Here is a 72,089-nt window from a genome sequence, read left to right on the forward strand (position 1 = left end):
GTTTTGTGGGTTCTAGGTTATTCTCCTGGGTGTTCCTAAGCTGCTTGGCCTCTAGTTATTAAGTTGACCAGCATTTATTGGGTGCCTTCTATGTGCCAGGCATTGTGCTTGGCTCTGAACTGTGTCAGGAGCAGCAGAGACCTAAGAAAAAGATAGAGGAGGAAATTATAACTTTCAGGGAAATGGCTATTCTGTAAGAGAAAAACAGCGATTTACTGATTCACTGTAGCCCATTTCCATGGAGTCTGAGCTGATAAAAGAGCCAAGGTGTCTGGAGGGATGTTTCAGAAGGGCATCTGGTAATTGCATGGACAGTTTTAAATGGTGTCTTGCAAAGTGTCAGCATCCATTAGAATGAAAGTTTGGAGGCTAATTGGCTGAATAGTCCATAAAGAATCTCTTTAGAAAGATTTAAAGAATCTCTTTAATGATTATGTATTTTGCTCCAGCCTGGGTGGTTGAGCAGATGGAGGTGCAAGAGATCCCCTAGTTTAAATATGGCAGGGAGCACATCTGAAATGGAGGCCATGACAATTGCAGATTGTCATTTAGGATTGGCAATGGTGCTGCTGCCTGGGCTTCTTGTCTTGGTGGTAGGCATCAAAGGTAGGGTCAAGCTAAAAAGAGTCATCAAGTGTATTAGTTTCCTGGGACTGCTGTAATAAATTACCACAAACCGAGTAGCTTAAAACAACAGAAATTTATTTTCTTGAAGTTCTGGAGACCAGGAGTCCCTCATCAGGGTGTCAGCAGAACCACACTTCCCAAGAAGCCTCTAGGGAAGATCCCTTCCTTGCCTTTTCCATCTTCTGCTGGCTCCAAATGTTCCTCGACTTGTGACAGCATGACTGCAATCTCTGCCTTCACATGGCCTTCTCTGTTTCCCTTCTGTATGTCTCTTTAAGAACACTTGTCCTTGGATTTAAGGCCTACCTGGATAATCCAGGGAGGTCTCATCCTAAAGTTCTTCACTTAATTACATCTGCAAAGATGCTTTTTTTCCAAATGAAGTCACATTCACAGTTTCTGGGACCTATGTATATATTTTTAGGGGCCACCATTCAACTACTACACCAACTCCTCTACATATTATGTATGTATTATTATTCTGAATTTCAGACTGTTATTTGCCTGCTCTGATAATTTCCTCTCAGTCCTCCTCACCTTTGTCCTGTCACCAGATGTTTTGTATCACAGCCAGATGCAGTGGGGAGATGTGTTTTTCTGTCTATACTGGGGCCTGATGGCCGCGACATGCTTGTTCTGCAGGACTTCCTGAGAGCGGGGCTAACCTTGCTGTACACTGTGAGTTCGGCTTCTGAGCCAGACAGTTACTTAGCAGTAGACAAAAATAAATCACCTTAAAAAGGTGACCCAAAATGCCCTCAATAAACAGTAGCTATCATTGTTATTTTAAAGTCTGCCACAAGTGATCTGGACAGTCAGCATATAGCCTACACCAGGTGCCTGTTTCTTAAAGGAAGCATCCAGGCCATAGTGGCAGCCTTGATATCTAATCACTTTTGCTGTCAGCTTTCTGCACTGTAGATATAGCAGTGAGCATCATTTGTATCTGCAATCACTGAAACCCTTTGATACCTGCTAAGAAACACTGGTCCCCATTATGGGGTTACGAACCTAGCTTTGGAGTATTGGGCTGGGTGCTGTCATGATGGCCAAGTTAGGGTAAAAGTGAAATGAGTCTTCAGCTGCTGCAAGGATGTACTGATGGCTGGATTCCAGTAAGCCTTTTCCCCCTTTCGTGGGTGCTATTTAGAATAGTTATGACTGAGATGCAGTGGATGGGTTGATCATATCTAACAAGCCTCAGGAATGACTAGATGATTCTCTTCTGAGGACCTTTCACTATAGCAATGCAGAATGTTTTTGTCTCATCCCAGAGAGATGTTCGTAACATTTTATTCAATGAGAATAATAGAAGACTACTTGGACTATAGCAGACTATATAGGATGATATTACATAATGCAATGCCCGGACCCCATCATGATATTTTCTCCTCTACTCTGTTTTTCTCCATAGCACTTATCGTCATTTATCTATGTAATTTATGTGTCTTGTTGACTTCCCGTTCCTCTGCACCATGAATGTAATAAGTTCCATGCCCCAGAATACAAGAGATGCTCAAAACATATTGTTAGTTTAATGAAACAATTAAGCCCTTTTTCCTCTGACAATCCTAATCATAACCTCCACACGAAGGAAAAGGGATTAGTCTGGTCTCCAGCTACAAGAAGCCTAACTTTCAGCTGCTAAAAACCCTGTTCACCTCTGCTTGTTGTGTTCAAGAACAGCAAAGAGATCAATATGCATGGGATGTAATTAACTAGGAAGAGGGAAGTAAGAGATACATTTGGAAGACGATGAAGGTGGATGTTTGTCAGCTTCTGGACTCACAATTTTACTATGATTTTCTGGGGGCTTGTTACTCCAGGGCTCCTGATTCCTAGTTCAGAATCTATAAACAGCATCTATGACTGGACAGGGCATATCTATGGCTAGACAGGGCATAACCTGGAAATGCTTACGGGAATCCTGTGTGAGGAAGGCTTTTGTCGATTTAATACACATTGTGTTCAGGGACCTGGGCTAAATAATCTTACATTCACTGTTTTATTTAACACTGTAAAATTATACATTCATCTAAAATGCAATAAAATAAATAAATGGGGAAAAATTATACATTCAGCGCTCATGAAAATGTCCAGTTCATCTGTCCCTTTCACTCCCATTCTTCTCTAGCCTGCAACCAGGCCTCTAATCATCAGCCCCTGTTATGCTTTCAACAAATTAGGTCACTTCTGGTTTTACTTGTTTCCCTTTCAACTTGAAATATTCAAGCTCTGTTAGCCAGTTTAGATTGGGTTATTCTGTGGTTACAAATGACTCCCAAGTCTCAGACACTTACAACCAGAAAAGTTTGTTTGCTCACTCCAGCTACATATTGATCATGGGTAGGCTGTGACCCTTCTCTACAGAATTCTCATTCTGGGCCCTTGGTTGGTGGAGTTGCTCCTACCTGGAATACTGGCAGAGGAAAAAGACGTAATGTTGAGTTACATCATGGTTCTTAAAATTTCTGCTCACAAGTGACACCTGTCACTTCTGCTCACGTTTCATTGGCAATAGCAAGTCACCTGGCTACACAGATATCAATGGGCTAGATATAGTATAATCCTCCCCCAGGGAGGGGCACTGCATATTTTTGAGCTATAACAGAACATACCAAAAGCGTGTCTCTGCGGAGGCACACTCACTGCACCTGTGCTCCCGAGCCCTCTTATCCTTCTTATACACACGCTGTGCCAAACACAGAGCCTGGATCCATCCTCTCCACGTCTTGACTCCACCTCTCGGACTGCCCCATGTTGTTGGAGGCTCTGCCCTTCCTGACAGCACCAGTCTACATTCATAGTTGGGTTTTCCTTCTTTGCTGGACCACCATGATGCTCACTCATCTTTTCTTTTTCCCATCATTAACTCTGACATATGTCTGTTATTTTCAAGCTCACCCTCAGAGCATCCCAAACCCTTCAGTACCTGCAGAAGATGAGCCTCCTGTTTTTTTATGGAAAACAGGGGCCTATAAGTATGAATTCTTCTAAACCTTGTAAACCCTCCTCTGCATTCCTTTTCTCCTCTCTGCTGTTTTTTATTCCACAGCACTGATTTAGCATCATTGACATATTAGCTTATAAATCTTGAATGATGGTTAACATTAGGTGTCAACTTGATTGGATTGAGAACTGCCTAGAGTATTGTTCCTGAGTATGTTTGTAAGGGTGTTGCCAGAGGAGACTGACCTGTGAGTTGGTGGACTGGGAAGAAAGACCCACCATCAAGGTGGGTGGGCACCAGCCAATCAGCTGCCAGAGCAGCTAGAACAAAGCAGGCAGAGGAAGGTGTGATAACCTTGCTGGCTGAGGCTTCTGGCTCTCTCTATTTCTTCTTCCTGTGTAGGACACTTGCTTCCATTCCTCCTGCCCTTGGACATCAGACTCCAGGTTCTTCCGCCTTTGTACTCTGAGACTTTTACCAGCGGTTTCCCTGGGGCTGTCAGGCCCTCTGGCTCAGACTGAAGGCTGCACTGTAGGCTTCCCTGGTTTTGGGGCTTTTGGACTTGGTCTGAGCCACTACCAGCTTCTCTCTTTCCCTAGCTTGCAGACAGCCTACTGTGGGCCTTTGCCTTGTAATCGTGTGAGCCAATTCTCACTAATAAACTCCCTTTTACATATATGTGTATCCTATTGCTTCTGTCCCTCTGGAGGACCCTGACTAATACATCTTGTTTTTTCCTCCGCTTCCCTTTCCTCTGCTTCTACGCTTACCTAGACCACCAGCATTCCTTCCCTATTTCCTGTTCTAAGCATGGTATTCTGCCCATTTCCCATGGCTTCCCTCAGTCCTGCTCTGTTTATTCTTCTTGCTCTCTTAAGAGGAAATCCCTGCCTTTTCTTGGCTTTTTCTACTTGGTCTACATACTGGTTTCTGCTGTTCTCAGAGACACATTGAGACATTTCATGTCTCACTGCCACTTCTTGGAAGGGTTCTCTCTACTGGGTCTGCCTGCTGAGCAGACAGACCTCTCTTGGGGAAACATGGGCACTCCTGAGTCACTGAATGTGAGCTGTTTGGTGTTGGTATGTTAATTTATCTTCTTACGCCGCCACTTCCTTAACTTCAAAAGGGAAGGATAATTATTATTTTCCATGACTGGAAATTTATGTTCTTACACCACTTCCTTAACTCCAAAAGAGAATAATAATTATTATTTTCCATGGTTGATGTGAAAAGTATAAATAACTTATACGAAATGCATTGCAGTTAGGAGATTATAATCGGCAGTGAATGCCCTTATTGTTATTCTATCAGTCTTGGCTCAGATACCATCTGCTCTGTTAGCTCCACTCTGAATTGTATCTAGTTCTTCTCTGGGTTCATTGTGCTCTATTCTTAACTGCTTTAAAGCAGTAATTATTCTGATTCTAATTAGTGGTCCTTCTCAGTAAATTTTTAATTTTTTAGATTTTTCCCCCCACCCTGCCCCCAGCCTTACCAGTGTTTTCTTGTTTCTTGTGTGTGTGTGTGTGTGTGTGTGTGTGTGTGTGTGTGTCTGTGTGTGTGTGTCTGTGTATAGGCGGAATCACTGGTCTTCTATTTGTGGCTAAATAAATATTTTGTTGGAAGAGTAAAGAGTTCCCAGTTCCATGGGATCTACAGTTCTACAAAATAAATATATACATAATCCATGTAAATATTTCACAATAATTTCACTACTAAAATTGTGAAATATTAGTAGTGAAACAATATTTCATTACAATAATTTTACTACTAAAATTGTGAAATTTAGTAGTGAAACAATATTTCACTACTAAAATTGTTTTAAAATTAAAACAATTTTAAAATTTAATTTGTGTGTGTGTATGTGTGTGAGACCAGAGATTGGGGGTGGGTCTCACTACGTTTCCCAGGCTGGTCTTGAACTGCTAGCCTCAAGCCACCCTTTTGCCTTGGCCTCCCAAAGTGCTGGATTTACAGGAGTGAACCACTGCACCCAACCTCACTTTTTGTTTTAACAGATCCTACAGTGAGAGAAAGCAAGTAGCACTGTGATAGAGTAGCTAGATAGGGAGCAGTTCTGGAATGTGAAGAAAAGGAGGTGTGGAAAGGGTCAGTCCACAGAAGCTGTGGCCTTCAGGAGAAAAGCTTTGAGGTCAGGGAGCCAGGGGGGTAAATGTCCTGAGACTACTCCATCCCACCTTTTGTATCTCCTTGAAATATCTTTTTTTGGCCACTCTCCTTGAAAGAGGAGGGCAAGGGAGCCAGGACAGAAAGTGAGGTGGAGAAGAGTGGCGCTCTGGAGGGACAAGCAGGAGATACGCAGCACAACCAACCACACTAGATAACACATCAAGTAGGGGAACCTGTCTTCCACTATACAGGCTAGGTGCTACGGGACATGCGCTCTGGGTTTACACGGATTATGACTCAGTTCTTTGCTGTTGTGAAGTTGTGTTTGGATAAATCCCTCAGCTTCTCTGAGTCTTATTTTTTCATTTGTAAAATGTAGACAGAGACCTACTTTCCCTCACTGCTCTCAGGTTTAAAATGCGTCAATTAGGATACAGCAAAGTCTGTTTGATGCTGAAAACTTTCCAGCAAGAATGAACCTGAGAACAAGTCATCTCTCATGTTTGCTCTTGCCTGTAACTACTAAGCATCTACTCCATCTTCAGTGCTTAGGGATTTTATATCGTTGGCATTTTTGATTTAGTCAGGAATGCATTGTATGGGAATATCAAACCTGCATGCTCTCCACACATTGACCATAGTCTGATCTTAGTAGGTGGTGCACATATAATTTTACTATTTCTCAATTTATTTTGGTGCTGATGTAATTAGTAAAATGCGATTTAAGAGTGTTATATATATTTTTAATCATGATGTCTTTTCATCAAAGTGATACTTAAAAGCACATCATCATCTTGTGGAGGCACGTTGACAAAATTTCTTTGTACTTAAAATGTTTAAGAGCCACTGATGTATTTTTGCTTCACGTATCAATTAGATTTAGATTTTATTTTGTTTTAGAGATGGGGGTCTCACTTTGTCGCCCAGGCTGGAGTACAGATCACCACAGCCTCAAGCTCCTGGCCTCAAGCTATCCATCTGCCTCAGCCTCCTGAGTTGCTGGGACTACAAGGGTGTGCCACCATTTTTTGTAGAGATGTGATCTCACTGTGTTTCCCAGGCTGGCCTTGAACTCCTGGTTTCAAGTGATCCTCCTGTCTTGGCCTCCCAAAGTGTCGGGATTACAGGAGTGAGCCATCGGGCCTGGCACTCCGATTTATTAATAGATTTTATAAGGACATTTTAGGCCTTACCCATCAGTTTCTTAGGGCAAGCTTTTCTCTGCACTGAATAATAAATCAGACGGTAGTGCAACGAAAAACGGAGATGATTTCCCTAAGAACAAACCAAGTGCAGAAGACTCCCTGATTGTCAGAACAGCAGATAACCTGGGCAGATCTCTGAGGCTATCCTTAAACTGACGCACCGGAAACAAAAGAACTCCTCCTGGAGCACTCCCGCCGTCCCGCTCAGTCCCCACCCGCCCGGCCGCCCCGTGGGCTCCGCCCCTGCGCGCGCTGGTTGGTTCTCGCCGGCTGATGAAATTTCCCGTACGCATTACAGAAGCCAGACCGGTGTAAGCGCCAGTAGCTCCTCCGCCCGGCACGCCATCCACCTTCCGACACGCCATCCACCTTCCGACACGCCATCCACCTTCCGACACGCCGTCGGCAGACCTGGCCTCCGCGGCCCACATCGCCCCCGACCCGCTTGCGGCTAGGTAAGACGGGGCCCCGCGCCCCACGCAGCACCCTTCTCGTGGGCTCTGGGGCTGCCTTGGGGGAGGAGGATGCGCTCTGCCGCCTGGCACCCGGCGGACGGACGCGCTTCGGGTCGGCTGATGAGGCATCTCCGGCAGTAGAGAGGGCGAGGTGGACGCCTAGCGATTGTTGCGCACCTCGCAGCAAGCCGGCGCGGAAGGACTTCTGTGTCCTTATCCCTGAGGCATCAAGGGAACCGCGGCCGGAAGACTGGGCCGCCCCGGAGAGAAGGCAGCGGCGACCTGAGCCCCTGTAGATGTTATATGTGTACTTTTTTTTTTTTTTTTTTTTTAACTATGTGGCGTTGAAGCCCATGGATATTTTCGCGGTCCAGGACCCTGCGGAAGACAGGCTGGAGCCTCCACGTGGCCGGGGCGCAGTCGCGTGTCGTGTGGTCCTGATCTAGGAAGGAGAGACCTGGGTGTCTGTGCTTTCCCTTTCAACTGCCCCGCTTCTCACCTGGCCTCCCTCACCATGCCTCCTCCCCTCTCACCCCTTCCCCCCGCCAGTCACCACCCCTCTGTAGACTGCAAGACTCAACAAGTGACTTGCTGAGCAAACCCGGCCGAGAGGCAGTCTGTTTAGGGACACAGAAGGCCAAGTACAGAAAAAGGCAAAACAACTAGCGTGCTTGTTTCAATGGATGTCTGTTTTACAGGGCTGACTTCAGGTTATTGTTAAAGCTTTAAATGAAAGGACAGTTTTCATCTCGGCCTGTGGCCTACATTATTTCTTTACTGTCCATTACCCTGGACACTTGGCTGATAATTTAACAGCAGTGTTTTTTTTCTTTTTTCTATTTTTTTGTAAATCATGATTCATCGCATTGCTGTAAGAGTAATTAGAGGTAAAGTAGGGCTTGTATAGTTGGTTACTTACTGAGATCTTATCATAAAAGTAAGGTGAGAGGGTGACGTTTTAAGTAGCACTAAGTGGAATAGAAATTAAATGTATTGCAACTGCAGTGTCCAATTCGGTAGGCACTAGCCACCTGTAACTTGAGCACGTGAAATGCTGGCTGGTCGGAATTGAGATGTGTTGTGTTAAATACACTGGATTTTGTCGTTGGAGTAGGAACAGTGTATAATATCTGCTCGACGAGTTTTTATATTGATTACATGTTAAAATGATACTATTTGGGATATATTAAGTATATTTAAAATTAATTTCACCTTTTTCTTTTTAATGGGGCTGCTAGCATATTTAAAATTACATATGTGGCTCACATATTTATTGGACAGCACTGCTCTAGAAGTTTATGAAAAAAAAAGAAAAATATTGAGAACAGGTAGCAACAGCAGGAACTTTGCCCTCCTGTAAGACTGATTCCAATAAAAAATAACTTACAGTTTTAATTGGCTTTTTCCTACTAGAAAAAAATAAGTGTACTTTACATGCCTCTTTGTTCTCCCTCTTTCCCCTCCAGTTTAGTGGTTAGCGTGTATTTACTATAGCAGGCTTAATATGCACAAGCAGCCTATTCTGTGATGACCACATTTGATTTTCAAAGCACTTTCCTAACCCATTTTTAATTGGTATAGAGTCAAAGGCAGATGGCTTATTAGTAGCCATCTCATTTAAATCTCATGGAGTTTTGCCACTAAGTCTGAAAGTAAAGAATTTGTTATAGGCTATTTGGTCAAGTGCATGGAAGGGACAGTGTGGAATGTGTGACATTTCAGTTCCAATTTGCTTGAGATGATTTTCATTATAACCATGTATTATTTGGTTCTGGTTTTCTGGAAAAGCCAGCTAAACCTTTGGTTCATTTAGATAAAAATGAAATATCCTCAAAGCATTGCTCAAAGTGACTTATGTAATTTGAATATGTATTTTTTCCTTAGGGTGTCTATCGCAAATTATCTGGGCATTTGCTGCAATTTGCAGTTTTTTTTTTAAGAAAACATCAAAATTATTATTTTTCAAGTTAGATGTTTTAATAAAAATGGCCATTTTGAGCTGGTAGTAGTCAAATAAAACAGCCCTTTATTTCACAGTTGAGAATTTGAAATTGGAAAACAATTAATGTATGTAAGGATGATTTATTTGTTTCCTGGCTTATAGGGATGAGCCAAGTTTTTTTTTTTTAGGGCTGTTGTTGCTGTATATGCCCCATCTACTTTGTTTCCTTACTGAACATTAAACTTTGAGACAGAAATATTTGAGGACATTTTTTTCGGTTAGGATATTTTGATAGCAAACATTTTGTATCTTCTGTCAACCTAAAATGTTTTATTTGTTACAAAGCCAGGATATCTGATATCAAATTAAATTGCTTTTTTTTTTTCCTTTAGACTTTCTTCAATAACATCTGGATACATCACTTGGAGGTAAGCTAGATATAATATAGTGAAATGCTTAAAAGAGCTGTGTATCTTAGTATTACAGATAGTAATCCTAGTATTACAGCAGTATGATTTTCTGTTCTACCCATTATATTCTACCTGCTGCTAGTTCAAGTAAAGAGAGGGCATTTAACTGTCAAGGGAACCTACTCTAGTAATTTGGAAAGTCTCTTGGATCTTTGAGGGATTTTGGGATGGAGAGAGTGGGGCTGGGATCTCTGGCTAGGTCAGAGCCAGCCTGCATTTGTTTCTGTATCTTGGAAGCAAACTTAGATTGCAGAAATAGATGTGGCCTGGTTGCTGCCAGCTCTAGCCAACCACTAAGGTGGGAGAGATGCAGGCTTTGGCTGGGTGCTAAGCTGCTGTAGCTGGTTGGATGTAGAGGTCACTATCTTTTCTGAATACTTGTAAGTAAATTAAATCATTCTCTACTCCCATGGGCCTGTCAACCTAATGGGAAATAGCTATAGAAAAGGTGGTTTACATTTTAGTCTTTGAAGTGGATTATGCTCGTTTCTGGAATCAAGATTTAATGCAGACTTGGATTGGATATTGAATATTTTTGATTTGTCTGCTTTTCTCTCCATAGAGAGCTTATAGTTTCATTGCACCATGTGTGGCATTTGGGCCCTGTTTGGCAGTGATGACTGCCTTTCTGTTCAGTGTCTGAGTGCTATGAAGATTGCACACAGGGGTCCAGATGCATTTCGTTTTGAGAATGTCAATGGATACACCAACTGCTGCTTTGGATTTCACCGGTTGGCAGTAGTGGACCCTCTGTTTGGAATGCAGCCAATTCGAGTGAGAAAATATCCGTATTTGTGGCTCTGTTACAATGGTGAGATCTACAATCATAGGAAGGTAAGGAAAAAGAAGCCAGATGTCTGGAAGTGATTAAACTTCAGAGTTTGTTGGTTACGATGATATTATATATTCTGTATCATGCTTTTTACTTTGCAAAACACTCTGTTATCTCATTTGTATGTAGATAGTCAGCGAACTGATGAATAAAAAGGTGAATGAAATGACTTGGTCACCAAAAAAAGTGATAAAAATGGAGATTACAGTTCAATTTCTTTGATTCTTAGAATATTTTCTCCTTCTCCCCAACTTTTCATTTGATGACATACAGAAAATAATGGAACAGTGAGCACCTTGATAGAATAGTCATTAACGTTTTGCCATATTTGCTTGATTTTTCTTTCTACACAAACAGACACGCACACACACTTTTTTGCTGTATCATTTGAGAGTATGGTGCAGATATTATGACACTCCTAAATATATAAGCATTTATCACCTAAGAATAAGGACATTCTTCTTTGTAACACCAATACCATTATTAAATCTAAGACTCCATAATACTACCTAATACCCAGTTTATACTTAAATTAAGTTTCCCTAAGTGTCCTGAGAATGTCTTTTTTTTTTTTTTTTTGAGACAGAGTCTCACTCTGTCACCCAGGCTGGAGTGCAGTGGTACGATCTCGGCTCTCTGCAGCCTCTGTCTCCGTTCAAGCAATTCTCCTGACTCAGCCTCCTGAGTAGCTGGGACTATAGGCACCTGCCACCATACTCAGCTAATTTTTTGTATTTTAGTAAAGATGAGGTTTTGCCATGTTGCCCAGGGTGGTCTGGAACTCCTGAGCTCAGGGTATCAGCCCACCTTGGCTTCTCAGAATGCTACCAAGAATATCTTTATAGCTGATTTTTGTTTGTTTTGAGCTAGATTTCATTCAAGGTTCATGTATTTGGTTGTGATGTTTCTTGATATTTTTTGAGATTTCTTGATAGCTACCTGTCATGCGTTGATAGAGATGTATATCCTAACCACCTTTTGGACATTTTTATCTCTGAACAATAGCTTTGTCATTGTTTGTTGCTTGCTCATAGGAACACTTTTAATAATAGTCTTCTCGTTTAAGAAGTTTTAAAATAGTTATTCAGGAAATTCCTTTCACACATTTCTTTATTTCTTTGTTAAGGGCCTACTATGCATCAGACCATTTTTCTAGGTGATTGGAGAGGAAATAGGGAAAAGAAGAGGCAAGAATGGAATTTCCTGCTAGTGGGAGGTAGAAGAAGAGAGTATTAAAACTTTTTTCTTTCTAAGTCAAATCAGTGTCATGTGTATGAGAATGCTAGGTGGTACTATGGCATTATCAGCTTGGCTTTCCCCTTAAATGAGACAGGAAGTGCCCCTTTAACTTGAACAGTGTTGTTGCTTTTGTTAAAAAGTTGCAAGAAGTTAAACATTTCAAATGTAATTAATGTCTATTCTAAGTTAGCCAAATGTTGTATTTGTAAAAGTAGAGAAGTTTGTTCCATTGCTTTTACCAAACATCTAAGCTTATGCAGTTGGGGCAGCTAGAAATTCGTCTAATGAGCAGAATGTAAATTTTAGGTTTATATAAAGTATTCTGCAACATAAGCTCAAAAATCCCCCCCCATTCCCTTTTTGATAAAAATAAAGTGTACTACTAATAAAATACAGCCAGAGGTATGCTGGGAGTGGAGGGAGACTGAATGAAAGAGAGGAGGAATGGGATAAAGGCTGGGGCAAAGAGCAATCCCTGTCCCTGCAGGAAAGTGTCAGAGGGCTGCAGCCAAGTCAAATGCCAACGTGACTTCAGGAGGCAATATTTGAGGGCTTTTATCTAAGATGCAGCATTGGAGTTTCATTTTAGGAGAATAGGAAGTGATACATCCGTTACCCGAAGGTTGCTTCTCCTTTTTAAGTAAATTACCTGCAAAGTTTAGGCCAAAGCTGTAGGCAAGGTAGATTTGGGAAGCTGTTGATTGCTGTCACCGAATGCTTTATGGTCACTTACCTTTCAGGCAGTTCAACCCAGAACAGTCAGCTGAAGACTGTTTTCTGACCCCACCTGCTAGTTACAGGATTATCCCTGATGGAGCAGAGAGGGGGACCAAATAGGGGAGAAAGGCCATTTTTGGACAGTTCAGTGAGGGCTTATAGACAAAAGTTTTACAAATCAGGGAGTGAGCTGAATGGAGTGTGAAGCATATTTTTGGGTCATGCACATAAATAATAGATTTAGTTTTTGAAATTTGAAAACATGTTTTAAACTTAATCTAGGATTTCTACCTGATTTAAACCTCTTTCTGTAATGTCTACCAAAAATGTGAATAAAAGGTATGAAGAGGAATACATCAAGGACTTTTTATTCTCGTAGTTTGCCAGTGATGATGGAGGGTGTCAGAACTGGGGAGTAGCCTATCAAACCTTGTTACTCTGTATGCAGTGGCAGACAGTCTTTGCTGTTCCTTTGGGGCATGCAGACTAATAAAGCACCATTGTCAATTTATCAGTGAGGAGTAGCTTTAATGCTACTGCAGTAGTGGAAGCACTGGGCATTGTCATCCGCCCTTGGGGACCAGCAGCTTTGTTTTGGATCATATATCTGTTATTGTGATGGAGTCATTTTTCAGGGAATGATACCAAATGATGTTTGTCCCTGTGCTTTACATTTTTATAGATAGGTCTTTGAAGCTGAACCTGAGGAACTTCTTAGCCAATGCTATCTTCTCAAACCAAAAGTTTACAGTTGCACAAGACACATTTTTTAGTATCATGGCAACCAGGCAGCCTATTATCTTAAATTTAGAGGGTGAGCGTCCTTAAACTGAAAATCCGAAATTTGAAGTGCTCCAAAATCTGTAACTTTTTGAGCACTGACATGAGCATGTCATGTGCTCAAAACTTTTTGAGCATGTACATTTTGATGTCACTGTCAAAATGCAGGTGTACAACAGACAGTTTATTTGGTGTTCCCTAGGGAAGAAAGACCCTCTCAGCCCCTTTCAGCTGCAGTGTAACTTTTCTACTCATGCCCAGATTTCCCCATGCAAGTACACCCACAAAGGGTAATAGAATGGCACGTGTGGAAGCTGGACACCCCAATGGCAGGATTCCCACAGATGGGACCTGTATGCATTACCTGTTGTATATTTTTGCTTATTCTCTGCTCTGTGGCGTGAAGATACTGAAAATGACAAAAAGGCCTGTAGAAGTCCCTGTGAGCAGCAATGATAAGAAAAAGTAGAAACGTGTGTTTATATCCCAGAAAGTCAAGCTGTTGGAGAAATTGGACTGTAGTGTAAAGGTATAGATGACATGGTGAAAATGTTTGATAGAGATACTGAAGGACTAGTGCTACCTGCATTCATAGCAGAACAAGAGGTTATGTCAGTTTATAGAAACAAAGAGACTTCCAAGATGAAAGCTGTTGCTAATGAGGCAGATGACTCTGGAGAAACATTTTAAAAAGCCATCTTGCAGAATGCCTCCCCAACCTCAGAGGACCCACTTTCTAGTTGCTCAACTGCTTCTGATATTCTCAACTAAAAAGAGAAAAGAAAAATACAGTGGACAGTAACTTTTAATCAAAACACAGCATTGTAGGTGGAGTCTGAAAGCCTGCCGTTATTTATATAGCTGTTTAACAGCTGATGCAGGTATTCTGGTGATGCTACCATACTGCTTATTTTCTTACTATATTAATTGTATGTCATATTTTTTACTTATGTGTGAATAAGTGTATAAAAATGATGACTCATCAGTAGCATATAAATTCAGAGTCGGGAATGATGGTCAGTGATATCGAACAGCCACAGATACATGGTAGCTGAGATAGTGACACCTTTACTTTCTGATGGTTCCATGTACACAAACTCTGCTTCATGCACAAGATTATTTGAAATGTTATATAAAATTACTTTAGGCTATGTGTGTAAGATATATGAAACAAATGAATTTCATATTTGGACTTGGGTCACATCCCCAAGATATCTCACATATATGCCAATATTCCAAAAACAAACAAACAAAAACCCAAAACACTTCTGTTTCTAAACATTTCAGATAAGGAATAGTCAATCTGCATATATAAAAATATATGTGTATTACATACGTGGTGCGTGTATAGTATGCATTTCCATCCCTCCACAGGTTACGATTCTGGTACATTCCCATTATGTTATGTTTATCAGACTGCAACCAAAATTTTCATGGGTTCAACTTTATGTAATGAAGATTTTAGTTGCAATCTGATAAAGAATTTGCAGAATTATGAGCAGAAACAAACCCTAATTTGATAACGTTGTGATCTTCCTAAATCACCAAAGTGCATGAAATAATTATAGAGCTCAAATACTGAAGCGACTTTGCAATAAAAAATTATTAGTGAATCCACAAGGAGTCTAACGTTTTGGTTTTGCTGTTGCTTCCTAAGATGCAACAGCATTTTGGATTTGAATACCAGACCAACGTGGATGGTGAGATAATCCTTCATCTTTATAACAAAGGTGGAATTGAGCAAACAGTTTCTATGTTGGATGGTGTGTTTGCATTTATTCTACTGGATACTGCCAATAAGAAAGTGTTCCTGGGCAGAGATACATATGGAGTCAGACCTTTGTTTAAAACAATGGCAGAAGACGGATTTTTGGCTGTATGTTCAGAAGCTAAAGGTAATAATAAATTTTTCTGTAGATTTTCATTATTGTCTTGGTTGTGTGTTTTCTTTTAAGTTATATTTGAAAATCTCTTAGAGAGCAATCCAGAATTTTACAAGTGACTAAGTTATGAGTCCTTACCTTTTCTTAAAAAACAGAGGAGTTGCACTCTCCTTTTCAGCACTTAAATTCTGTAATCCTTGAAGGATGAGTCTTTACTGCAGTCATTTGTTTTTTGCTGTGCTAATATGCTCTGTATCTAGCTTGATCCTAAGTGCAGTTTTAAGTTTTCCTGTGTCATACTGTAATGGTAGAGTTGGTTCTGCAATTATTGCACTGCGGTACTTTGCCGCAGTTATAGCACAGCAAATATTAGGATTTCTAAAATAGCTTTATTGATCATTCACATACCGTGTGACTCACCTACTTGAAGTATACAGTTCAGTGGTTTTTAGTATATTCACAGATGTTGGTAGCCAACACTCCAGTCAATTTTAGAATTGTTTTTCCACTTCAAAAAAACAAATCAAATCCTATGTCCTTTACCTTATTTTTTACTGGCAAGATTAACCAGGTTTTTGTTTTTGTTTTCTTTTAAGAGATGGGGTCTTGCTCGGTCGTCCAGCCCAGTGGTGTGATCATAGCTTAGTGCAGCCTTGAACTCCTGGGTTCAAGCAATCCTTCCACCTCTGCCTCCCTAGTAGCTAGGAGTACAGGCACGCACCATAGCATCCTGCCTTCTGTGCCCTTTAGCTTTCAGTTCCATCCTCCATATCCATCATCCGCACCCCTGCAGTCGTAGCCCCGACAATGACTTATCTTTCTGCCTCTGCATTCCTTGTTCTGTATGTTTCATATGAATAGGATTATATCATATGGCTTTTGTGACTGGATTCTTTTGCTTGGCACAATGCTTTCAAGATTTGTCTATGCTGTAATGTATATCAGTAGTTACTTTTTATGGCCAAGTGATACTGCATTACATGGATACACTGCATTTTGTTTATCCACTTGTCAGTTGATAGACAATTAGGACGTTGTTTACCCCTTTTGGCTATTATGAATAATGCTGCCATAAACATTGGTGTACAAGTTTTTGTGTAGACATTTCTCTTGGGTGTATATCTAGGAGTAGAATTGCCGGGACACATGGTAACTATGTTTAATTGAGGAACTGCCAGTCTATTTTTTGAAATGGCTGCATTGTTTTTTGTTCCCTTCAGCAGTGTATTAAAATTTCAGTTTGTCCACATCTTCACAAATACTTACAGTGTGACTTTTTAATTCTAGCCATTCTAGTGTATGTGAAGTGGTATCTCATTGTGGTTTTGATTTGTATTTTCCTGTTGACAGTGATGTCCGGAGTTTTTTATCTCATGCTTATTAGCCAATGTGTATATCTTCTTTGGATAAATATTTGTACAGATTCTTTGCCATTTTTTTTCCTGCTAGGCATCATTTTATTTTAAAATATAATAGACTTTATTTTTCATTCTTTGCCATTCTTTTTCCTGCTAGGCATCATTTTATTTTAAAACATAATAGACTTTATTTTTCATTCTTTGCCATTCTTTTTCCTGCTAGGCATTTTATTTTAAAACATAATAGACTTTATTTTTCATTCTTTGCCATTCTTTTTCCTGCTAGGCATTTTATTTTAAAACATAATAGACTTTATTTTTCTTTTTAGAGCAGTTTTAGAAAAAATTGACAGGAAAGTGCAGAGTTCACATATGCTCCCCCCTTCAGTGCCCCTACCCAGTTTTCCCGACGCTTAACATCTTGCATTACTGTGCTATGTTTGTTAGATTTGATGAACTGATGCTTATGTGTTAACTGAAGTTCATAGTTTACATTAGGGTTCACTCTTTGTGTTTTTTGGATTTGACAAATGTGCTCCACTTATTCATTCCTCCCCCTCCTCTTCCTCCTAATCCCCTAGTCATTGCTGATCTTTTTACTTTCTCTCTAATTTTGCCTTTCCCAGAATGTCATATAAATAGTTGTAATCATATAGTATGTAGCCTTTTCAGACTGGCTTCTTTCACTTACCAGTATACACTTAGGGTTGTTCTGTGTTTTTTCATGGCTTGATAGCTCATTTTTTAAATTGTTGAATAATATTCCATTTGTTTGCATGTACTGCATTTTGTTTATCCATTCTTGAATTATCCATCTCTAATTGGGTTATTTTGTCTTTTTATTACTGAATTGTAACAATTCCTCATGTATTCTAGATACAAATCCCTTGTGCTCATCAGGGTTACAGGATCAATATACAAAAATCAATGGTATCTGACACACTTTTAACTGAATACTACATAATTACAATGAGGAATCTGAAAATGAAATTAAGAAAGCAACTTCATGTATAATAACATCAAAAAGAATAAAATACTTAGAAATAAATTTCAGAAGTATAAAACTTGTACTCTGTTAGCTATAAAACATGGTTGAAAGAAATGAAAGAAGATTTAAATAAATGGAAAAGTATCCCAGTGATTATGGATTGAAGGCTTAACATTATTAAGATGGCAGTCCTCCCTAAACTAATCTACAGATTTAACTTGATCCCTATTAGCATCCCACATGAGTTCTTTGTAAAATTGACAAGCTGACTGTCAAATTCATATGGAATTGCAAGGGACTAAAGAATAGCCAAAACAATCTTTTGAAAATGAGGAAAAAAGTAAGAGAACTCATATTTACTGACTTTAAAACTTGCTACAAGACAATGATGATAAAAACTGTATAATACTAGCAGAAAGATAGATGTATAGACCAATGGGATAGAATTGAGAGAGGTGAACCCATGTATATATATATAATCAACTGATTTTTGACAAGGGTGCTAAGATTATTCAGTGGGGAAAGAAGTTCGAAAACTGGCACAGGGACAACTAGATATGTAAATACAGGCAAAACCTGAAGTGTTGGACCTTTACCCAACACCAAATACAAAAGCTCGATACAAAAAAATGAATCAAATGGATCCATTTTGAGCTAATCCACATAAAGCTATAAAATCCTGAGACGCAAACATAGGAGTAAATTGTCATGACCTTGGATTTGGCAAAGCTTTCTTAAATATGACACCAGCAACAATAACAGAAATTGATGAATTAGACTTCATCAAAATTAAACATTTTTGTACTTCAAAGGACGCCATCAAGAAAGCGAAACGACAACCTACAAGAGGGAAGAAAATAATTGCGAATCATGTGTAGCATTTTTTGATGAAGAAGCGGAGGAAGACATTTAATTTTTTTATTCCTTACCTACACAGCAGTAACATCCTAAAATCTCTCTCCCTGCCTCTTTTTGCCATTCTTTAAATTCTTTCTCACTTAATTTTCAGATTTAATATTGGCTGAAACAGGATAATGAGATCAATCAAATGGGTCCTTCGGACACTAGTCACAGTGGTCGTACTAATACTGGAACTGTTTTATTTTCAGGCATTTCTAGTGTGATCAGATGGCAAAGAACAAGTATATATGTCAGTTGCCAGGACTGCTGGGCAAGCCTGGCAAAGAGAACACCCCAGAAAAGCAGCCTCCTGTTCCTCTGTGCCTTCTTTGAGCCTGATGATCACTTGACATGGAGCTATAATCACATCCAGTTGTAACTCTGAAATTCCTTGATAGTTTTCTATATCCTTGACACTGTCCTTTTCCAGACCAAATGATCTCATCTGGAAGACTGCAACAGTTTTCCTTTCTAAGTGCTTTTAGAATAACCTGTCAAAAACTCATCTGATTATAGTACTGCCTGCTTAAAACCTTTAAATTACTCCCCATTCCCTTCCCAGGCTGAGTCGCTCACGAGCTCTGATAGCTGGTAAGGGAATCTGGGTCCTTGTTCTGGTGTTTGAATTCAGTGCTACACAGGTTGCTGGCTGGGTTGACAATCTCAAATTGTAAATCATGAGTATTGCATATAGCCTGCTACAATTTACAAGAAAACATCGATGTTTGTGTCAAAGATCATGGTGATGTGAGGCTGGGTACTTTCTGTGGGAATTTTTTGAGGAAATTTAAGTTATATGGTTTTATTCACATATAGTGCATAACAACTAGTTAAGGGGTAGATGTCTTATCTGACTTTAAAGTAGCTAAGAGTGGATCACTGAACTTGTTAAAGGTCTGGGAACCTTGGCTATTTTCTGAAAATACCTCAGTGATGACAAATAAATGACTACCAGCTTATCATAACATTAGGACTCCATTTCTTCCCTTTGCCTCATAAGTGTGTCTTTTCCTTTGGTATGTATTTGCTTTAGTATAGAAAATAGGTTTTCTTGGTTAGAAATCTAAGAAGAAGAAATTGAATACTGGAGATTTTTCTATTGCTTTGAATTACCAAAAATTAGTGTAATTTGGCAGTATATCACTGTGCCATTATTATCTCTCCAGTAAGTAGATGGTAGGGCTTTGGGTGATTAAAATTTTTTTTTCCTATTTTGCTTATTTAGTGGGCATGCATTTGTATTGAAAAGGGAAAATAAATAGGAATGTAGAGGCTGTTAACTAATTGTGAAAGGTTGCCTAATTTGAACAAAGGTATGATTTTGAATTTGTAGGTCTTGTTACGTTGAAGCACTCTTCAACTCCCTTTTTAAAAGTGGAGCCTTTTCTTCCTGGACACTATGAAGTTTTGGATTTAAAGCCAAATGGCAAAGTTGCGTCTGTGGAAATGGTTAAATATCATCACTATCGGGATGAACCCCTGCACGCCCTCTATGACAATGTGGAGAAACTCTTTCCAGGTAGTGGACACCCATCCACCTATTCCCCATCCTTCTCCAAGGGAAAAAATTATAAGTTGTACTCTTACATCATTTGAATGATTTTAGTATCAAGACCTACTTCCTGTTTTGTTTGGAGGGAACACGTTAAGATTTGGCAGACTCCACCATTGAGTAAATGCCATCATGATAGATGTTGATGATTATGTATTTCATTTCAATAACTTATCCAGCCCAAGATTTTCTGGAGCCATTTGATTTACTTGCTGTGTTTATAGGTTTTGAGATAGAAACAGTGAAGAACAACATCCGGATCCTTTTTAATAATGCTGTAAAGAAGCGTTTGATGACAGACCGGAGGATTGGCTGCCTTTTATCAGGTGAAGTCAATTAAAAAAAAAACCTAATTATATTTCATGTCTGTTTAATTGAGATGATTTGTAGCCATCCCTTTGGTTTTCACTATAAAATATTTACTATATGATTTAATCTTTCCTTCATTATAGGATGGAAACCATTTTGTATAAGCTACATTTAATACTCATAGTAACACTTGAACTTGAGTGACACTGTAGCTATGTTATTGGTGTGAAGAGTGAGCCAGCTCTTTAGAATTCTGTGTAGTGATTTTTAACCAAATACTAATATTATCACAGTATATGTATTTTTATCTTGTCGAAGTTGGTTTCAGTTTATAAAACTTGAGGATTTTAAATGGTAAAACTGTGATCTTCGTGTTTATCAGGAATATACATCCTCTGTCCCTGTCTTCTGCAAGGCACATAACTAGGACACTTCCACTTTCTCTTTTGCATGTAGGGGGCCTGGACTCCAGCTTGGTTGCTGCCACCCTGTTGAAGCAGATGAAAGAGGACCAAGTACAGTATCCCCTCCAGACATTTGCAATTGGCATGGAAGACAGCCCCGATTTACTGGCAGCTAGAAAGGTAAGGTGCTGTCTCTGCCCCTTGTATAGCTAGAGTAGACTTGTTATTAGAATGAAAATGGAGTCAATAATGGATAATTCCACTTATGCTGCTGTGTTGACTGGGGAAATTGTTTCAAATGTGTTAAAGTAGAATGAAATCGCTGTTGAATATGCACTGCATTGTACACTGTCCTCTGTACTTTTATCTGTTATGACCCGTACAATTCTCACAAAGACACTGTGATGATAATTATGCTCTTTTGAAAGTAAAGGCGTCGGGTACAGTGGCCTATACCTGTAATCCCAGCACTTTAGGAGGCTGAGGGAGTGGATTACTTGAGGTCAAGAGTTTGAAACCAGCCTGAGCAACATAGTCAAACTCCCATCTCTACAGAAAAAAATATAAAAATTAGCGAGGCTTGATGGCGCATGCCTGTGATGTTAGCCTTATGGGAACCTGGGTGATAGAGTGAGACCTTGTCTCAAAAAAAAAGGGAAGGAAGTAAAGGCGTAAGTCAGGTCCAGTGGCACACACTTATAGTCCCAGATACTTGGGAGACTGGTGGGAGGTCTGAGCTCAGGGGTTCAAGTCCAGGCTGGGCAACATAGCAAGACCCCATCTTGAAAAATTCAAAAGAGAGGCTTTTGTTTGTTCGTTTTTTTGTTTGTTTTGTTTTTTAAAAAAGAACATAAAGGCATGGTATCATGGCAAAGACTGCAGGCTTTGGAGTCTGACTTGTGGCTTGACATCCTGGCTCTACTTGTTTATGTAACAAAAATAATAATGTCTGCTATGGGGTAGTTTTAAGGTGAAATGATATAATTCATGTGAAGTAAGTAGGGTAGAACTTAGCATATAGTAAGTACTTAGTGAGTGTTAGCTGTTATTATTTTAAAAAGTGCTATATTTAGAATACTGTGGACAGAGGGCAGCTTGTCTGTATTCAGTGAGCAGGAGACCTAGTTCCCACTCTGGAGAACTTTTGTAACAAGGATGAGGAAGAGCTAGAGAGCAGTCTCAATACAAAGTGATCAATGCTGAGAGAATCCAAAATAGCCAAGAAAAGTAGAATGAGGGGAGGGGCCATTCTATATAGTAATAACATCTAGGTTATAAAATTAGGCATTTCAGAAGGACCAAAAAAGACCAAGCTTAGCATGGGACCCTATTGGCCTAGGGAGAAATGAGGTGGGTTAGGTAAAATGGGTGAGGAGGGAGGTGCCGACTGAGAGAATGGTTGAAGCCTTGGCACCGGAGGAGCTGAGGGGAGACGTACTTCCTGGTGGTGGATTTGAAGCAGGTGAGGGAACAGGGCTGGATGGGGCCTGTAAAATCAGGTTTTCTGTTTTCCCTTGTTTAGTTTTCACCGTTGTTAATTCATAAAGCTTTGTGAACTCGCGTCATGTTTGATTTTCAAGGGAAGTTATTTTCTTTAACAAATAAAGGGGTATTTTTTCATATAATAAGGTAGCAAATCATATTGGAAGTGAGCATCATGAAGTCCTCTTCAACTCAGAGGAAGGCATTCAGGCTCTGGATGAAGTCATATTTTCCTTGGAAACTTACGATATTACAACAGTTCGTGCGTCAGTAGGTGAGGTATTACTATATTATTAAATAAACAGATTTTTTTAAATACTGAAAAAAAATGTAAGGTGTAACAAAAATTATTTCAAGCAATAGTTAAAAAATGTTGTTTAAGGGCTGGGCATGGTGGCTCATACCTGTAATCCCAGCACTTTGGGAGGCTGAGGTGAGCTGATCATGAGGTCAAGAGATCCAGACCATCCTGGCTAACATGGTGAAACCCTGTCTCTACTAAAAATACAAAGACAAGCTGGGCATAGTGGTGCACACCTATAGTCCCAGCTACTCGGGAGGCTGAGGCAGGAGAATCGTTTGAACCAAAGAGTCAGAGGTGCAGTGAGCTGAGACTGAGCCACTGCACTCCAGCCTGGCGACAGAGTCTCAAAAAAAAAAAAGAAATAATATTATTTAAGGATGACTGCAAATTAAATACCTATGTTACTAATTATTTAAGACCACTTAAGAATTCTCTGAATCTCTTTTGGAGTGAAGGGCACCGTAAATACATAGTTCAACCTCTACATTTTTGGTATCACTGTTGGACTGTTGGTGTTTTCCCAGGGAGTAGATACATATTTTCTTCCCTCTACCTCCCATTTCTCTTATAGTTTCTTGGGCTACAGTCTGTATACAGTGAAGAAATAGGTCTATTTGGTAATGTGTTTTTGATAAGAAATACTCATTTTAGATATATTTTTGGAAATATTCCATCATAGAACTTACCAGTCACTAGCTATCATTGCTCTGCAAACAATGCTAATTTTATCTTGTAGATAATATATCCACTGAGATTGGATGCATACACCAAATCAGATGGATCCAGTGTTACTCAGCCTTTATATGCTACTGTTTCTCTTGAGAGAGTTGCCTTGGAGGGCAAAAATATCTTAGATATTACAATGGTTTATGGCCCATCAAAGCATCACAATAAATAGGGTAGCTCTGGTACTGGAATTTCAAGGGGCTGGGGTTAGGAAAATAAATGTCTAAAAAGGCTCTCTAGCTGAGGTGATAGTAAAAACAAGGTTGAGAAGAAACACTGGTTTAGAGGGATGTGGTACAGAACCAGGAAGGCAGGTTTCATAACTTGTTAGTCTTCCTGTCTTTATGAAAAATCTGGTAAATGGAGAGTGGCAGAGGGAAAACTGACATTAAACCACCCAAACACGTCCTCTTATTTTTGTGTTGTTATACCACTATGAAAGGCATGATTTTTAGATATTTGAGTCATTGTTCAGCATAGCAAAGTTTTAAGATGGACTTTCTTGGTCTAAAAACATTGGAACATTAGAATTTTGAAACCTGTTTATAAAATGACAGAATGGTTCTGGGTTATTTTATTTTACAGTAGTACTTTTGGATTAAGTACATGTAAATGGCTTATAAATATAAGGTCATTATTGTGGAAACTATTTTATATTAATTTGAAGTCCAGTATAGTAGTAAAGCTTTCAATTATTTCCAAAAATCAAAGGCATTCTTGGTGGAAGGTTATGTTGACATTAAAGTTAATTTCTCTCTCTTATTTAAGGTATGTATTTAATTTCCAAGTATATTCGGAAGAACACAGATAGTGTGGTGATCTTCTCTGGAGAGGGATCAGACGAACTCACGCAGGGTTACATATATTTTCACAAGGTAAGCACTCTGAAGTGGAGGGATGTTCATGCTGTATTAAGAAAAGTATGAATTGTTTGACCATTTTCTATCATCTTTCAGTATGACAGTAATAGTTTTGAGTGCCTTGTGAGATTACAAAAGGGAATCTGATAGTGTCTGCTTTCTATCTCTTGGGGAAGAAAGAAATTTTAATAGTGTTAGATAATTTTTATTCTTTAAAACTAGTAATAGACAGGTATGGTGGCTCATGCTTATACTCCCAGCTACTCAGGAGGCTGAGGTGGGAGGATCACCTGAACCTAAGAGGTCCGAGGCTGCAGTGAGCTGTGATTGTGACACTGCACTCCTGCCTGGTTGACAGACCAAGAACCTGTCTCTTTAAAAAAAAAGCAAAAGTTAAAAATAAATAAATAAAACTAGTTAAGCTTGAGAATCACCTTTCTGCCATTTCTTAGCCGCCTACGGAATTATGACTGTTTCCCAGTGTGTTCGTTTTATTCTAATACTAGCAGTTTAAAAGGTATGTTTTGTGAAGCATTGCTTAGCTCTGTTCAGATATTTACTCCCTTCCCTAAATTTGTTTAGCTTTTTGTCTTATCCACCTTTGGGATTGGAGAGGGAGAAAGACAAACTGCTTTGTGTATCAAAAGCAAAACTCTTGGTATTTTTGTTTGAAATAGGCTCCTTCTCCTGAAAAAGCTGAGGAAGAGAGTGAGAGGCTCCTGAGGGAACTCTATTTGTTTGATGTTCTCCGCGCAGACCGAACTACTGCAGCCCACGGGTAACATTTTAAGAAACTATTGTAAAACAAAAACAAAAAAACATCAAAAATAATTTAAAAAAAAAGGCCCAATACCCTGAAAAAATTAAAAGATCAATAGCTGATTGGCTACATGTTACATACAGTTGGCTATATGTTACAAAGTGTGACTTCTATGGAGAAAATGAAGCAGTTTCTTAACTTAGTCCCCAAAGAGGCCACATTTCAAAGTGTCATGGTCTGTGGGGAGAAGTCTTCTTCCATAGGTCGTTTGAGGTGGGGTTTTCACCTTTAAAGGGTAACAACATTCTGCTCACATCTGAACAACCAAGAGGGAAGAGGGAAGGCTGCTACAGCTATTGTTAAGTGTTTTAAAGAGAGATAGGCCAGGCTCAGTGGATGACCTGAGGTCAGGAGTTGGAGACCAGCTGACCAACATGGAGAAACTCTGTCTCTACTAAAAATACAAAAAAATCAGCCAGGCGTGGTGGTGCATGCCAAAAGAGGGAAGTATTGTAAACATGACAGTCTTGAGTGCCCACCATGCCTGTTTGGTGCTGTAGTGACCCTGAGGGGATAGGGCAGTGAAGATGCAAGGCGTTTGATTACATTATAAAGAACTGGGGTTTTTTTGGTATCGTTTCTGGTTGTCTAAAGTTATGTTGAGGAACTGAAGACTTTTGCTGTATAGGGTAAACAACTGACATTAAATGTTTTAGTTGCCTCTGCTGAATCACACATAAATTAGGATATAATTAATTATGAGTTTGGGGAATGAACTGAATCTGGTTATTATCCTATCTGCTTGTTTTTTTTTTTTTTTTTTTTTTTTTTTTTTTTTTGTTTCGCTCTTGTTACCCATGCTGGAGTGCAATGGCGCGATCTCGGCTCACCGCAACCTCCACCTCCTGGGTTCAGGCAATTCTCCTGCCTCAGCCTCCTGAGTAGCTGGGACTACAAGCACGCGCCACCATGCCCAGCTAATTTTTGTATTTTTAGTAGAGGCGAGGTTTCACTATCTGCTTGTCTTAACTAGAGTTTCTAGGCTTCAGGAAACTGGTGATATGGCATTTGATGAAATACAGTGGAATGCTAGTTTATATTGTATGTTGAAGACACTGAGTTAGAAAGCTCCAGGCAAGGTATTTTCTTAATGATTGGGTCACTCATGATTTGTAACTTTTTCTGCTTTTTGAAATATGCAATTAACTATTCCTAGAAAGGAAACTAAAAGTAATAGTCTCAAATAGTTAGTTTTACTCCCTAGATGACATGATATGTTTGTTACTTTAAATGAATATATATTTTTTTGTATTCATTCAGTAGTGTAGGGCAGCCTCCTAATGGGAGGCTTGTACTTGTATGTGGCTGTATGATTTTAACATTTCTTAGAATCTGGTTGAATTGATGGGAAACTGAATCAGAACCTAAACTGATAGGCATTAAATACCCATTTTAATTTAGATTTTCTTCTTTTTTCCTTTAAGCCTTGAACTGAGAGTCCCATTTCTAGATCATCGATTTTCTTCCTATTACTTGTCTCTGCCACCAGAATTGAGAATTCCAAAGGTAGGTAAATCAACTCAAGATAGAAACTGTCCAGTGCCACCAGATTATATTTGTAACTTTCACTGATGCTCCTTTTTTTTTTTTTGATGTCAGAATGGGATAGAAAAACATCTGCTGAGAGAGACATTTGAGGACTCCAATCTGATACCCAAAGAAATTCTCTGGCGACCAAAAGAAGCCTTCAGTGATGGCATAACTTCAGTTAAGAATTCCTGGTTCAAGATTTTGCAGGAATACATTGAACATCAGGTATAATATCTTTAAAAACATTTTCAGGAATGGGACAATTTGGATGCAGAGCTGTCATTGCTGTTCATTTCGTTTTTAGTTTGAATGCTTTGTCCCTGTAAGAGACAGACATAGTCTCTGTAAACAGTTGTCTCTTTTATAAAAATTAAGTATCATGAAGGATTACAAAGTAGCATCTAGAATTGAAAGAGAGGAGACTTACTACTACAATCATCACTTACCTTCATGTAACACATTATTGGGCACCTGCTGGGTGCCAGATCTTGTTAGGCACAAATGACTAAAACAGAGCCACCAAACATGAAAAATATGCATATGAATTTTTTAAAAATCACTGTAGCTATGCGTATTATGAATACTTTAGCATTTTCTAAGTGATGGGTGATTCAGAGGGTCTCATAATTTACAGTCTTGTCTTAACGTTTTCTGTTTTGTGGAACCAGAGTAAATACAAGTATTTCCATGCCATTTAAAAAAACTGTTTTGCTCTTACACACTTATTCTTACAGGTTGATGATGCAATGATGGCAAATGCAGCCCAGAAATATCCCTTCAATACTCCCAAAACCAAAGAAGGATATTACTATCGTCAAATCTTTGAACGCCATTACCCAGGTCGGGCTTACTGGCTGAGCCATTACTGGATGCCCAAGTGGATAAATGCCACTGACCCTTCCGCCCGCACACTGACCCACTACAAGTCAGCTGCCAAAGCTTAGGTGCTCTTCGTGCTGTAATTGTTGTTCTTGTTGTAAAGGTACTATGCAAATATTTCTTCTTGTTGTGTGAGTACCATAATTAGATGGGGGAGCAATGAAAGCCAACTCAGGCTAACTTGAAAAAAATAAAAGTCCTAAATCTTAAACACTGCTATAGTCATTTATGTCCATGCAGTCTCTTCATAAGAGGTAACTAGAAATTTTTTGCTGTATCACAGTAAAGTGGAGGGTAAGCTAGGAAAAGGAAATGATCTGATGTCTGCAAGAACTCACAGCACTCTTCTGGCAGAGCTGCTTTAGATGTCATCTGCATCTTGTGCTCATGTGGTTTCTTTTCAGTCCTTGCCTCATCTTAGGGAAGTCATCAATGAACTACAGTATTTTTGTTCTGCCTGCATTCCTAACAGCTGCCTAGGTAAGACTCGAGACTTGAGTCTTCTGTAGGAGTTTCTGACAGCTGTATTTTGCAAGATGGTAGTTCATTTTTTTTCGCTTTTATGTTGAGCCAAAGTCACCTCTAGAGATTTGTCCTAAAGCAGGGATCAGGCTTTTTTTTTTTTTTTTAAATAAAGATCCACACAAATACTTTAGGCTTTGTAGACCTCTTTTGGAACTGTGCAGGTCTGCCATTGTAGTGCAAAAGCAGTTACATAGACAGTATGTCAACAAATGAGCATGGCTGTGTTCTGTTAAAAGTTATTTATAAAAGCAGATGGTGGACCAGATGTGGTCCATGGGCCATAGTTTTGTGATCACTGTTCTAGAGGAATAACCAAGCTAACTAAGCATTTCTGATAAAAGTCCAAACCTACTTGAAAGAGAAAGTATAGTAACATATTCAGCTGGGTGCGGTGGCTCACACCTGTAATCCCAGCACTTTGGGAGGCTAAGGTGGGCAGATCACCTGAAGTCAGGAGTGAGACGAGCCTGACCAACAGGCAGAAACCCCATCTCTACTAAAAATACAAAATTAGCTGGGTACGGTGGCACATGCTTGTAATCCCAGCTACTTGGGAGGCTGAGGCAGGAGGACCGCTTGAAACGGGGAGTCGGAGGTTGCGGTGAGCTGAGATGGTGCCATTACACTCCAGCATGGGCAACAGAGCAAAACTTCGTCTCAAAACAAACAAACAAAAAACACACATTCAAAGAACAGGTAGAAGGTTTTCAGTGAATGCTCGTTGGTTGTTTAGGGACAACATTTTGAAATACCTTATAAAGGTGAATTTAGCTCTTAGAAACTTTTGAAAAGGGAACTGCTGGTGTACAGAGATACAAGGATGCTTGATGGAGGAGTGAGTGGGCAGAAAATTGGGTAAGTTGGAAGAAGGGTGTGTTTTAGGGTAGCTGTAGGGCTGTATTCACAGAGTATTTCTAAGAAACAGAATGTCATTAACTTAGATGACTTTGTTTTGTTTGTTTTAGATAGTCTTGCTCTGTCACCTAGGCTGGAGTGCAATGGCATGATCTTGGCTCACTGTAACCTCTGCCTTTTGGGTTCAAGCAGTTCTTGTGCCTCAGCCTCCCAAGTAGCTGGGATTACAGGCAGGTGCCACTGTGCCTGGCCAATTTTTTGTATATTTAGTAGAGATGGGGTTTCACCATGTTGACCAGGTTGGTCTTGAACTCCTGGCCTCAAGTGATCCACCCACCTTGGCCTCCCAAAGTCCTGGGACTACAGATGTTAGTCACTGCACCCAACCCTAGTAGATGACTTTTAATGATTATCTTGTGTTTGTAGGTGCTTAAATTGCTTAAACCTAGAATGATTTGATTCTAGGCATATTTATTCCTGGTAAAGCCTCAGACAACCAATCTAAATGACATAAAAAATACTTGGGAAACTCAGTTCATAATCATTACAGAGTGTACACTACAAGGTTAACGTATGACATAAACCCCAAACTGCCAGTTTTCCAGGGAGTGGGATTTGGTTCTGGATTTTTAACTTTAGTGACTCTGATCTGGTGTATTTAGTTGCCACCCAGAAGTTTGATAGTGAAGATACTTAGCTAAGCCAATTTCATAGCAGCAAACTATAGGTTAATTATAATGGCAGCAACTTTCTGGAATTCAAACTACATACAAGATTTACAGAAGTTTCTTGGCACCAAGAATAAAGCTAGCTTTTTCTCTTTTGCAATTTAAATTGTAGAAAGTTTGAAGAAATGGTGCCCTTGGGCTGCTGTACACATGACTTAATAGCTCACTTATTGGCCAAGCCTGTTTTCCTGGATTTTGGTAATTTAGTGTGAAGGAGGCCCTAATCTACACACCATCTCTAACAACAAATAGTCCAGTCGTTTTAAGCATACACTGAGAATGTTAGCTGATATTGTTCTGCCATTTCAGTCTGATGTGAGCACTGTCATGAATGACCCACCCTTTAGAGGTTTATTTCACTTTCTCTTAAAATCTGCTAAGAGGTACCATATAGTTTGACAGAATGATACACCTTCTATTTTAAAAAATGAAAAGTAAAATCCACCTAAAATCTACTTGTAAAGTTTCAACATTTTTTTTGAAGATCTCTTACTATAAAGGGACATGCGTAGGTAGATTTTGATTAACATAAGGCCTGAACGCTTCTAAAGTCCTTTATAAGGAAAACAAAAATGAACAAATCCTAAGCCTATGATAGCCCAGCATCCAAAGGATTATACTTTGTGGGAAATTTGCTTGTATTAGACTGTGGTATGAACATCTTGAGCACAGAGTCAGAGCATGCTCCTGAATGCCCCCTGTTTTGGAATTGCCCTTAGTTTGGTCTAGAATCTCTGATAAAGGATCCTTGGAGTAGGTTCCTAGGAAGTGAAAGTCTGGCCACGAAGAAGCAGAGTGGAAGCTGAGCAGGGAGGCTGTTATGTGTGGTTCTAGACTGTGCAGTGGAAAAATCAATACCAAGCATGTACTTAGCAGTTATTCTAAGTAATTTTATTGTTAGCTCATTCCAGTCTTAGGAAATGTGGCAGATTTTATTTTCTGAAAGTGGCCATGGCAGTGTTCCTGGTCCCATGTCCTCTTCCAGAGCCTGGCTGCCTCTCTGAAGAAGCAGCCTATCTTCCCTCTCCTTGAGCATGGGCAAGATTTTGCAATTGCCTTGTAGTAGAGTACAGTGGAAGCGATGCTGTGTGACTTCTGAAAGTAGGTAACAAAAGATGATGTGGCTTCTGCTCTCTCTTTTGATAAGGAAGCCCAGACCATGGGAGAGGCTGTATGTGAGTTTGGGCTGACTGCCCTTAGCAAAGGGCTCAGTCGACAGCCACCAACAACTGCCAGCTGTGTCAGGGAGTGGGCCTCCAGATCATTCCAGCTGCTGATCTTTCAGTCTTCTATCTGGAGCCCACGCATGGGAAGGAGAGACGAGCCATCCCTGCTGTGTGCTCTGTCCAAGTTCTTCATTCACAAATCTGTGAGCATAATAAAAGCTTGTTTGACACCATGAAGTTTTGTCATTTCTTACACAGGTATACTGACTGGAACAGGTAAACACTGTTATCCCATTTTACACGTATTAAATACATTGCTGAGTCATTTGGCTAATTAGTAAGTGGTGGAACCTCAAATTAGCCAGGTAGGTTGACTGCAGGGCCTATGAGTTGTTCGTTTCTAAATATTGTCTTGCAATGTCAGCCTGAAACTATTGCCTGGGTCTCTGGTGTGAATCGGGAGACTAAGGGAAAGGGCTTCTATTGGGAACAAGAACAGGTAGTGCAGAGAATCTCCCAGGGATTGCAGTGAGGCTAATCATTTTTTGTAATGGCACAGGCTAGGTGATACTGAGAAAACAATCCCCAAATTTCAGTGCATTACCACAGGAAGGGTTTTTTGCTCAAACTGTATGTTCACCTTGGCCTATGGGAGGCTCTGCACATTGTTGAGGAGTTATAAGCACTCTGGAACCCAGGCTGATGGAGGCACAACCTTGACATAATTCCGCCATCAGCAAGGCAGGGGATGGATAAAGTAGTGAATTATTTACTGAAACTTAAATCTTCCACTCTGAAGTGACACATCACTTTGGTTCATATTACATATGAGACATGTGGCCACACCTAACTGCAAGGGAGCATGAAAGGATGAAAGGAAAATGAACAGCACTAGTAACTCGCCAGATATGCTCTTTGGGAACAAAATATTGAATTCGCTCTCCTATGCAAGAAATATATTCACCACCTTTTGAGGGTTACAACTGGGGAATTCCATTGTGCAAAGACCCCAAGCCCAGAGTTTAGGAACTCTGGGTGATGTACTTATGTGGAAGTCTGTTTCAGGGCTGAAGATGGGCACTTAATGAACTAAGAAAAAAGTAATCTGCTCCCCATCCGTCCAATATATAATTCATCAGGAATAGAATAACTGTGGCAACAACAAAATACATTCAAAAAGGATAAAACAGAAGAAATACCAAACCCTACTCAGGAACAATTTTGATATCCTGCAGTCAGCCTCCAAGTCCAGCAGAAAATTGCTCTTCAGGGGTCAGCCAAGACATCATCAGTGTGATGGTAGAAGAAAGCAGATTGAAAAAACTAGGGGAATCAGTATCTGAGCACAGGTGAGAAATGGAAGAGTTTGGAGGGGAAGGGCTGATTTCTAGCCATAAAGCCACTTTGGTTCATACCATTATAATTTTGGTTATACAGTGTTAACATTAATTGGTTACCCTTCTGAATGCCAAGGACTGCTCTAAAAGCTATAATCAGTCTTCACAACAGCTTGTGAAGTTTGTTCCTTTGAGCTCATCCATATTTTGTGGATGAGAAAAGCAACATACAGAGGTGTTATGTTGCATGCCTGAGGTCACAGCTAACACGTAATAGAAGTGGGATATTGGATCCCAGGCTTCAGGGTTTTAGAGACCTTATGCTTAACCCCTACTCTGTGTTACCTTTCAAAGGGATAGGCTATAGAATATAATTATGTACATGGAAAAAATATAATTCAATATTTTTTCTCAAATTCTGTCTTGTTAATGGGAGTATATGGTCTATTTTATGGGTAGCTCATAAGTTATTTAGCACAATTATAAATTTAAGCATAAGATTATTTTAATTTTTAAAATTTGTCATGTATATGTATGGATTATTGGTGCAATTTAGGTCTTCTGTGACTTAGATGTGATTTCGATCTGTGAGTTTTTACCCGATTTCAGGCCCTATGTAGTCAATAAATTGATACCAATAAATAAATTCATAGTCCTCTTTGCAACTTGGTGAATTTTTAATAATACTAGGAAGAAAGCCATACCTAGAAATTGCCAGTATATTTTAGAAATTGGTTGTGGCAGTATAAAATATTTAATATCTGAGGACTACAATATAAAACAAAACCACAGGGTGGCAGCAACAGCACGTTTTTCTCCAGAGGCAATTTTATACCTTTCCTGAAGGTAGTGGTGTGGGGAAACTATTTTATGCTGAATTGCAAAGATGACATCTTTATTTTATAAAATCATGCAAGCACAAAACTTATTAGTGAGCAGTGTTAACTTGTAGACATCATATGACTGCTGTACAGGCCACTGTGAACTTGTTTATATATTGTTTTTGTGAAACTTTTATCTTTCTCTTCTTGATCCACTAGCCTAAATATACCTGCACAATGTGCGTTCTTACATAAGTGTGATCCTTTATACTCTGGAAGGTAAGAAAAGATGTGAACAGACTCAAAGCTGTTATTTGCTTTTTGAATGTAGCAAAAATCTACATAAACTCATTTTCATAATTACCCACTCTACTGAACCCTAACTTGTCTCAGTTTATGCAAATGTAGCTAAAAGACAAAATGTGTTTTGAGCACTTAGTTTACACATAATACCATCTAATGTGTCCTGATGACTTACTGTGCATCTAACAGTTGTTTAAGACCATACTCAATCTGTATGACAATTCTGAGAGGTACCCACTATTGGTACCATCCCCATTTTATAGTAGAAGAAACCATGTACTAGCAGCCCAAACACTGAACAAGAAGATGGTCAATTTGTGGCCAATGGAATCGTCTGTCAATTATAACGGATACCACAGAAAAGAGTTCTATATTAGAAGACAATTTTCATATGTAGATAGATGACTCATAGAACTTGGTGAGCCCCCATTACAATGACCTTTCTGTGCAAGAAGTGCCTTTAGTTCCTATCAGGAAACCTATATCCTCTGTCCATTAACTTTATACTTCACAGAATTGAATTCACAGGCAGTGGTTTTAGTGGCAATGTTGGAAGTTACAGAGCAGCAGGTTTGAAAATGCAGGGGCAGGGAAGAATCCAGCATGTGTCTTGGTCCACTTTAGGGAGTGCGAAGAAAACACAGTTAAGAATGATTCGTATTATTGGATAAAGTGGCTGAGTTTCTGGGGCTCTGTACCAACTGACCAGATCAAATTCAATGAACTGCTAGCTTGGGAGCTTAGCTAAACACACCAAAGGCAACACCATAGCAATCCTATTACATTACCCTGTGACCGAGGGTTATGTAAGACATTATCTATTGTATTTGGCTCGAGTTGTTTAGGGCGTATGCTCCCAAATGACCACAAGGTGGGGCTAGATGTTACTCAACTAGCTGTTCACAAACTGGGGAATTTTTCTGTTGGTCTTAACTTCTGAATCCTGTGCATCTGTTAATTTGTAGTTTAGCACTTTTTGTGGTCATAGATTAAAACCAAAACCCCAGATATTGACCCTGTACTCATCTTTGTCATATTGTGCCATGTGATATGTAGTGTCACAGACCTTGAAGTGCATTGCAAAGCCAGCTTTCTTCCATCATCCTGACGTTGAAATATACTATGCCCTGTGCTGCACCCTGCCTCTGATTCACCTTGGCTAGTGGTGGGGAGGTGGCCTCCCCAGCTGAGATAGGAAATACAAGAGAAAGCAAGAGTTGTGGAGGGCCGGTGGAGATGGGGGGAAAAATGTGAATTATTTTTGGGGCAGTAATATGGTTTCGATGTTTGTTCCCTCCAAAATTATGTTGAAATGTGACCTCCAATGTTGGAGGTGGGCCTAGTGGGATATATTTTGGTCATGGGGACAGATCTCTTATGAATGGCTTAGTGCCATCCCCTTGTTGATGAGTGAGTTCTTGCTCAGTTAGTTCACATGAGATCTGGTTGTTTAAAAGAATCTAGGCTCTCCCCCCACCCCCACTGTTTGCTCCCTCCCTGGCCATGTGACCTGCCTGCGCTGCCTTTGTCTTCTTCCATGGGCAAAAGCTCCCTGAGGTCTCCCCAGAAGTCTAGCAGATGCTGGTGCCATGCTTGTATAGTCTGCAGAACTGTCAGCCAAATAAACCTCTTTTCTTTCTTTTTTTTTTTTTCCTCTTTATTTATTTATTTATTTATTTTTAATTGCATTTTAGGTTTAAATCTCTTTTCTTTATAAATTACCCAGTGTCAGGTATTCCTTTGTAGCAATGCTAAAGGACTAGAACAGGCAGCGAAGTTTGTGATGGCAGCAGTGAACCATATGGACCATGTGATATGTAATGTCATACGTTATCACCCAACCAGAAATTACTGACATGCTGCAAGGGGCCAGGCAGGTGGACATGTGAAGCCTCCTGGGCTGGGGTGGGAGCTGTGGCCACTGGCAAAGAAAACCCAGGCACAGTCTGCTCCTCAGATCCAGCTTTTCGATGCCACGTGCCAACACTGGTGGTCTTTTATTGTGAGAGAATCCAGAAATCCAGATTTTTGTGAAAATATTTCCTGATTTTAAAATATCGATTACAATGTTTAAGAATTTTCAGGTCAAACAAACCACGTCCTGTGTGTTAACATTAACTAGAATAACCTACACATGCTCTGTACAAGTCACATCAGCAGTAGCCCTCCCTTGACTCTTCTTCCTAATATAAAGACCAGAACATCGTTAAACACCAGAAGGAATTTTGTGCAGTTTTATTTTACTTCTGCATGGAGGCATTCCTTCAACAAGCCTGTGTTGAGTGCCTTCTCATCAGGCGTTACTCTACTCAGTGGAGAATAAGGGCTGTGTGTGTAGGGAAGGAATATGTCTTTTCCCCACCCATCCTAGGTTCGTGGCCAAGGCTCCTATAACAAAACACAGATTAACAGGAAAAAGGCATACACATTTATTTATTTATTTAGGAGACAGAGTCTTGCTTTGTCATCCAGGCTGGAGTGCAGTGGCACAATCTTGGCTCACTGGAACTTTGACTTCCCGGGTTCAAGAGATTCTCCTGCCTCAGCCTCCCAGGTTGCTGAGACTGCAGGCATGCACCACCATGTCCAGCTATTTATTTATTTATTTTATTTTGGTAGAGATGGGGTTTCACCATGTTTCCCAGGCTGGTCTTGAACTCCTGAGCTAAGGCAATCTGCCTGCCTTGGCCTCCCAAAGTGTTAATAAGTTACAGGTGTGAGCCACTGTGTCCAGGCAAATTTATTTAATATAAATTTTATGCAACATAAGAAACTTCATAAGAAATGGAGACACAAAGAAATGGTTAAGCCAGTATATTTTTATGTGAGGGTTGATGAACAGTGGATGGTTGAGAAATGTGATAGGACAGAGAAGGTATGATCTGATGGCAACACACTGGGGGAAAGTTAAAAGGCTGTTTGCTCAGATTCCATTGTGGTCCTTCATCTTTAGAGATAAGGATGTTCCTTTTTCTCTTGGTGTCGAGGACACCTCTTCCATAAGGGTCTTATGTCCTACTCAGGGAAAGGTAAAAAAAAAAATCTTCCTAGGTTTTATCATCTGCTTCAGGGAAGATGGTGGAGGTTGCAGTGAGCTGAGATTGTGCCACTGCAGTCCAGCCTGGGCAACAGAAGGAGACTCAAGTCTCAAAACAAAAAACAAACAAAAAAGAACTGAGGAAACCAGAAAATAGGACAGGGGATAAGTTAAGTAAAGTTTCTGCCGTAGCCTTAGCCTGCTGCCACAGAGAATTTGAATGGCATCACAAAGTTGGCATCACCTTAAGGTGAGGAGACCGGGTGATTGTGGGCCTGCATGTCAGCCCTCAGCTGTGAATGCCTTTGGAGGAAGGCAAAGTCTTTCAGAAACTTCCAGGTGAATAGCAATTCTTCAGAGGAGGCTGCAGTTGTGAGCCATTGGTGACTATCATTCACAGCAGCTGGGGAACTTGGTGTACCAATCTGGTAAGGCTTTGGGGTGGACAAAGCACTTACAGTATTACTGCATTTTGCTACACTGATTTCTACAAATGTGTAGTGAGCGTTACAGGAATGGTAATCATTCAAGAAAACTGCTGTTTTATTCCTCATCAACATGCTAATTGTAAGTTTGGTAACTTTTTTAGTCTTGCGTGTTTTCCTCTTTAAATATAGTTTTATTTTTGGTTACCCAGTCCTTCTAAAACCTAACTTTTTTCTACACACCTTAGTTTCTGAATATTTCTTTGCACCTAGATAATTTCTTTTCATCTTTGGAACTTACTATAGATGCCAGTTTCTCTGAGAAGCCTCCCTCAATCCCCTAAAGCTGGGATACTTTCCTGCTACTCAGGTCTCATAAAATCTGAGTTTAGTCTGGTTTTCATGACACTATAGCAATGTTGTAGAATTATCTAGCTATGTGAGTAATCCAGCTATGTGTCTGAGTCACTCAGGGTTGATCAGGAAAACAGAAAATACTCCATATTTAGGGGGCAGAAGGGGTTTGTTATTAGGAATTAGGGGCTTGCTTGACTATTGGAAAAGCTGGGGAGTACCGAAGGCCATGTAATCCAGCGGGAGGGAAGCGGACACTGGAGATCTCATCCTGAAGCGATAGGGCAGGGGCTTCTCAGGAACTTACCAGTAGGCTGCTGCAAGTCTTAGGAATCTGTAAGAGGTCCTCCACTGTCTCATAGTGCAGTAGGGACACAGATGGGTTCGCCAGAGCTCACCAGGGAACCAATCTGAATCTCTCATTTGCTTCAATCAGGATGCAGTTGCCTCTAGAGAATAAAACTTCTCTTTTTCTTCTGTCTTCCAAATCTTGAGTGACTTCTACGGGCAGCTCTATGTCCTAGGTAAATAGATTGTGGGAGAAGCCCTTAAAAGGGATGATGGTGATGCCCAGTTGACAACAGATAATTCAGCATAGTATCTCATGATAAACGTCAAGAGACAAAATTGCAACAAGTTTAAATTATCAAATTGGCTTTTATTTGTGATTCATGAGTCAGGTAGCATCTCATCTAAAAAACGAAGTGGTGCTCTGTTGGGCATGATGGGAGAGTCAGTTTTTAAAAGCTTGAGCAGGAACAAGGCTATTATTTCTTTTTAGCTGGAACCACAGGCATGCACCACTATGCCTGGCTAATTATTTTATTTTTTTTATAGAGACAGCGTTACTCTATGTTGCTCAGGCTTGTCTTGAACTCCTGGGCTCAAGCTGTTCTCCTGCTTCTGCTTACCAAAATGCTGGGATTACAGGCATGAGTCATGACACCTGGCCTGGAATCACTTTTCTATGGGAGAAAAACCCCAGCAGCTGAGTAGGCTTTTAAATTAGCTCGAATTATGGCTAAGCAAGAGTTGATCATGACCAATAGAGGCAAACTTGCTGTAGCATGACTGAAATCCTTCCCTTTAAGATCCACAAATTTTTTCCAATCAAATGAAAATAGAGTGGTGTCTGTTGGGCATGGTGAAGAGTCGGTTTTTAAAAGCTTGAACAGGTACAAGAAACAACATCATACAAAAAGCAGATTGGTTAACAGACGGTTACTTTTCTTGTAAGGGTTAAAGCAGAGGGGACTTCCTTATCATACTGGCTAAAACTGGCCTCTTTGGGGATTTGGCTATTCTTTCTTTTTCTCTCTTAATTTCTCAGGTCAGATAAAAAACTTAGTTTCAGTTTGGTGAAGTGGAACTTCAGCATGGGCTTTAGCTTGGTCTGCTGGGGCCTAGTGCAGGAGCTCAGTTCAAACCAATGGCCTTCTAGAAATTTTACTTAACCTAGAGTATGAGCTTTTCACCAGTTGGAGAATGTATCTTTTTTCATGTTTATGTTCCCAGAGTCTAGTGCAGTTCCTGCAAAATAAAGGTTTTCAAACTATGTTCATTAAATAACAGAATAAGTAATCAGGGGAGAACAATAGCTGCCTGAAACCAGATAATTTCGGTTATGTTATAAACGATGTTATGAGAGATCAGTAGTGAATCTCTAGAAAGCCTCGTATTTAGTAATTTATGATAGCGATAACTGCATTTTGAAAAAATATAACAGGTTGATATTTTTTCTACGTTGACCAAAACTGTCACATTTCTGAAAGCTAAAGTCCTAGGAAGAAGGAAACCTTTACAAATCAGGGCACTGAAGCTGTCGAGGCTTGTTAGGCCAATCTCTGCAATGTCATTACCTCTTTTCAAGTTTAAGTTTCTTCCAGCCCTCAGGAGCCATGTGTATATTTAGTGAGCTGCCACGAGGTGGTACTCTTGCTTATTTGTTGTAGTAGGCCACTGCCTTCCAGACAAGGGATGTGATGGAGTCAGAGATGTTCATCTTAAAGCAACTAAACTGTCCCTCAAATTATAACATTGTCGTTAGTTGACATCAGATACACACATTGCTTCAAAAAAGAATTAAAGCAAACGCAAAAGTGAAAGAGAAAATCAGAGCCTAACATCGTTGCCTATAATGACACCATCTGAGTTACTGGACAACTGGCGCTAGAATCTTGTTCTCTGAGGTATTCCCAGGGGCTCTTACCCTCAGTTAACTCTGTCCCTGCTGCCTGTGTCAGGTGAGATGGTTCAGAAGTTTATTGTCTTATCTTACTTCTGAAGTCTATGGGGGACTCACTTTTCTTCCTCTGTCCCTGCCCCTGCCCCTACTTCTTTTTGTTTTTGAGACAGTACCTCCCTCTGCCATCCAGGTTGGAGTGCAATGGTGCGATCACAGCTCACTGCAGCCTTGAGCTCCATCCAGGGCTGAAGTGATTCTCCCACCTTAGCCTCCTGAGTAGCTGAAACCACAGGCATACAGCAACATGCCCGGCTAATTATTTTATTTTTTATAGAGGCAGGGTTCCCCTATATTGCCCAGGCTTGTCTTGAACTCCTGGGCTCAAGCTGTTCTCCTGCTTTGGCCTCCCAAAATGCTGGGATTACAGGCATGAGTCACCACGCCTGGCCTGGAATCACTTTTCTATGGAAGAAAAACCCCAGCAGGTGAGTAGGCTTTTAAATTAGCTCAAATTATGGCTAAGAAAGAGTTGATCATGACCAATAGAGGCACACTTGCTGTAGCATGACTGAAATCCTTCCTTTTAAGATCCACAAATTTCTTTCCAACCAAATTAAAGCTTTCCATAGGACTTAAACTTTTTTTTTTTAATCACAAAAGTAATTTGTACTCATTGTATAAAACCCCCAAAATAAATATAAACAAAGACAAGAAAGAAAAACGTAATTAATCTTAGCCTCAATAACCAATCACATTTTAGAGAATGTCCTTTATTCATAATTTATTTATACATGTGATTGACTTGGTCTACTCTTAGTACATACTCTGTTCCAGGCACCATGCCAGGTTTTGAGTTTGCAAAGAAGAACAAATAGTCTTTCTCTATAAAACAGATATAGCCCCTCTCTCTCTGGTTATATATATACATGCATATATAAGTTTGATAAAAGAGTGTCATATTTTACAAACAGTGGTTCCTCTGTGTCTTCAGTTCTGCATTTATGAGTTCAACCAACCACAGATAAAAAAATTTGGAAAAATTTTTTTTACAGTACAATAGAAAATAATACAAATAAAGACCAATATAGTATAAAACTACTTACATAGCAATTGCAATGTGTTAGGTATTATAAGTAATTTAGAGAAGATTTAATGTATCTGAGAGATGTAAGTTAGATGCAAATGCTATGCTAGTTTATATCAGGGACTTGAGCATCCTTGAATTTTGATGTCCACTGGGATCCTGGGACCAATTTCCACGGATGTGGAGCCTTGCTTTTTCCCATTAATGATATACTAAGAACATTTTTTCATGTCATTAAATAATTTTCAAAGGCGTTATTTTAAATTCATATTTTATTTTCTAGATATACCATAATTTATTCTTTAAATTCTCCTATTCTTGAAAATATACATGTATCTACTCTTTTATTACAAAAAATAATGATTCACAGCTATGAAAATATGGTCAGAATGAATAAGATCTAGTATTTGATAGTACAACAGGGTGACTACAGTCAATAATAATTTATTGTGCATTTCAAAGTAACTAAAAGTATAATTTTATTGTTTGTAACACAAAAGATACAGGCTTGAGATGATAGACACTTCCATTTACCCTGATCCTGTATTCTTTAGTAAAGATTATGAACTCACGGTTGCCAATGCAACTGCTTTTGCTCAATGTTATTATATTCTGATTGCTCTGGGTCCTGTTTGCACCAATAAAATTGTAGAGGGCAAGAAATAAACAAGTGTGTTTTTATCTGTGAGTGCATTGTTCCCTAGAAATATAATTATTTTTCGTTCACTTGAAATTGTCTTTGTTCAACAAGTTGGTATGAACCAGAAGTTTTTTGGTCGCCTGCAGATGGCAGTGATTAACTTGTCATTCTAAATACAAGGTGTTGGTTTTATCCAGGAGTCTAAAGTGCTATATTAGTGGCAGGGTTTATTGTGTTCTAATAAAAATTAGAAAGAGTCACACGCTGCCTTTGGGGGAGAGGACTGAATTTCTATGCTTGATATAATGTCATTAAAAATATTAGTTAGCTAGACATGGAACACAAAAGAGCTATGAAATTAACTTCACCTGAGTATGCAAAATATTGAATAGTGATGAGGATTTAAGAACAAAATTTGATTATTGTGACCAAATCAAGTAACAATGGAAAATTAGATTCCAAAATATACTTAAAATATGATAAAATCTGTCCTTTAAGTTTCAGCTCCAGGACAGGTTGTGGCAGTAATGGTTCATTGTTCTTTGCAGACACTGGCAAGATACATTCTGGAATACAGACAACAAATGATGCAGTCCAAATGGAAAGAATCATCAGAAAGGTAATGGAAATCGAAGTACAAACACCACCTTCCTATAATGTAAGTTCTTGGATAGTGTATACAAATCTGAGAAAGATAGAGTGGAGCTGCAGAAGTCTAGGAAGAGTCCACTAAAATAGTCAAAAGAAATGATCAGGAACCGTGTTAAGGTGGACTGAAAAGATGGGTCTTCATCAAGCTATAAAAAGGAAATGGGAATGTGATCAGAATTATTTTTTCCATGGTCATTGGGCATTGCCTTACCTTGTAAGGGATTAATATATGCTTTCAGATGTGTACATTCATGGAATTTGCATATCAAGAGTGTGTAGAAGATAAAAATACAAACATGTTGGAGGTGACGCAACTAAATAAGGTGTTTTCTAATAAGTTTCAAAAGGGAGAAAATGAAAGTCTTGGAGATACATCCTGTCTTCTGAGGTTGAAGTAACTGAGCGAAGACAGCTCTGCCCTTCTACAAATGATTGTGGGTTATGGAGACAGGTCACATGAACTAGAGATTATGTTTCTATTTTTATCAGAATTACAATTCAGTTTGAAAAGGTAAATGCAAAGCATTGTACTACGATGAGTCTAGAAAATTTACAGATTGAATTGACTATTCAATCATGTATTGAATAATCTTATTGGAGGTGTTCAGAGGAAACTGGACAGATCTTATTGGAGGTGCTAGAGGAGACATGCGTTTGATGTGACTAGATTCGATTTGTGATTCTATGATTTACTCTTTTGAAAGGGCTCCTAAGAAAGGAAAATGAGGATAAATCTTACGAGTAGTATGAACCTAAATATAAAATATTTTGATTTAGCAATAGATAATGGAGCTTCAAGTTCTCTTTATTTCTCTGTCTCCAAATTGAAATTTCTTCATTTATTTATTCAGTAGCTCCTAATCTGAGCCAGCACTATAGGCCAACAGTAGTTTCTCAATACTTGTTAATTTAGTGGACAGATTATAACTAGTAGGAGAACAAATAAGATCAAACCAGAGTTTCCCTCCTATGTGGGCAGAAAGAAAATAATGAGGAAGAAAGAAACAGAGTTGAAGAAATGGGCTCTAGATCAACTAAGGAATTAACTATGATGTGAAGTGTCAGAAGTTTCCCTAAGTAGTGCTTTAACTTAGAATTATCCCATAAATTTTGAAATATATTTTATTGTCACCTGTTAAAAATACTTCCAATTTCCCTATTGATTTCTTCTTTGACCTATGGGTTTCTTAGAAGTATGTGATTTAGTTTTCAAGTATTTGGGGAATTTCCCAGAATTTCTTTATTTGTTGATTTCCTATTTTATTTCTAAAGAAAGCATTGTTTGTATGATTTGAATTATTAAAAATTTATTGTTTTTAAAACTTTTATTTTAGTTTCAGGGGTACATGTGCATATTTTTTATATAGGTAAACCCAGGTCCTGAGGGTTATTTTGCCATCAAAGTATTAAGCCTAGTACTCAATAGTTATTTTTTCTGATCTTCTCCTTCCTCCCATCCTGCACCTTCTGATAGGCTGCAGTGTCTGTTGTTCCCCTCTATGTGTCCATGTGTTCTGATCATTTAGCCCTCACTTATAAGTGAGAACATGTGGTATTTGGTTTTCTGTTCCTGCATTCGTTTCCTAAGGATAATGACCTCCAACTCCATCTATATTGCTGCAAAGAACATGATCTCATTCTTTTTTATGGCTGCATAGTATTCAATGTTGTATATGTACCACATTTTCTTTATCCATTCTACCACTGATGGGCATTTAGGTTGATTCCATGTCTTTACTGTTGTGAATAGTGCTGCAATGAACATGCATGTGCATGTATCTTTATGATAAAAGCGTTTATATTCCTTTGGGTATATTCCCAGCAGTGGGATTGCCATGTCAAATGATAGTTCTGTTTTTAGCTCTTTGAGGATTTGCTAAACTGCTTTTCACAGTGGCTGAACTATGCATTTTCTTTTCTGTGTAGCCTCACCAGCATTGGTTGTTTTTTGGCATTTGTGTAAGAACCATTGTGACTGGTGTGAGATGGCACCTCATTGTGGTTTTGATTTGTATTTCTCTAATAATCAGTGATGTTTAACTCTTTTTCTTATGCTTGTTGGTCACATATATGTCTTCTTTTGAAAAGTGTCTATTCATGTCCTTTGCCCACTTTTTAATGGGATTATTTGTTTTTGACTGTTGAATTTTTAAGTTTCTTATAGACTGTGGATATTGGACCTTTATTAGATAAATAGTTTGCAAAAATGTTCTCCTATTTTGTAGGTTGTCTGTTTATTGACAGTTTCTTTTGCTGTGCTGAAGCTCTTTAGTTTAATTAGATCCCATTTGTCAATTTTTGCTTTTGTTACAATTACTTTTGGCATCTTTGTCATGAAATCTTTACCCATTCCTATGTCTCGAATAATACTGTCTAGGTTGTCTTTAAGGGTTTTTATAGTTTTGGGTTTTACATTTAAGTCTTTAATCTATCTTGAGTTGATTTTTGTATATGGTGTAAGGAAAGGGTCCAGCTTTTTTTTTTTTTTGCCATTTATTTATTTTATTGCATTTTAGGTTTTGGGGTACATGTGAAGAACATGCAAAATTGTTGCATAGGAACACACGTGGCAGTGTGATTTGCTGCCTTCCTCCCCATCACCTACATCTGGCATTTCTCCCCCTGCTATCCCTCCCCAGCTCCCCACCCCCCACCGTCCCTCCCCTATTTCCCCCCAACTGACCCCAGTGTGTAGTGCTCCCCTCCCTGTGTCCATGTGCTCTCATCGTTCAACACCCGCCTATGAGTGAGAACATGCGGTGTTTGATCTTCTGCTTCTCTGTCAGTTTGCTGAGAATGATGGTTTCTAGGTTCATCCATGTCCCCACAAAGGACCCAAACTCATCGTTTTTGATGGCTGCAAAATATTCCATGGTGTATATGTGCCACATTTTCCCTATCCCGTCTATCGTCGATGGGCATTTGGGTTGGTTCCAGGTCCTTGCTATTGTAAACAGAGCTGCAATGAACATTCGTGTACACGTGTCCTTATAGTAGAACGATTTGTAATCCTTTGGATATATACCCAGTAATGGGATTGCTGGGTCAAATGGAATTTCTATTTCTAGGTCCTTGAGGAATTGCCACACTGTCTTCCACAATGGTTGAACTAATTTACACTCCCACCAACAGTGCAAAAGTGTTTCTACTTCTCCACATCCTCTCCAGCATCTGCTGTCTCCAGATTTTTTAATGTTCGCCATTCTTACCGGCGTGAGATGGTATCTCAATGTAGTTTTGATTTGCATTTCTCTTATGACCAGTGATGATGAGCATTTTTTCATATGTTTGTTGGCCTCACGTATGTCTTCTTTTGTAAAGTGTCTGTTCATATCCTTTGCCCACTTTTGAATGGGCTTGTTAGTTTTTTTCTTGTAAATCTGCTTTAGTTCTTTGTAAATTTTGGATATCAGCCCTTTGTCAGATGGGTAAACTGCCCCTTCCTGACACCTTACACGAAAATTAACTCCAGATGGATTAAAGACTTAAACATAAGACCTAACACCATAAAAACCCTAGAAGAAAATCTAGGCAAAACCATTCAGGACGTAGGTGTAGGCAAGGACTTCATGACCAAAACACCAAAAGCATTGACAACAAAAGCCAAATTAGACAAATGGGACCTAATCAAACTCCACAGCTTCTGCACAGCAAAAGAAACAATCATTAGAGTGAATCGGCAACCAACAGATTGGGAAAAATTTTTGCAGAAAGGGTCCAGCTTTAATCTTCTGCCTATAGCTAGCCAGTTATCCCAGCATCACTTATTGAATAGTAAGTCCTTTCTCTATTGTTGTTTTTGTCAGCGTTGTCAAAGATCAGATAGTTGTTGGAGGTGTGCAGCCTTGTTTCTGAGCTATCTATTTGGATCCATTTGTCTGTGTGTCTGTTCTTGTACCAGTACCACGCTGTTTTGGTTACTGTAACCCTATAGTATAGTTTAAAATTAGGTAGCATGATGCTTTCAGTTTTATTCTTTTGCATATTATTGCCTTGGCTATTCAGGCACTTTTGTGGTTCCATATGAATTCTAAAATAGTTTTTTCTTTACCTTTGAGTGACTGCACAGAATGGGACTTTTGGATTTGGGTAGTCTCTTAGTATATTGCCGGGTTAAATAAAACTGGCTGCTAATGCTGCTGTAACAAACAACCCACAGATTTCAGTGCTTAACATAATAGTGTTTTTCTATTTTTCATAGCCTAAATAGTGAGAGGCAACTGTTTCTTTAATGATTGAGGTACTCAGTCTCCTTTATTTAGTGAGTTTATCATCCTCTAAGTTCTTTTCAAATTTCTGCACTGGAACCTCTGCATTCAGCTGCCTAATGAGTGAAGAGAAAGATCATGAAAGATTATATGAGAAGTTCTAGGAGTCAATTTTGAAAGTGTTTTACAATACCTCTGCTTACTTTCCATTAATTGGATTCCAGTCACATGGCCCAACATACTAGTAAGGTGGGCAGAAGATGTTTAGGGGAATTCTCAGGAAAAAGAGAAACAGCATGGATAATGAGGAGTGCTAGTGTTCTTAGCTGTAATAAGTTTAGAATTATGAACTAAGCTATTAGATAAAGGCATATATTTCTTGAGTGTATATACTTTCTGAAGTTATTGATTGATTTCATCTCTAAACACAACATCTTAAGCTTTCTTCCTGTAAAACTGCAGAAAGTTTCAATGAAGTCCTTATAGGATTGCTGCTTGTCACCTTTCATTTAATAGCTGTTTCTGGCTTTTGATGTTTCATCTTTGCTACTGCAGGCTGACCCTATTTGCTATAAACATGAGCATAACTTCCTTTCTTCATTCTCTAAGACCACACCAAGACCACACCAACACAAGCTAGACAATAGGTAGTAGTGATTATCAGCTTCTGACCTCAGGTGATCTGCCCATCTCAGCCTCCCAAAGTGCTTGGATTACAGGCATGAGCCACCATGCCCTGACATAAAAGGCCTTTAAAAAATTTCCCTGAATAACAATTTTCTCCCTCAAGTGCTCTCCTACTTCCTAGAAAAAGGATGCCGCATATCCTCTTGCTTTGGTTTTTTTTTTTTTTGTTTGATTCCCTCTGTCATTATTTCTCCTTATACCAGTGGCATATTCTAATAGGGCTTTTATAACTTTAGGAAACATTTAAAAAGCCAAAGGAAATCTGAACTTCCAAAGAATCATTAGGAAAATGATGCAGACATTCTTTTTTTCCCCCATTTATTTATTTTATTGCATTTCAGGTTTGGGGGTACGTGTGAAGAACATGCAAGATTATTGCATAGGTACACACGTGGCAGTGTGATTTGCTACCTTCCTCCCCAGCACCTACATCTGGCATCTCTCCCCCTGCTATCTCTCCCCAGCTCCCCACCCCCCACCCTCCCTCCCTTATTTCCCCCCAACTGACCCCAGTGTGTGGTGCTCCCCTCCCTGTGTCCATGTGTTCTCATTGTTCAACACCCGCCTATGAGTGAGAACATGCGGTATTTGATCTTCTGCTCTTCTGTCAGTTTGCTGAGAATGATGGTTTCCAGGTTCATCCATGTCCCTACAAAGGACACAAACTCATCGTTTTTGATGGCTGCATAATATTTCATGGTGTATATGTGCCACATTTTCCCTATCCAGTCTATCGTCGATGGGCATTTGGGTTGGTTCCAGGTCTTTGCTATTGTAAACAGTGCTGCAATGAACATTCGTGTGCATGTGTCCTTATGGTAGAACGATTTGTAATCCTTTGGATATATACCCAGTAATGGGATTGCTGGGTCAAATGGAATTTCTATTTCTAGGTCCTTGAGGAATTGCCACACTGTCTTCCACAATGGTTGAACTAATTTACACTCCCACCAACAGTGCAAAAGTGTTCCTATTTCTCCACATCCTCTCCAGCATCTGTTGTCTCCAGATTTTTTAATGATCGCCATTCTACCTGGCGTGAGATGGTATCTCAATGTAGTTTTGATTGATGCAGACATTCTTAACCTTCTCTGCACATTAGAATCACTGGTGGAGCTTATAAAAATTTTGACCCTCAAACCACACTCCAGAACCATTAGATTAGAAAGAGGGAGGAGATGAGAGCTAGATATTAGTATACTTTTGAAAATTCTTCATGAGATTCCAATGTGCAGTCAAGATTGAAAGCTATTGGTTAAGAGAGACCCATCCTCAATTTAAAGGAGTTAACTTGTAGATGATGGTTAAATTACAACAAAATATATGTGTTTTCAAAAGTAGGGAGCTAGGTATACCTTTAGAGTAATTTCTCTTGGCAAATAGCCTACAATTCCCTTGGTTTATCGCTATTTGAAGATACTGATACTAGGATATGATGTATTGGCTTCCATGTGGATTTAGATTTCTGCTTTTTCTGCAAGAAATGGCATCAACCGTGATAATAAGTTGGCTGTCAAATATGCACATTTCAAACCTGGGAATGATTCCTATTATCAGTTAAATTTTTATCATGTAGGGGTAATTAAAACATTTCACAATAAGTATAATTTAAAGTAAAGGAAATTGTCTTAAATTTCCCATGGCTAAGATTATTAGATAGTAAAGCTTTTAGAAGCAGTGACGTGAAGGAAATACAAGAATGATTAATTAACTTTACAGATATTCTAAACTCTCAGCCCACCCAGTACAGAGCTCTATGTGGTATTCATAAATTGACTTTAATTTTCTGTGCCCAGGATTATCTTCCCAAATAATGAAAATTGTCTGAATTCCACCTTTTCTATAATTAATAGGTGTTTACAAAGTATACTAGTCCATTTTCATACTGCTATGAAGAAATACCAAAGACTGGGTAATTTATAAAGAAAAAGAGGTTTAATGGACTCACAGTTCCACATGGCTTGGGAGGCCTCAAATCACGGCGGAAGGTGAAGGAGGAACAAGGGCACATCTTACATGGCATCAGGCAAGAGAGTGCGTGCAGGGGAACTGCCCTTCGTAAAACCATCAGATCTCATGAGATTTATTCATAAACACCAAAACAGTATGGGAAAACCTGCCCCATCATTCAGTTACCTCCCATCAGGTCCCTTCCAGAACTTGTGGGGATTACAGGAGCTACAGTTCAAGATGAGATTTGGGTGGGGACACAGCCAAACCATATCACAAAGGAATTAGATAATTTTGTATGTATATATTATATGTATTGCTTTCAAGATTTTTATTTTATTTTATTTTTTAAAGATGGGGCCTCACTCTGTTGTCCAGGCACTACAGCCTTCAACTCCTAGGTTGAAGCAATTCTCCCACCTTAGTGTCTGTTTGGGCTCCTTGCTAGCTGGGACCACAGGCAAGTGCCATCATGGCTGGCTACAAGATATCTTCCTTACCCTGAAAGTAGTTTCAGCTTCTACTTATCAGGGACTGATTAAATGGCTGTCTTCCTTCTGTTGTTCCCATTCTTATCATTCTGTATTTGTCTGGGATATCAATACATTTTAGTGTTCCAAATCAGAAACTTTCAAGTCATCCTTGACTTTTTTTTCTGCTCCATTCCCAAACTCCAAACCCAAAAGGTCCATTAAAATAAATTATTTCTTCCTTAGAAATAACTTTCAGATTTTGTGTATTCCCTACATTTCAGCTGCCACTTTGGAGAATAGTCTTTTATTACTGAACTTCCTAGCTGGTCTTCCAGCCATCATCAGTCTCTCTCTTTTGAGTTAATCCTGCTTTTTTATGAATTTTAGCTTCATGGTTATCCCTTTTAGGAAAGCCACAAATTCTAAATCCCTTATCCTGCTTCTTAGGGCCTTTCATAAGCATAGTTTTCTCTGAGTCTCCAACCTATTTCCAGCTATTTCAATGCCCATCTGGGCTGATAATGTAGATTTTCCATAGGAAAGTCTTTTAAAAAATTTTTAAAGGGAAGATGATGCTTACAGATAATTATTAGGTAGCTTGAAAATTGTTTTCAATGCAGTACAATTCCCTGAAGATGCAGTCTAGTTGATATACAAAATATAATTTATTTATTTCCCCTAGAACCAATTGCTGTGTGCCTTGGGTAAATCACTTGGCCACTTGCCTTGATGATAAAGAAATGATAGTAACTCCTGATCCCCATTTATTTCTTGTAATAATGAGTAATTGAAGGAGATGGTAGGCAAATAGATGTGGGACTCATAAGAAGTTTATGAGTCAAAAAGATGTTATTGTTGGTTTTGAAATGGATGCAAAGCTGATCCATTAATGAATCGGCTCCTCTCACCCTCAAGAAGATAGCACTAGAGATGCTGATTACTATGTCTGGTCTCTGCTTCTTCTACTCTATGGAATCGCCCTAGTCTTCAACCTCTCATGAAGAAACAGTCTCAAGGGATCAAGTTATTTACTTTGTAACCTACTTTCCCAGTTTATTGGACCCAGGGCCAGTAGGCATTGTCTGTTTGGACTGTTATAACAAAGTACCATAGAATGAGTAGCTTACAAACAGCAGAAACTTATTTCTCACATTTCTGGAGGCTGGAAGTTCAAGGTCAAGATGCTGGTAGATTCAGCATCTAGAGAGGGTCTGCTTCTTGGTTTGTAGACCTAGCTATGTCCTCACATGGTAGAATAGGACAACTGTGCTCTCTGTAGCCCCTAATAAGGGTACTAATCCCATTTTTCTTCAGGGTTCTACCCTCATGAACTAATTACCTACCAAAGGCCCTACCTTCTAATACCGTTACATTAAGGATTGGATTTCAACATATGAATTTGAGGGGATGCAAACATTCAGTCCATAGCTGACAGTACACCCAAAGATAGCTCAACCACAGACCCAAGCCAGTGGCCTATGGCTTAGCTCACTCAATTACATTTACTCTTCAGGGAGTTTGAAGAGTAACATCAAGAGGCTTGGAAAGTTAATGATGGTAGCTGAAGGATGCAAAAAATACATAATATTTTTAAGAGCAATTTTATCAACATTTTGCTTATTTTATTTCATTCACCACCTCCACTTTCTTCTCTTGTATTTTAAAAGCAAATCTCAGATGCCATGTTATTTCATCTCTAAATACTTTGTTATGGACGTAGAACAGATGAAGTTTTTTTTTTTAAAAAATGTTCTTACAGAACTAATAGTAATTTTTAAACATTGTCTGATACCTAGTCCACATTCAGATTTCTCCAGTTGTCTCAATTATGTCTTTTTAAAGTTAGTTTGAGTTAGAATCCAAACCAAACTTTCATATTACATTCGGTTATTCTATGAGAGCTCCCTCCAGTTGTTTGGTCCTGTGGAATTTCTCACATTCTGAATTGGGTTGATTGCTTCTTTTTTTTTTTATTATTTTATATATATATATATAGCTGAATTTTAGGTTTTGGGGTACATGTGAAGAACATGCAAGATTGTTGCATAGGTACATACGTGGCAATGTGGTTTGCTGCCTTCCTCCCCATCACCTATATCTGACATTTCTCCCCATGTTATCCGTCCCCAACTCCCCACTCCCCCGCTGCCCTCCCCTAGTTCCCCCCCACAGACCCCAGTGTGTGATGCTTCCTTCCTTGTGTCCATGTGTTCTCATTGTTCAACATCTGCCTGTGAGTGAGAACATGTGGTATTTGATTTTCTGTTCTTGTGTCAGTTTGCTGAGAATGATGGTTTCCAGTTTCATCCATGTCCCTACAAAGAACACGAACTCATCGTTTTTTATGGCTGCATAGTATTCCACAGTGTATATGTTCCACATTTTCCCATTCCAGTCTATCATTGATGGGCATTTGGGTTGATTCCAAGTCTTTGCTCTTGTAAACAGTGATGCAATGAACATTCGTGTGCATGTGTCCTTATAATAGAATGATTTATAATCCTTTGGATATATGCCCAGTAATGGGATTGCTGGGTCAAGTTTAATGTTTCTTTCTATCCCTTATATTGCCTAGAAACAGAGTTAGAGACTTGATTAGGTATTCAAGTATAATTTTTAAGGCAAGATCGTGTTGTAGCTACTGCTGTATACTTTTTAGAATACCCTGTTATGAAGCATGTTATGTCTAGTCCTGCTTTTAGAAAACCTGGCTATATATTGTCACACTTTCCATGGAGAGTTGGAGTCTTTCTCCTTCCTCCAGTCTGGGCTAAATCTTGTGCCCTGCTTGGCCAACAGAATACTCAGAGCCAGTTACAGGCCCAGACTGCAGGAAAGCTGGCCAAATCTACATCTAGGGAAGCTTCTGTCCCCGGCTCCTCCATCCTATTTTCTCCCTCCCACTATAGTGAATCATTTTTTGAAAATTAATATTTGGTTTGTCTGTTCATTATTTCTTTAGGAAAATATAAATAAATATGTATATTTATATATTTTTATTATCCCTTTTTACACAAAAAGTAAAATACTGGAAGTAGGATACTATACATGGCTTTTTCCCCTTCACAATGTAACCTAAAGATCATTTCATATCAGTATATGTTGTTCTCATTACTTTTTATAGTTACACAGTCTTACATCATATGCATGTATAATAGTCTACTCAATCAGTCCCCTTTTGATGGAAGTTGGGTTGTTTTCAGCTTTATGTTTATGCAAATGATGTTACAATGAATAGCTTTATGTAGATATCATTTGGTGTTTTTTGCCAACATGTCAGAGCTAGATTTCCACGAGTGAGGTTGATGGGTGAAAGGGCCCATGTATAACTTAGCTAGGTGAGGGCTGCTGAAATTGAAGATAGCAAAGGAAATCTATTGGGAGAGGTGAGAAGGCAGTAGAGGCACTGAGGAAAGTGGAGATCCAGAGAGAGCAATGAGGTGGTCCCTTAGCTGGCCACTGGGAGAGCAGGCCGTTCCTAGAGCCACCTGAATGTCCTTTGAGTGTCAGATTCCAATTTTAGGTCTGATTCACCTGTATCTTAAAAAAATATATTTTCCTAATGTAACTTAAGTGGGATTCTGATCTTTGGAAACAAGAGTCTGACTATAATAGTCAGGGAAACTATATTGAAAAGCTTCTGTTACTATTTTTATAAATTTAATCTCTGATATTTTATTATGAAAATTTTCAAACACACAGAAAAGTTGAAAGACTAGTGCAATGATCATCTCTATATCCACCATCCAAATGTGACAATTATTAATATTTTTCACATATACTTTTATTCTGTAGGATAATTTAGACTAAGTTTCAGATATCATCACACTTCGGTTCCTAAATACTTCAGTATGCGTTTACTAAGAATAAGGACATTCTCCTAAATAACTACAACACTATTACCAAAACTAAGAAAATTAGCAATATTTTCCTAATATCTTCCAATATTTCTTAAATATTTAAATTTCCCCATAATTTCTAGAATAAATTTATAAATTTCTTTTTTCAAGGCATATCCAAACAGGATACATGTACTGCATTTGAAATATATATGTAAACACAAATTCATGTTAAGGAAATATGCTTCACTTTATAGTTTAAGTTTTATTAGAAGAGTGTTATACTTTTGTTGAATAAATTTTAGCATCTATGGGGAAGATCAAGTGATTTTTTCCCCCTGGCCTCTTAATGTGATGAATTTTATATTAATGAATTTTTCAATATTAATTTTCTCTTTAATAAGCCCCACTTGGTCATGATATATTTTTAGAATGCTGCTGTTGGATTTTGCTTGCTAATATTCTATTTAAGATTTTGGCATTGCTATAAGTGCCAGGGTCCATGAATTTCTTCTGTGTGTGTGTAAATAAGCAATGTTTATTAGGTTTTGTTGTGAATGTTATGCTCACTTTAAACTCTTGAAGTTTTCTTTTTTTTCTTTGTGCTTTAGAACATTTAAAATAGATTGGTAGTATCCATTCTTTGAAGGTTGGTATATTTCTTTGGGATGGTTTGTAGGCCTGGTGCTTTCATGGGAGGTAGGAATAGATCGCCATGCCTTCTGTAAAATGTGATATATTTAAACAACTTGAAAATAATTTTTGTTGGGTTAATTTTGGTATATTAAATTTTCCTGGAAAATTACTTATTACACTGAAGTTTTCAATGTGTTTGTTCGTTTTTTGGCATATATGCAAGTAATCTGTTATAATTTTTAATATTCTGCATTTGATGGTTTCTACCCCATTGAAACTTTTTATTTTGAACATATGTGCTTGGAGTCTTTTTTTCTGAGAGGTGAGCTAGTACTTTTTCTATTTTTTGATCCTTACACATAATCTTTTCTCATTTAAAATTATTTATACTAATATTATTATGCTTTTACCAATTTATTCCTTCTGCTTTTTGAGGTAGCTGCTTTCTTGTTCTTTTTCTAACTTTTTGGGTTGGGTATCTAATTAATTAATTTTTATTTCATTTAGTTGACTTAATTGATGTTTAATGTTATTAATTTTCCTCTGATTACTGTTTTAATTATAGTCCATAGATTCTGAAATATAGTATTTGTATAAATATTTTTTAGAAATTCTGAAATTTTAGTTTGTTTCTACTTTGACCCAAGAATTATGTAACATTAAGTTTTAAAATTTCGAGGTAGAAGGGTGTTTTAAAATTTTATTATGAACTTCTGGTTTATTATATTGTGATTAGATAATATTTTGGTTATCCTTACTTTGAAGAGACTTATGAAGCTTTTGTTAGTTTGTTTGTTTTGAGATGGCATCTCGCTCTGTCCCTAGGCTGGAGTGCAGTGGCGCCAATCTTGGCTCACTGCAACCTCTGCTTCTGGGTTCAAGTGATTCTTGTGCCTCAGCCTCTGGAGTAGCTGGGATTAGACATACACCACCATGAGCGGCTAATTTTTTTTTCTTTTCATATTTTTAGTAGAGACAGGGTTTCACCATGTTGGCCAGGCTTGTCTAGAACTCTTGACCTCAGGTGATCCACCCACCTCGGCCTCTCAAAGTGCTGGTATTACAGGTGTGAGCCACCATGCCCTACCTAAGATTTTCTTTATGAATTAATACATGGTTAATTTTTTAAATGTGCATGTTCACTTGGAAAACCAAATGATATTATCTAGGTTTTTGTCTATTCTTGCTTCTCCTGTAGCTTCTGAGTTTTGAAGGTTGTTTTATGCTATTTGGGTACATAACATTTTATGGCTTTTTGTAAATTATAGCCTTTAGCATTAAAACTAGTCCTTTTTTGTCTTGTTTAATGTTTTCTGGTCTAAATTCTGTATTACCAGATATCCCAATCTCCAGTTTTCATTTACATTTTCCTAATACCTTTGCTGTCTCTTTATGTTCAGCCTTTCTGAATCACTTTAAGTATATCTTGTGTTCTGCAAATATGTTTTGATTTTTTTGTGAGTCAGTCTGAACATTAAAAAAAATCTCTTTTTGATTATAAAAATAATATGTGCCTACTGTAAAAATACACTGAGAACTGCAGAGGTATAAAAAAGAAAAAAACAAGCACTTGTAACCTTCTACTCCAAGGACAACTGCTAGCATTAGGTTGTATTTCATTTAGGTGTTTTTCTCTTCTTTATAAAACATTTGTTATAAAATATTTCCATTTTATTTGTTGCCTCTTTTGAAAGGAGCATTATTCTTCGGTACATGAATTTCATTTTTATGTGCTCCCACTTTCAAGTTTTCAGAATAACCACTCATATATATATACATATATATATATATATATGTATATATATGTGTGTATATATATATGTATATATATATGTGTATATATATATGTGTGTGTATATATATATATATATATATATACACACACACACACACACAGAGAGAGAGAGAGAGAAGTTCACATTTTTTTTTAAAAGAACTGTCATCAGATTTCTCATAAAAATTTTGAGTGCCTTACATTTTGTGATTATGTAGGATATACTCTCTACTTTCTGGTCTGGGAACCTCTTCAAGGGTGGATTAACATGTGTTGAATGACCATGTAATTTGTTCTCTGAACTGGGACTCTTTTGAAGTGAAGGTGGTGCCATTATTTAGCTCAAAATAACTGGCATAGGAAGTTGATACTTTAATTATCAATGCTCCCTTATGGTTGAAAAATGTAAAGCACAGAGAGGTTAAATAACTTGATCAAGGTCACACAGCTCATGCATTTAAAAAATTTATTTTAGGCCGGGCGTGGTGGCTCAGGCCTATAATCCCAGCACTTTGGGAGGCTGAGAAGGGTGGATCACTAGGTCAAGAGATGGAGACCATCCTGGTCAACATGGTGAAACCCCGTCTCTACTAAAAATACAAAAATTAGCTGGGCATGGTGGTGCACGCCTGTAGTCCCAGCTTCTTGGGTGGCTGAGGCAGGAGAATTGCTTGAACCCAGGAGACGGAGGTTGCGGTGAGCCGAGATCGCACCATTGCACTCCAGCCTGGGTAACAAGAGCGAAAGTCTGTCTCAAAAAAAAAAAAATTATTTTAGAGATAGAGTCTTGTTCTGTAATGTGGACTGAGAATACAGTGGTATGATGATAAATCACTGAAATCTCTAACTCCTGGGCTGGAGGGATCCTCCTCCTTAGCTGGGACTGCAGATGCACACCACCATGCCCAGTTAAATTTTTAGATTTTTTTTTTGTAGAGGCAGAGTCTTGCTGTGTTGCCCAGGCTGATCTTGAACTCCTAGCCTCAATCAATCCTCCCTTCTTTGCTTCCCAAAGTGCTGAGATTACAGGCATCAGCCACTGTGCCCAGCCTCACGTAGATCACAAATGGCAGAATTGGGATTTGAACCCAGGCAGGGTGATTCAGGCACCAGCAGCACTAACTGCTATGCGACCTAGTCTCCTGTAATCATTTTTTTAAGTTTACAATTCAGTGGCATTTATTATATTCATAATGTGCAACCATCACTACTATCTCATTCTACATTTATTTTTGCCCACAATATAATTTTTTACTTTATTTCTTTTTGATAAATAATATATGCACATATTTATGGGTATATGTGACATTTTGATTGACACAATGCATAATGATCAAATTTTGGATATTCACCACCTTAAACATTTATCATTTATTTGTGTTGGGAACATTTCAAATATTCTCTTCTAGCTATTTTGAAATATACAATATATTATTGTTAACTATAGTCACCCTACTGTGCTATTGAATGCTAGAACTTGCTCCTTCAATCTAATTGTATATTTGTATCCATTAACTAACTTCTCTCCCTATTTTTCTCCCCCATACACCCTTCCCAGCTCCTGGTAGCTATCATTCTACTCGTTACTTTCATGAGATCAACTGTTTTTAGTTCCCATATGTCATTGAGAATATGTGATATTTTTGTCTTCTGTGCCTGGCTTACTTCATTTAACATGATGACCTCCAGTTCTGTCCATCCTGCTGCAAATGACAGGATGTTATTCATTTTTTGTGGCTAAATAGCATTCTATTGCGTACATATGCTACATTTTCTTTATCCATTCATTCATTGATAGACATTTAAGTTGAGTTCATATCTTGGCTATTGTGAATAGTGTTGCAGTAAACATGGAATTGCAGATATCCCTTTGATATATTAATTTCTTTTCCTTTGGATAAATAATCAGTAGTGAAATTGCTGGATTATATGGTAATTCTATTTTTAACTTTTTGAGAAACCTCTATACTATTTTTTGTAATGGCTGTAGTAACTTACATCTCCACCAGCAATGTGTAAGAGTTTCCTTTTCTCTGCATCCTTCACAGCATTTGTTTTTGGCCTTTTTGATAATAGCTGTTCTAACTGGGATAAGAAAATATCTCACTGTGATTTTGATCTGTGTTAGTGCTGTTAAGCATTTTTTCATTTACCAGTTGGTTTTTTGTGTCTTCTTTGGAAAATACCTTTTTACTCTGTTGATTGTTTCCTTTGCTGTGCAGAAGCTTTTTAGTTTAGTATCATTTCATTAGTCAATTTTTGTTTAGTTGCCTGTGCTTTTGAGGTCTTATACCATAAAATTTTTGCCTAGATGAATGTCCTGAATTGTTTGCCCTATGGTTTCTTCTAGAAGTTTTATAGCCTTGGGTCTTTGTTTAAGTCTTTAATTTATTGGACTTAACTTGTGTATTTTATATATGGGAAGAGACAGGGATTCAGTTTTATTTTCTGCATATAAATATCCAGTTTATCCAGCACCATTTATTGAAGAGAGTGTCCTTCACCCAATATATGTTTTTGACAACTTTGCCAAAAATCAGTTGACTGTAATGAGTTTCTGTTGGATCTAATACCATTTGCTTTACATATCTGGTTCTCTGGTGTTGGGTGTGTATATATTTAGAATTATTATATCTTCTTGCTGAATCAACCCCTTTATCATTATATAATAACCTTATTTGTCTCTTCTTACTGTTTTTGACTAAAAAGCCTGTTTTACCTCATACACATTAGATATTCCTGCATAATTTTGGTTTCCATTTGCATGGGATATCTTGTTCCATCCCTTCACTTTCAGTCTGCATGTATCTTTACAGGTGAAGCAACTTTCTTGTAGGCAGCAGCATATAGTTGGTTTATTTTATTTTTATTTTTTTGTGGTGGAGTCTTGCTCAGCCACCCAGGCTGGAGTACAGTGGCATGATCTCGGCTCACTGTAGCTTCTGCCTCCTGGGTTCTAGTGATTCTCCTGCCTTGGGCTCCTAAGTTGCTGGGACTATTGGTATGTGCCACTAGGCACTGCTAATTTTTGTATTTTTAGTAGAGACAGGGTGTCACTATGTTGGTCAGGCTGGTCTTGAACTCCTGACCGCAAGTGATCTGCCCATCTTGGCCTCCCAAAGTGCTGGGATTCCAGACATGAGCCACCGTGCCTGGCCTCAGTTGGGTTATTTTAAAAAAATTATTTATCCAGTCTATATCTTTTTTTAATATACTTTAAGTTCTGGGATACATGTGCAGAATGTGTAGGTTTGTTACCTAGATATACACATGCCATAGTGGTTTGCTGCATCCATCAACATCATCTATATTAGATATTTCTCCTAATACTATCCCTCCCCTAGCCCCTAAGCCCACAACAGGCCCTGGTGGGAGATGTTCCCGCCCAGCCCCATGTCTATGTGTTCTCATATGTTCAACTCCCACTTATGAGTGAGACCATACAGTGTTTGGTTTTCTGTTCCTGTTTTAGTTTGCTGAGAATGATGGTTTCCAGCTTTATCCATGTTCCTGCAAAGGACATGAACTCATCCTTTTTCATGGCTGCATAGTATTCCATGGTATGTATGTACCACATTTTCTTTATCCAGTCGATCTTTGATGGGCATTTGGGTTGGTTCCAAGTCTTTGCCGTTGTGAACAGTGCTGTAATAAATATAGGTGTGCATGTGTCTTTATAGTAGAATGATTTATATGCCTTTGAGTATATATTCAGCAATCCCATCACTGGTATTTCTGGTTGTATATCTTTGAGGAATCACCACACTGTCTTCCACAGTGGTTAAACTAATTTACACTCCCACCAACAGTGTAAAAACATTCCTATTTCTCCACATCCTCTCCAGCATCTGTTGTCTCCTGACTTTTTAGTGATTGCTATTCTAACTGAGTGACGTGGTATCTCATTGCGGTTTTGATTTGGATTTCTCTAATCACCAGTGATGATGAGCTTTTTTTCATATGTTTGTGGGCCACATAAATGTCTTCTTTTGGGAAGTGTCTGTTTATATCCTTTGCCCACTTTTTGATGGGGTGGTTTTTTTTCTTGTAAATTTTTTTAAGTTCTTTGTAGATTCTGGATATTAGCCCCTTGTCAGTTGGATAGATTGCAAAATTTTTCTCCCATTCTCTAGGTTACCTGTTTACTCTGATGGTAGTTTATTTTGCTGTGCAGAAACTCTTTAATTTAATTAGATTCCATTTGTCAATTTTGGCTTTTGTTGACATTGCTTTTGGTGTTTTAGTCATGAAGTCTTTGCCCATGCCTATGTCCTGAATAATATTGCCTGTGTTTTCTTCTAGGGTTTTTATGGTTTTAGGTCTTCTGTTTAAAACTTTAATTCATCTGGAATTAATTTTTGTATAAGATGTAAGGAAAGGGTCCAGATTCAGTTTTCTGCATATGGCTAGCCAGTTTTCCTAACAGCATTTATTAAACAGGGAATCCTTTCCCCATTGCTTGTCTTTGTCAGGTTTGTCAAAGACCAGACGGTTGTAGACGTGTGGTGTTATTTCTGAGGCCTCTGTTGTGTTCCATAGGTCTCTGTATCTGTTTTGGTACCACTACTATGCTGTTGGTTACTGTAGCCTTGTAGTATAGTTTGAAGTCAGGTAGCGTAATACCTGCCGCTTTGTTCTTTTTTGCTTAGGATTGTCTTGGCTATATGTGCTCTTTTTTTGTTCCATATGAAATTTAAAGTAGTTTTTTCTAATTCTGAAAAGAAACTTACAGAATTGTGATGGGAATAGCATTGAATCTATAAATTATTTTGGGCAGTATGGCCATTTTCACAATATTGATTCTTCCTGTCCATGAGCATGGAATGTTTTTCCATTTGTTTGTGTCCCCTCTTATTTCCTTGAACATTTGTTTGTAGTTCTCCTTGAAGAGGTCCTTCACATCCTTATAAATTGTATTCCTAGGTATTTTATTCTCTTTGTAGCAGTTGTGAACGGGAGCTGACTCATTATTTGGCTTTCTGTTTGTCTATTATTGATGTGTAGGACTGCTTGTGATTTTTGCACATTGATTTTGTATCCTGAGACTTTGCTAAATTTGCTTATCAGCCTAAAGAGATTTTGGGCTAAGACAATGGAGTTTTCTAAGTATAAAATCGTGTCATCTGTAAACAAAGACAATTTGACTTCTTTTTCTATTTGAATACCCTTTATTTTTTTCTCTTCCCCAATTGCCCTGGACAGAATCTCCAATACTATGTTGAATAGGAGTGGTGAGAGAGGGCATCCTTGTAGTGTGCCAGTTTTCAAAGGGAATGCTTCCAGGTTTTGCCCATTCAGTATGATATTGGCTGTAGGTTTGCCATAAATAGCTCTCATTATTTTGAGATACATTCCATCAATACCTAGTTTATGGAGAGTTTTTAGCATAAAGTGATATTTAATTTTATCATAGGCCTTTTCTGCATCTATTGAGATAATCACATCATTTTGTCTTTGGTAATATTTATGTGATGGATTACGTTGATTGATTTGCATGTATTGAACTAGCCTTGCATCCTCCCAGAGGTGAAGCCAACTTGATCATGCTGGATAAGCTTTTTGATGTGCTGCTGGATTTGGTTTGCCAGTATTTATTGAGGATATTTGCATCAATTTTCATCACGGATATTGGCTTGAAATTTTCTTTCTTTGTTGTGTCTCTGCCAGGTTTTGGTGTCAGGATGGTGCTGGCCTAACAAAATGAGTTAGGGAGGGGTCCCTCTTTTTCTATTGTTTGAAATAGTTTCAGAAGGAATGGTACCAGCTTCTCTTTGTAACTCTGGTAGAAATCAGCTGTGAATCCATCTGGTCCTGGGCTTCTTTTGGTTGGTAGCCTATTAATTACTGCCACAATTTCAGAACTTATTGTTTTTTTTTTTCTGGCCTTTATAATTTCTTTTTTTAAAATTATACTTTAAGTTGTGGGGTACATGTGTAGAATGTGCAGGTTTGTTACATAAGTATACATGTGCCATGGTGGTTTGCTGCATCCATCCCGCCATCATTTGCATAAGATATTTCTCCTAATGTTAGCCCTCCCCAATCTCCCCACTTCCTTCTATTCCTCCCCTAGTGCCCCCAGCCCTGACAGGCCCCAGTGTGTGATGTTCCCCTCCTAGTGCCTATGTGTTCTCACTGTTCAACGCCAACTTATGAGTGAGAGCATGTAGTGTTTGGTTTTCTGTTTTTGTGTCAGTTTGCTGAGAATGATGGTTTCCAGCTTCATCCATGTCCCTGCAAAGGACATGAACTTGTCCTTTTTGATGGCTGCATAGTATTCCATTGTATATATGTGCCACGTTTTCTTTATCCATTGTACTCTATCTTTGATGGACATTTGGGTTGGTTCCAAGTCTTTGCTATTGTAAACAGTGCCACAATAAACATACATGTGCATGTGTCTTTACAGTTGAACGTTTTATATACCTTTGGGTATATACCTAGTAATGGGATTGCTGGGTCAAATGGTACTTCTAGTTTGTTATTTACCCAGTAGGCATTCAGGAGCAGGTTGTTCAGTTTCCATGTAGTTGTGCAGTTTTAGTCAGTTTCTTAATCCTGAGCTCTAATTTGATTGTACCATGATTTGAGAGACTGTTTGTTATGATATTCATTCTTTGGCATTTGCCGAGGAGTGTTTTACTTCCAATTATCTAGTCAACTTTTGAATATGTGCAGTGTGGTGCTGAGAAGAATGTATATTCTATGGATTTTGGGTGGAGAGTTCTGTAGATGTCTATTAGGTCTGCTTGGTCCAGAGGTGAGTTCAAGTTCTGGATATCCTTGTTAATATTCTGTTTCATTGATCTGTCTAATACTGACAGTAGTGTGTTAAAGTCTCCCACTATTATTGTGTGGGAGTCTAAGTCTCTTTGTAGGTCTCTAAGAACTTGCTTTATGAATATGGGTGCTCCTCTACTGGGTGCACATATATTTAAGACAGTTAGCTCTTCTGGTTGCATTGATCGCTTTCCCATTACATAATGCCCTTCTTTGTGTTTTTTGATCTTTGTTGGTAAAGTCTGTTTTATTAGAGACTAGGATTGTAACCCCTGCTTTTTTACTGCTTTCTATTTGCTTGGTAAATCTTCCTCCATCCCTTTATTTTGAGCCTATGTATGTGTTTGCATGTGAGATTCATCTCCTGAATATAGCACACCGATGAGTTTTGACTCTTTATCCAGTATGCCAGTCTGTGTCTTTTAATTGTGGCATTTAGCCCATTTACATTTAAGGTTAACATTGTTATGTGTGAATTTGATCCTGTCATTATGATGCTAGCTGGTTATTTTGCCCATTAGTTGATGCAGTTTCTTCATAGCATTGATGGTCTGTATAATTTGGTATGTTTTGGCAGTGGCTGGTACCAGTTCTTCATTTTCATGTTTAGCACTTCCTTCAGGAGCTCTTGGAAGGCAGGCCTGGTGGTGACAAAATCTCTTAGCAGTTGCTCATTTGTAAAGGATTTTATTTCTCCTTCACTTCTGAAGCTTAGTTTGGCTGGAGATAAAATTCTGGTTGAAAATTGTTTTCTTTAAGAATGTTGAGTATTGGCCCCCACTCTCTTCTTGTTTATAGGGTTTCTGTAGAGAGATCCACAGTTAGTCTGATGGCTTCCCTTTATGGGTAACACGATCTTTCTCTCTGGCTACACTTAACATTTTTTCCTTCATTTTAACCTTGGTGAATCTGGCAGTTATATGTTTTGGGGTTGCTCTTCTCAAGGAGTATCTTTGTGGTGTTCTCTATATTTCCTGAATTTGAATGTTGGCCTCTATTGCTAGGTTGGGAAAGTTCTCCTGGATAATATCCTGAAGAGTGTTTTCCAACTTGGTTCCATTCTCCCTGTCCCTTTGAGGTACAGCAATCAAACATAGGTTTCGTCTTTTCACATAGTCACATATTTCTTGGAGGCTTTGTTCATTTCTTTTCATTCTTTTATCTCTACTTTTGTCTTCATGCTTTATTTCATTAAGTTGATCTTCAATCTCTGATATCTTTTCTTCACCTTGATCGATTCTGCTATTGATACTTGTGTGTGCTTGTATCGATAGCATAAATGACCTGATGGAGCTGAAAAACACAGCATGAGAACACACAAAGTTCTTGTGCTGTGTTTTTCAGCTCCATCAGGTCATTTATTTTCTTCTCTAAACAGGTTATTTTAGTTAGCAATTTAGCTAATGTTTTTTCAAGGTTCTTAGTTTTCTTGAATTTGGTTAGAACATGCTCCTTTAGCTCAGAGGAGTTCATTACCTACCTTCTGAAGCCTACTTCTGTCCATTTGTCAAATTCATTCTCTGTCCCATTTTATTCCCTTGCTGGCGAGGAGTTGTGATCCTTTGGAGGAGAAGAGGCATTCTGGCTTTTGGAATTTTCAGCCTTTTGGGCTGGTTTGTCCTCATCTCTTTGGATTTATCTACCTTTGATCTCTGATGTTGGCGACCTATGGTTGGGGTGTCTGTGTGGATGTTCTTTTTGTTGATGCTGATGCTCTTTCCATTTGTTAGTTTTCCTTCTAACCATCACGTCCCTATGCTGCAGATCTGTTGGAGTTTGCTGGAGGTGCGCTCCAGTCCCTGTTTGCCTGGGTATCACCAGTGAAGGCTGCAGAACAGCACAGATTGCTGCCTGTTCCTTCCTCTGGAAGCTTCATCCCCGAGGGGCACCTGCCAGATGCCAGCTGGAGCTTTCTGTATGGGGTGTATGTTAACCCCTGCTGGGTGGTGTCTCCCAGTCAGGAGGCATGGTGGTCAGGGACCCACTTGAAGAGTCAGTCTGTCCCTTAGCAGAGCTCAAGCGCTATACTGGGAGATCCACTGCTCTCTTCAGAATCAGCAGGCAGGAACTTTTAAGTCTGCTGAGACTGTGGCCACAGCCACCCCTTTCCTCAAGTGTTCTGTCCCAGGGAGATGGGAGTTTTATCTATAAGCCCCTGAGTGGGGCTGTTGTCTTTCTTTCAGAGATGCCCTGCCCAGAGAGGAAGAACAAGAGAGGCGGTCTTGCTATAGCAGCTTTGCTGAGCTGTGGTGAGCTCTGCCCAGTTTGAACTTCCTCCAGCTTTGCTTACAGTGTAAGGGGAAAACTGCCTATGCAATCTTCAGTAATGGCTGATGCCCCTCCCCTCACCAAGCTCAAGCATCCCAGGTTGACTTCAGACTGCTGTGCTGCAGAAATAATTTCAAGCCAGTGGATCTTAGCTTGCTGGGCTCTGTGGAGGTGGGATCCACTGAGCTAGACCACTTGGCTCTCTGGCTTCTGCCACCTTTCCAGGGGATTGAATGCTTCTGTCTCACTGGCATTCTAAGTGCCACTGGGGTATGAAAAAAAAAAAAAAAAAACTCCTGCAGCTAGCTTGCTGTCTGCCCAAATGGCCACCCAGTTTTGTGCCTGAAACCTGGGGTCCTGGTGGTGTAGGCACCAAGGGAATCTCCTGGTCTGTGGTTGCAAAGACTATGGGAAAAGTGTAGTATCTGGACCAGAGTGCACTGTTCCTCATGGCACAGGCCTTCAAGGCTTTCCTTGACTAGGGGAGGGAGTTCCTAACCCCTTGCGCTTCCCGGGGGAGGTGAAGCCTCACCCTGCTATGGCTCTCCCTCTGTGGGCTGCACCCACTGTCTAACCAGCCCCAATGAGATAAGCTGGGTACCTCAGTGGGAAATGCAGAAATCACCTGCCTTCTGCATTGATCTTGCTGGGAGCTGCAGGCTGGAGCTGGTCCTATTCTGCCATCTTGTCCGCAACCCAGTATGTATTTTTAAAGTGGATAATTTAATTCATTTACATTCAAATTTATTATTGACATATGAGCTTTTGTTTTCATCATATTTTTAATTTTTTGGTTGCTTTGTATATCCTTTATTCCATTTTTTCTCTTACTGTTTTTCATAGCAGTTTGGTGGTTTTCTGTAGAGTTAAAATTTTAGTCCAACCTCTTTCTCATTTGTTTGTCTGCTCTATCAGCAAGTCTTATACTTTTGTATGTTTTCTTGATGGTAGATATTATCCATTCACTTTCTTTTTATTTTTATTTATTTATTTTCTTTTTTTTTCTTTTTAAATTTTATTTATTTATTTTTGACTTGATGGCTGCATAATATTCCATGGTGTATATGTGCCACATTTTCCCTGTCCAGTCTATCATTGATGGGCATTTGGGTTGGTTCCAGGTCTTTGCTATTGTAAACAGTGCTGCAATGAACATTCGTGTGCATGTGTCTTTATAGTAGACCGATTTATAATCCTTTGGATATATACCCATTAATGGGATTGCTGGGTCAAATGGAATTTCTATTTTTAGGTCCTTGAGGAATCACCACACTGTCTTCGATCCATTCACTTTCCAATGTAGGTCTCCCGTAAACATTTCTTGTAGGGTTGCTTCAGTGGTAATAAATTTCCTTGGTTTTCCTCGTCTGGGACAGACTTTGTTTCTCATTCATTTTTGAAGGATGAATTTACTGGGTTTAGTATTCTTGGCTCTCAGTCTTTTTTTCTTTCAGCACTTTGAATATATTGTCTCATTTTCTTCTGGCCTATAAGACTTCTGCTGAGATATCTAATGTTAGTCTGATGAGGTTTCCGTCTAAGTGATTATATGCTTTTCTTTCACTGTTTTAGAATTCTGTCTTTATTACTGACTTTTGACAGTTTGGCTATAATGTACCTCAGAGAAGACCTTTTGCTTGAATCTATCTGGGATATATTTTAGCTTTCTGTTTCTGAGTATCTATTTCTCTTGTAAGACTTGGGAAGTTTTCAGCTATTATTTTATTAACTAGCTTTTCTATGTCTTTGTGCATTTCTTCTCTTTCCAGAAAATCCAAAATTTGAATATTTGGTCACTTTATTGTGTCCTACATGTCACTCTTTTTTATTCTTTTTGTTGTTGTTGTTGTTGTTTGGGTTATTTCAAAAGACCTATCTTTAAGTTTACAAATTATTTCTTCTGCTCCATCTAGTCTATTGTTAAAGTTCTTGATTGCATTTTTAATTTCATTCATTGATTTCTTCTGTTTCCAGATTTCTGTGTGGCTCTTTCTAAATGATATTTATCTCTTTATTGAATTTCTCATTCAGATCATGAATTTCTAATTTCTAATTTTATGTTTTTCTAACTTCTTTGTATTGTTTATTTGTGTTTCCTTGCATCTCACTGAGCTTCTTTAATGCCATTATTTTGAATTATTTTTCAGACATTTTATAGGTTGTTTTTTTTTCCCTGCCATTGGAATCTATTGCTGAAGCAATTATTGTGATCCTTTGGAGATGTCATGTTTCTTGCTTTTTCATATTTCTTGTGTCCTTATGCTGATATAAAGACTTTTTCTCTACATATATCTATAGTGTTAGTTGTATAAGTGTTTTAGCTTTGATTCTGGTTATGTGTAGTAATGTAGTCTTTGAATGATTTCTTTGGCTGCAGTCAGCATCAGTGATGCCAGCAATTTTCTCAGTGGCTTAGGCTGCAGTTGTTAGTGGAGGCTGTGGTTAGGCTTTGTTGGGAATGGCTAGGCAAGACAGGCTAGTCCTCAGGGCCCCGTGGTGGTAGTGGTGGGCTAAATATGCCTATCTTTGGGCTCCTAGGCCACATATGCAGGCACTGGGTTAGTGAGTCCAGATAGGCCAATTCTTGGATTTCCAGGCAGCTTGTTCAGATGTCAGCTGTGGCAGCAGTATAAATTATGGTTAGGTGGGTTGTCCTTGGGCTTTCAGGCAGCATGTGTGGCATCAGCCATGGCAGTAGCAATGGTGGGCCAACTCTTGTACCCCCATGTTGTGTGTGTTGATGCCAGCAGTGACTGCAATAGGTTGGTAGGGCCAGTCTCCAGGCCCCCAGGTTCTGTGTGCGGGTGAGTCTCACTGGTGTTGGTGGCAGCAGATTGTGAGGATCCATCCTCAGGCTCCTCGGAGGAGTACATGAATAGTGGCAGCAGTGGGTGGGGTGGTTTCCAGGTGCCTGAATGATGTGCTTAGGAGCCAGGAGCAGGTGAGCTGGGCCTTGATGTTAGGCCCCCTGATGGTGTGCATTTTTAACATAAGTGGCAGGCAGGGCCAGTTGATCTCCAGGCCCCCAGACAATGCTCAGATAGATTTCTTGTTTTAATGTCTTTATTTATTTGCTCTTGACTTTGACACTCAAATGGTTGATGTTTGGTTAAGGAAGGTTTTTTTGTTTGTTTGTTTTTGTTTTTTTGAAATGGAGTCCCAGACACCCAGGCTGGAATGCAGTGGCACAGCGTTAGCTCACTGCAATCTCTGCCTCTCAGGTTCAAGCGATTCTCCTACCTCAGCCTCCTGAGTAGCTGGGATTACAGGCGCCCACCACCATGCTTAGCTAAATTTGTATTTTTAGAAGAGACAGGGTTTCACCATGTTGGCCACGCTTGTCTCAAACCCCTAACCTCAAGTGATCTGCCTGCCTCAGCCTCCTAAAGTGTTGGGATTACGGGCATGAGCTATCATGCCCGACTGTGTTAAGGAAGTTTTATCCACCCTAACAAAGGTCCTTAATTGAAAACCAGACATCAAGGATACCATTTCACAACTGAGGATGGATACATCAAAAGTGCTGCCTCCTGTGTTAAAGATCAACACATTTTGTTTGACAGCAACCATCCTGATCAAGCCTTAAGCAGCAGCAGTAGCATTTGGGTCACTGGCAATACAGAGATGAGTACCATTTATAGCATTGTTATAAATGTTGGCACTGAGAATCATTAAAGCTCTGGTGCTGTAGTGATGTCCCAGCTTGCCAAACTGCAGTTCTGTAATTTTGCTTATCTTCTTTGAAACAAAATTTAGATATAATTTTTTGAGATGAAGTTTGCTCTTTTTGCCCAGGCTGGAGTGCAGTGGCATGATCTCAGCTCACTGCAACCTCCACCTCTCAGGTTCAAGAAAGTCTCCTGCCTCAGCCTCCCAAGTAGTTGGAATTACAGGCCTGTACCACCCCACCAAGTTAATTTTGTATTTTTAATAGAGATGGGGTTTCACCTTGTTGGCCAGGCTGGTCTCAAACCCTTGACCTCAAGTGATCTGCCCACCAAAGTGCTGGGATTACAGGTATGAGTCATCACTCCTGGCCAGAAATAAAAATAATTCCTTTCCTTTCTTTTCCTTTTTCCTTTCCCCTTTCCTTTCCCTTTTGCTTTCCCCCTTCCTTTCCCCTCCCCTCTCCTCTCCTTTCATTTCCTTTCCTTTCCTTTCCTTCCCGTCTTGCTCTGTTACCCAGGCTGGTGTGCCATGGTGCAATCTCAGCTCACTGCAGTCTCCACCTCTCAGGTTCAAATTATTCCTGTGCCTCAGCCTCCTGAGTAGTTGGGATTACAGGTGCATAGCACCACACTTAGCTAATTTTTATATTTTTAGTAGAGGCACGGTTTCACCATGTTGGCCAGGCTGGTCTCAAAGTGATCACTGGCCTGACCTCTAGTGATCCTCCCACCTCAGCCTCCCAGAGTGCTGGGATTACAGGTGTGAGCCACAGCACCCGGCCCCAGGTAGAAATTTTTAATGTCCTCTTTATACTCTACCTAGACTGCCTGTCTTACTGGAGAGTTGGGTAATCAAATCATTGTCCAAGCATACATTTGGCCCCAAGAATCATATTGTGGGGTTTATTGTAACTTGATTATTTGCAGTATCAGTGATCAATCATGTCATATCTGTAAAGGTGACATAATGTGGCTGAGTATTGGCAATGATCTCACTCTTCTTATTCTGAAAGACACCCTCTTAGAAATGAATGGTATAGGATCAGTGCCAATTGCAACTTTCTTCAACATGGCTGCAGGGGAAGTCTGATCTAGCTCACTAGAGAAAGTGACACCGGAACTGCTGCTGTGTTTCAGTAACTTTGATATTTCAACGTGTGAAAATATGAAGACATTCAAAGAACTGTATGATAAACAAAGTATGAAATTTGTTTTCTCATATGTTTATATATCACATTAAATCATTTTATTTTATTTTATTTTATAGAGACAAGATCTCACTCTATTACCCAGGCTGGAGTTCAGTGGCATAATCATGGCTCACTGTAGCCTTGACCTCCCTGGGCTCAGGTTATCTTCCCACCTCAGACTCCAAATTAGCTGGGACTGCAGGCATGTGCCACCACACCTGGCTAATTTTTGTATTTTTTGTAGAGACAGGGTTTTGCCATTTTGCCCAGGATGGTCTCAAACACCTGGACTCAAGCTATCTGCCTACCTCAGCCTCCCAAAGTGCTTAGATTATAGGTATGAGCCACCATACCTGGCCTGTTAAATCACTTAAAGATTTTTTAAAGTTTATGTATGTCTGTATGGCTTTTTGTCCTCTTCAACTTGTATTTTTCATTGTTTTGTTTATGATATTTATCTATGCTTAGATGTATAGCTCTAATTTACTTTTGCATAAAATTACATTGTTTGAATATATCCAAAATCATTTATTTTTCCATTTTCATCATGATGTATTATTAGAATGCTTTCATTTTTTTCATTTTTACAAACAATACTGCTGTGATTATGAATGAAAAGATCAACGAATTCAATTATATTAAAATAGATACTATATCAAAAATATCTTAAGGAAGTAGAAAAGATAATCTACTAAATTTATTTTCAGTACATATAACCAACAGTGGGTTGGTATTCAGGATGCATAAAGAATTCCAACAAATCAATAGGAAGAGTTTTAAAAACCTCAGTATAAAAATGAGGAAAAAGTTGTGAGACGATGTAAGAAGAATGGAAGAGTAAACTTGAGTGACTAATGAAATATTAAAAGATGCTCCATCTCACTAGAAATAAAAAATGAAAATAAAACTACAATAACTATGCACATCGTGCTATAAAAATTTGAAAAACATAATGAGCCCAAGTGTTGGCAAAGATGTGGATTGATGAATATCCTTTTTATTTGGCTTGAGGAACTTTAAATTGGTACAAGAATTTTGGAGAGTAAATTGGCAGTATCTAGAAAAGTTAAAGATAAGAATACCCCTGACGCAGTACCTCCACTACTGAAAATATATCCTAGAGAAACTCTTATCCAGATATCCAGGGAGATGTATACAGTTGTTCTTCATAGTTATTTTCAATGAGCATTTTCTGTTAGTGTAATTTAGAGCATGTTGCTCAGACTAATTTTAACAATAGAAGTGTTTAGCTATCTCAATCTTTATCAGTGTGTTAATATAAATTAATTTTTATGGCCAGCAAAATTACTTAATGATTCTAATTCACATGTTTATTTTCTTTTGCATTTACTATGTATCTACTATATACTAGATGTTGTGTTGTGTTAGATGGTGGTGTAATAAGGCATAGTAACTATTGGCTGTTACTTTTCAGTTAAAAAAAATTACTTAAATATTTCTATCTCTGTTCTTATAAACATCTCTATCCCAGAAGACAAGTTCCTGCTTTACAGGAAGTGTAATATTCTCTGGATTAACCCACTCTTGTTTCCTGTCATCTATATCTTGTCATGACTATGGAGGATGCTTAGTAATCACTGGTTGGTAGTGATCAGTGATAAAGTTCTTGTCTGCTTATCTCCTGGGCACTCATCTGTAAAGAGACATTAAAGACATTCATTTAGTCACTAGTAGGAAGTGAATAAACGGATACAGAATGGCTTGTGAAATTACAAAACACAGACAAGAATAATTTTCTAAAGTTCCATCTTTCAGAGCTGTTCCATGCTCAGTTTCTAAGATGCAGAAAAAAAAATAAGAATAATAAAATATGAAAAAGAAAGAAGATAAAGCACTTCTTTTTTTCCAAGAGAAAGTACTTTCTAATGCATTGCTCCTAAAGCATTTCAAAGTGAAAATGGAATGCATTTTTAAAAGATTTTTTTCTTTAGAGGATGTTCTCTATTTATCAAATACAATATTCTATGTATTTGAGACAAACCTTTTCTATTTCACATATTCATCAAATTGGTGAATACTTTCCTCTCAGTTGTCACATCATATTTTAATCTAATAAGCTTGCTTTCAGAGTCTGCAGTGTAATCTCATAAAACCTGCCAATAGAATGGAAATATTATAGCCAAGCAATGAATAATTATTAATCATTTTGTGTGAAGTTTTGGGAAAAGTATTCTAAGATTATAGGCAACATGAAGAAGTCTCTCTCTTGTGACAAAATAATCTCTACTTGTAGCATACATGTCCCAACTATGCACTTTCAGCTGAATTTTTCCTGCTTTGTGTGGAAGCAATGAAGAGCAGGGATACATTTTGTTTCTCTGTGGTTTTCCTCCAAGGAAACTGGTCAGTCTCAGGGGATGGTCATTAGCATCCATAGCAAAAATGTGTTAATTTCATAGTAACAGTGCATGGCAGAGAGGGTAGATAAACTCTGAATCAACTACTCCTTCACTAGTCCTACTCAAACACTGGGAGAATTTCTGCTACCCACCATGACCTCCTTTGCTTTATTGCTACTGAAGAGTTCTATTCCCTGGGGTCCTGGGATAAGAATGCGTCTCTTCTGTTCCAATATTCTATATGTTGTTATCACCCCACGGAAGCAGAATTGGCCCCTACCTACAATTTAGTTTTGATGTCAAGATTAATGATGCTACACACACCCAAGGTATCAAATGTCTGTTACTTATGTAAGGAGGCTTTCTGAGGAGAGCAAGGCTTCAGAGAATAAAGAAAGGAGAATGGCTTGGAGTTTTTATGGTTGTTAATGGGTGGGGTTGGGATTAGATTGGATTGCACATAGGCAGAGTCTTGTCTATATGGTTTGGCTATGTCCTGAACCAAATCTCATCCTGAATTGTAGTTCCCATAATCCCCACTTGTCATGGGAGGACCTGGTGGAAGGTAATTGAATCATGGGGTGGTTCCCCCATGTTATTCTCATGATAGTAAGTTTTCACAAGATCTGATGGTTTTATAAGGGGCTTCCCCCTTTGCTCAGCTCTCATTCTTCTTACTGCCTCCATGTGAAGAAGGCTATGTTCCTTCCCCTTCCACCATGATTGTAAGTTTCCTGAGGCCTCCCCAGCCATACTGTGAGTCAGTGAAACCTCTTCCTTTACAAATTACCCAGTCTTGA

The 72,089-nt window shown here is 38.9% G+C and overlaps 1 protein-coding gene across 1 annotated transcript; it reads left to right on the plus strand.

The window, feature by feature from the left end:
• Window positions 1-7,134: 7,134 nt before the first annotated feature.
• On the plus strand, window positions 7,135-27,552 carry ASNS (asparagine synthetase (glutamine-hydrolyzing)). Its single transcript, XM_032287142.1, has 13 exons — window positions 7,135-7,370; window positions 9,705-9,740; window positions 10,345-10,616; window positions 15,008-15,245; window positions 19,813-19,998; window positions 20,256-20,357; window positions 20,797-20,924; window positions 22,374-22,500; window positions 24,025-24,131; window positions 24,794-24,894; window positions 26,361-26,442; window positions 26,536-26,691; window positions 27,201-27,552. The coding sequence occupies exons 3-13, from the start codon at window positions 10,368-10,370 to the stop codon at window positions 27,408-27,410; spliced, it is 1,686 nt and encodes a 561-aa protein (XP_032143033.1). The 5' UTR covers window positions 7,135-7,370; window positions 9,705-9,740; window positions 10,345-10,367; the 3' UTR covers window positions 27,411-27,552.
• The last annotated feature ends 44,537 nt before the right edge of the window (window positions 27,553-72,089 follow it).

Source organism: Sapajus apella, unplaced genomic scaffold, assembly GCF_009761245.1.
Source record: "Sapajus apella isolate SASKATOON/1434 unplaced genomic scaffold, GSC_monkey_1.0 scaffold19, whole genome shotgun sequence".
In the NCBI taxonomy this organism is placed as follows: Eukaryota; Metazoa; Chordata; class Mammalia; order Primates; family Cebidae; genus Sapajus; species Sapajus apella.

Bases quoted from the DNA above. Each gene is read 5' to 3' on its own strand.
- ASNS (XM_032287142.1), top strand. From the start codon at position 10,368: ATGTGTGGCATTTGGGCCCTGTTTGGCAGTGATGACTGCCTTTCTGTT. The intron at 20,925-22,373 runs GTAAGGTGCTGT...TCATATAATAAG, and splicing joins ATTTACTGGCAGCTAGAAAG to GTAGCAAATCATATTGGAAG. The intron at 26,692-27,200 runs GTATAATATCTT...TTATTCTTACAG, and splicing joins AGGAATACATTGAACATCAG to GTTGATGATGCAATGATGGC.